Raw genomic sequence first — 72,089 nt, forward strand, 5'->3', positions numbered from 1 at the left:
GCCACCCTTATGGGCTATAGGCAAAGACCACTCACTACAGGAGGACATCAGACATGCAGATCCTGGGGACTACTTGGGACGTGGGGATCTGATGACAGATGACATCATACCAACTGATCCAGGATATGACATGGGACATGAGGATCTGACAGACAACATTAGACCAGCTGATCTAAGATACGACATGAGATGTGGGAAGTGTGGATCTGACAGAACACATGGGATGTGCATCCAGGAGGTGACATGGGGAAGGTAGATCCAAGAGAGGATGCCTGATGGGGTGAGTAAAGACCAAGGTGGCAGAGCATGTGCTATGTGATGAACATCCAGATTTTATGAGCTAATCCCACAGCCCCCTGTCTGAAATAAATTGGGGTTAGTGTACTGGCTATGGCAGGTACTGAAAAGTTGCCTGAGCCACAGAATATCAGGGAAAGGGGCTGTGAAAGGAAACATGAAGGGCTGCCTTCCTTGCAACCAGCTGATTGTGAGTGTGGCTCAGAAGAGGGGCCACTGCAGAAGATACTGGCCATCCCAGGTCTTTGAGAACTAAAGATGGTTAAATAACAAACCACACACAGAGAGGCAGGGATGTGAGGAGGAAGGGAAGTGAGAGGGAAGGAAGGAAGGAAGACACATGATAAACAAAAGGAAGATGAAGAGTTCAAAGCAGAATAATGTTGTTGCAGATCAGAAGAAACCATGCCATACAGTTGTCTATGAGTTCAAAGAACTGGATAATACTCACAGCCTCTATGAATCAGGAACTTATGGCAGAGACACAGGGCTTAAGGATGAAATAAGACAACAAGGTGATGAAAAATTAGTTGGTGGTACTCAAGTAAGAGAAGGATTAAAATTAAATTATCAAAAAAATGAGGTCGATGGGGCAGAGTGAAGATGGCGGTGTGGGAAGACACAGAGTTCACATCTCCCCACAACTAGGGTGCCTGCCAGATGCTGGTGGGGGACCCCAATGCCCAAGGAGATGGGAAGAACACCCAAACGAAGTGGGCTTGGGCTGAAGCTCCTGTGATGTGAGTTCCAAGTCTGAACCACTTGACTAACAGAGAACCTTGGACCCGAGGGAATATTCATCAGAGTGAGGTCTCCCAGAGGACCTCATCTCAGCACCAAGACCCGGCTCTACCCAAAAGTCTACAAACTCCAGTGTTGGAAGCCTCAGGCCAACCAGTAAGACAGGAACACAATCCCACTCATTAAAAAAAAAGGGGGGGGAGGAAATGAGATGACAAAAATATATGTCACAGATGAAGGAGCAAGGTAAAAACCTACAAGACTAAATAAACGAAGAGGAAATAGGCAATCTACCTGAAAAAAAATTCAGCGTAATGATAGTAGAGATGATCGAGAATCTTGGAAATAGAATGGAGGCATGGTTAAGAAAATACAAGAAATATTTAACAAAGATCTAGAAGAACAAACAGAGATGAACAATACAATAACTGAAATGAAAAATACACTAGAAGGAATCAATAACAGAATAATTTAGGCAGAAGAACGAATAAGTGAGCTGGAAGACAAAATGGTGGAAATAACTGCTGAGGAACAAAATAAAGAAAAAAGAATGAAAAGAATTGGAGACAATCTCAGAGACCTCTGGGTCAACACTAAACAAACCAACATTTGAATTATAGGGGTCCCAGAAGAAGAAGAGAAAAAGAAGGGGTCTGAGAAAATATTTGAAGAGATTATAGTCGAAAACTTCCCTAACCTGGGAAAGGAAATAGTCACCCAAGTCCATAAAGCACAGAGAGTCCCATACAGGATAAACCCTAGGAGAAACACACCAAGACACATATTAATCAAACTAACAAAAATTAAATTCAAAGAAAAAAATATTAAAAGCAGCAAGGGAAATATCAATAACATACAAAGGAATCCCCGTAAGGTTATCAGCTGATTTTTCAGCAGAAACTCTGCAGGCCAGAAGGGAATGGCAGGATATACTTAATGTGATGAAAGAGAAAAACCTACAATCAAGATTACTCTACCCAGCAAGGATCTCATTCAGATTTGATGGAGAAATCAAAAGCTTTTCAGAAAAGCAAAGCTAAGAAAATTCAGCACCAGCAAACCAGCTTTACAACAAATGCTAAAGAAACTTCCCTAGCATTCTCTAGGGAAACACAAGAGAAGAAAAAGACCCACAAAAAACAAACCCAAAACAATTAAGAAAATGGTAATAGGAACATACATATCAATAGTAACCTTGAATGTAAATGGATTAAATGCCCCAACCATAAGACACAGACTGGCTGAATGGATACAAAAACAAGACCCATATATATGGTGTCTATAAGAGACCCACTTCAGACCTAGGGACACATACAGATTGAAAGTGAAGGGATGGAAAAAGATATTCCATGCAAATGCAAACCAGAAGAAAGCTGGAGTAGCAATACTCGTATCAGATAAAATAGACTTTAAAATAAAGACTGTTACAAGAGATAAGGAAGGGCACTACATAATGATCAAGGGATCAATCCAAGAAGAGGATATAACAATTATAAATGTTTATGCACCCAACACAGGAGCACCTTGATACATAAGGCAAATGCCAACAAACATGAAAGGGGAAATCAGCAGTAACACAATAATAGTGGGGAACTTTAACACCTCACTTATACCAATGGACAGCTAATCCAAACAGAAAATAAATAAGGAAACACAAGTTTAAATGACACAATAGACCAGATAGATTTAATTGATATTTATAGAACATTCCATCCGAAAGTGGCAGAATACACTTTCTTCACAAGTGTACATGGAATATTCTCCAGGATAGATCACATCTTGGGTTACAAATCAAGCCTTGGAAAATTTAAGAAAATTGAAATCGTATCAAGTACGTTTTCTGACCACAACGCTATGGGATTGGAAATCAATTACAGGAAAAAAATTGTAAAAACTACAAATACATGGAGGTTAAACAGTGTGCTACTAAATAACCAAGAGATTGCTGCAGAAATCAAAGAATAAATTTAAAAAATACTTAGAAACAAATGACAATGAAAACACAATGACCCCAAACCTATGGGATGCAGCAAAAGCAGTTCTAAGAGGGAAGTTTATAGCAATTCATTCTCATCCCAAGAAACAAGAAAAATCTCAAATAAACAATCTAACCCTACACCTAAACCAACTAGAGAAAGAAGAACAAAGAAAACCCAAAGTCAACCCAAAGTCAGTAGAAGGAAAGAAATCAAAAAGATCAGAGCAGAAATAAATGAAATAGAAATGAAGACAACAATAGCAAAGATCCATAAAACTAAAAGCTGGTTCCTTGAGAAGATAAACAAAATTGATAAACCCTTAGTCAGACTCATCAAGAAAAAAAGGGAGAAGACATAAGTCAATAAAATTAGAAATGAAAAAGGAGAAATCAAAACTGACACTGGAGAAATACAAAAGATTATAAGAGACTACTACAAACAACTATATGCCAATAAAATGGACAACCAGGAAGAAAGGGACAAATTCTTGGAAAGGTACAATTTTCCAAGACTGAACCAGGAAGAATTAGAAAATATAAACAGACCAATCACAAGTAATGAAATGGAAACTGTGATTAAAAATCTTCCAACAAACGAAAGTCCAGGACCAGAAGGCTTCACAGGTGAATTCTATCAAACGTTTAGAGAAGAGCTAACACCAATCCTTCTCAAACTCTTCCAAAAATTGCAGAGGGAGGAACACTCCCCAATTCATTCTACGAAGCCACCATCACCCTGATACCAAACTCAGAAAAAGATATCACAAGAAAAGGAAATTATAGACCAACATCACTGATGAACATAGATGCAAAAATCCTGAACAAAATACTAACAAATAGAATCCAACAACATATTAAAAAGATCATACACCATGATCAAGTGGGATTTATCCCACAGATGCAAGGATTCTTCAATATATGCAAGTCAATCAATGTGATACACCATATTAACAAATTAAGGAATAAAAACCATATGATCATCTCAATAGATGCAGAAAAAGCTTTCGACAAAATTCAACACAGAGTTATGATAAAAACTTTCCAGAAAATAAGCATAGAGGGAACCTACCTCAACATAATAAAGGCCATATATGACAAACCCACAACAAACATCATACTCAATGGTGAAAAACTGAAAGCCTTTCCATTAAGATCAGGAACAGGACAAGGACGCCCACTCTCACCACTGTTATTCAACATAGTTTTGGAAGTCCTAGCCACAGCAATCAGAGAAGAAAAAGACATAAAAGAAATACAAATTGGAAAAGAAGAAGTAAAACTGTCACTGTTTGCAGATGACATGATACTATACATAGAAAACCCTAAAGATGCCACCAGAAAACTACTAGAACTAATCAGTGAATTTGGTAAGGTTGTAGGATATAAAATTAATGAACAGAAATCTCTGGCATTCCTATACACTAACAACGAAAAATCAGAAACAGAAATTAAGGAAACAATCCCATTTACCATCACAACAAAAAGAATAAAATACCTAGAAATAAACCAATATAAGGAGGCGAAAGACTTGTACTCAGCAAACTATAAAACGCTGATGAAAGAATTCAAAGAGGACATAAACAGATGGAGAAATATAGCATGCTCTTTGATTGGAAAAATCAAAATTGTGAAAATAACTATACTACCCAAAGCAATCTACAGATTCAATGCAATCCCTATCAAACTACCAATGGAGGGCTTCCCTGGTGGCACAGTGGTTGGGAGTCCACCTGCCGATGCAGGGGGCGCGGGTTCGTGCCCCGATCCGGGAGGGTCCCGCATGCTGCGGGGCGGCTGGGCCCGTGAGCCGTGGCTGCTGAGCCTGTGCGTCTGGAGCCTGTACTCCGCAGCGGGGGAGGCTGCAGCGGTGAGAGGCCCGCGTACCGCAAAAAACAAACAAACAAAAAACTACCAATGGCATTCTTCACAGAATTAGAACAAAAAATTTTACAAATCGTATGGAAACACAAGAGACCTCGAATGGCCAAAGTAATCTTGAGAAAAATGGAGCTGGAGGAATCTGGCTTCCCAACTTCAAACTTCACCACAAAGATACAGTAATCAAGACAGTTTGGTACTGGCACAAAAACAGAGATATAGATCAATGGTACAGGATAGAAAGCCCAGAGATAAAGCCATGTACATACGGTCACCTAATTTATGACAAAGGAGGCAAGAACATACAATGAAGAAAAGACAGTCTCTTTAATAAGCGGTGCTGGGAAAACTGGATAGCTACATGTAAAAGAATGAAATTAGAACACTCCCTAACACCATATACAAAAATAAACTCAAAATGGATTAAGACCTAAATGTAAGGCCAGAGACTATAAAACTCTTAGAGGAAAACATAGGAAAAACACTCTTTGACATAAACCACAGCAAGATCTTTTTTTGGCCCACCTCCTAGAGTAATGGAAATAAAAACAAAAATAAACAAATGGGACCTAATGAAACTTCAAAGCTTTTGCACAGCAAAGGAAACCATAAACAAGATGAAAAGACAACCCTCAGAATGGGAGAAAATATTTGGAAATGAAACAACAGACAAAGGATTAGTCTCCAAAATATATGAACAGCTCATGGAGCTCAATATCAAAAAAACAAAAAATTCAATCAAAAAATGGGCAGAAGACCTAAATAGACATGTCACCAAAGAATTCATACAGATGACCAAGAGGCACATGAAAAGATGCTCAACATCACTAATTATTAGAGAAATGCAAATCAAAACTACAATGAGGTATCACCACACACCTGTCAGAATGGCCATTATCAAAAAATCTAGAAACAATAAATGCTGGAAAGGGTGTGGTGAAAAAGGAACCCTCATGCACTGTTGTTGGGAATGTAAGATACAACCACTATGGGTAACAGTATGGAGGTTCCTTAAAAAACTAAAAATAGAACTACCATAGGACCCAGCAATCCCACTACTGGGCATATACACTGAGAACCATAATTCAAAAAGAGTCATGTACCACAATGTTCACTGCAGCTCTATTTACAATAGCCAGGACATGGAACCAAACTAAATGTCCACTGACAGATGAATGGATAAAGAAGATGTGGCACATATATACAATGGAATATTACTCAGCCATAAAAAGAAACGAAATTGAGCTATTTGTAGTGAGGTGGATGGACCTAGAGTCTGTCATACAGAGTGAAGTAAGTCAGAAAGAGAAAAAGAAATACCGTATGCTAACACATATATATGGAATCTAAAAAAAAAGAAAAAACTGGTACTGAAGAACCTAGTTGTAGGGCAGGAATAAAGACGTGGACATAGAGAATGGACTTGAGGATACGGGGAGGGGGAAGGGTAAGCTGGGACGAAGTGAGAGACTGGCATGGACATACATACACTACCAAATGTAAAATAGATAGCTAGTGGGAAGCAGCTGCATAGCACAGGGAGATCAGCTCGGAGCTTTGTGACCACCTAGAGGGGTGGCATAGGGAGGGTGGGAGTGAGGCTCAAGAGGGAGGGGATATGGGGATATATGTATGCATATGGCTGATTCAATTCGTTGTACAACAGAAACTAACACAGCACTGTGAAGCAATTATACTCCAATAAAGTTCTATTTTTTAAAAATGAGGTCGTATTGACTACGGAAAGTAGAAAAAATGGTATGAATGAAGATAGAGCAGCAACAGAGAGAATATATTTGAAAAACAGACAACACAAATCATTGTAAAAAGAATTAAAGAGAAAGTTATTGATATGGAAGCCAAAGGAGAGACAGGGTGCGTATAGTTTGTTACCCGGAAGACGAGGAAAAAGGAAATGGAGAAGTAAAATATCCAGAGATATAATTTAAGAGAGTGTTCCTGAAATTAAGAAAGGGTTGAATCCACAGTGTGAAAGGGTGTGGTACATTTCAGATTAAATCCACATGGATTTATCAACTCCAGGATATGCCCTAATTTTATGAGACCTCAAAGGCAATCATTCCTCTAAGTTTTAGGCAACAAGAGTAACAGTGAAAAAAACAACAAAATATAAGCTGCTTTTAGGGGAAAATTCAGACTTGCTCAAACTTTTCTAAGAAAAATGATACATTTGAAATGCAGTCATTATGTCTGGAGGGAAGTGAGTGCAGGTATGAAGACAGAAAGGGATAGAATGAATTCAAAGGAGAGCAGGACCTGAATTATGTCGCGATTTTAAGTTGCAATAAGAGATTTAGATTTTAAGTGTAATAAGAAGGATTTGAGAGATGCTGTTGCAGTAGTGGAGTTTGGAAGTAGAGTCAACAGGATTTGGTGATACACTATGTGTGAGTGACAGTAGGGAGAGCAGGGTAAGAGAAAGCATGGGAATAAGCAGGCTTTAGGGGTTGAGCAACTGGGTTATGGTGGTGTGATTTCACTGAGATGCAGAGACTGAAGGAGAAACAGTTTTGAAAGTAAAGAGTGTGGTTTTCGACATATTAAATTTGAGATGTCGAGTGATATTAAAATAATTAACAGGTGATATTCTCATAGCAACCTGCTAATAAGAAGGGCCTCTTTTCCAATTGTAACAGATATGATTCAGTATATATCAATATACATATTGATATATATACCAACCATTGCTGCAGTTCCTCGCTAGAAATCATGGTGCTATGCTGAGAAGGCACTATGTTATATGAGTGGGAAACCCAAGATGGAGATCAGGACTGAAACAAAACAAATGTAGGGTTCATTTGGGGTATAGGTGATGTTCACTGCCTGAAATTGGATGATATTTCTAGGGATGTAGAAAGAAAAGTCAGGAGGTCCTAGGACTGAGCCCTTGGGGCACATGAACACTGAGAAATCAAGAGAGGAATAGGAATAACCAAGGACACTGAGCCTGAGGGGTAAGAAGAGAACTAATTATGAGTGACCATGAAATCTAGGCCAAGAAAGGGTTTAGGAAGGAAAGTGTGGTCGGCTGAGTTGAACTGGTAAGGACTCTTAAGAGCAGTAGGATGAAGACAGAAGGAAACCATTGGTTTGGCAACACTGGGGGTCCCTGGTGATTTCGACAAGAGTGGTTTCAACAGTGGAGTGAGATTTCAACACTTAGCTGAAGAAGGTAAAGGGGAATATATAGGAGGGAGGGTTGCAGAGGCTGACGCCATAGACAATTTGATCAAGAAGAAGAGATAAGCAGTGGGGTGATAGGTGGAGAAAGATGAGAGATCAAAGAGAGTTATCATTTTAAGATGGCAGATGTTGAGGCATGCTTGCCCACTGGTAGGACAGATCCAGTATAGAGGGAGAAGCTGATGATCCAACAGATAGAGGAGAGAGTTACCCAAGAAGGATTTTTGAATGCGCAGGAGAAGGTGAGATCCAGGATGTCAGTGAGGGATTTGATGCTGACAGGGGAAGGGCCACCTCAAACATTGCACCAAGAGAGAAGCAGAGGGCATGGGTACAGATGTGGGTTGAAGATTTGAGAAGCTGAGGACACTATCATTTGTTTTCGTATTCTCCATTGAAATATGAGGTCAGGTCAAGAGTTGAGGATGGGGGAAGAGAAGGCGTGTAAGAGGCTTGAAGAGAGAAGGGAAAGTGTGAAAGCATTATTTCTGAGAATGAAAATGAAATTTACCAGGGGAATGCAGGGGTGCAACTTGAGATCTGAAGACTCTTCTTATAGTTTTAATTTCTAAGAACTTTCCCCTCTTTTTAAAAAATAATATCCTATTTTTTTATCATATTCAATATGTTCTCATATCCCTCTGAGTATATTGTTTTTTCTTTTCAAGTTTTAATCTTTCAACATAGTCTTTTTATCCCAAATTCTATTTACCTCTTTGCTTATTTGAGGTTCCAACTTTCATATTCCTTTCATAGCCTTTGTATGATTACACTTACGAAGGACAGTTGCTATTGGAAGGGTATCTGAGAAAGTAGCTTAATTTTACGCGAACTTTCAAACTTAACTTTCATTGTAGCTTTTGCTTCTCTCCATAACCCCATTCTAGGGTAGTGGTGCCACCAATTTTTGAGCCTTTTGGGAATTCTGAATTGTTCATCAGGTTAGCTCTTGTTTTTTCCCACTCTCAGCTTAGAATTTAGTTTAGACCTAAAGTTTAGACCTTGAGTCCTTTAAGGTCTTTGTTATATCCTTTTTTCCCATCTTTCCTTCCATTCTCTTTCCATCCTCATTTCTATGAGTGAAATAAAACTGGACTACTATCATTTTGGTAGGAAGCGTCCACGTTGCCAGTTATACCTGGAAGTCCTATGCACTTTGCTTGATATTTCTGCCCTAATAATACGAGCTATATAATGTCTCTTTTCAAATCCTTTGAATCAAATCCTTTGATTTCAAATCACACGCTCTTTCCACTTAATCGATTCATTTTCTATTGTCCAATAAACATGTCTTTATGTACTTGTTATCTGCCTGGCCGAAATTAGAGTAGTTGACATGATTGCCAACTTTTATGATTTTGTAGAGTTTATTCTCAGGGAGAGATGGATCACTAATTTTACAAATAACTTTTAAAATATTAACAGAGACTTCCAAGTAAAAATAGCAGTTGGAACACATTTATTCACACTTCTCCCTCTCCAAATTCCACAAATTACTCTGAGTTTTGTTGTGCTGTTTTTTCATTTTTATTTTGTTTTAGATTTAGTGATAAGAAAACCTTTCTCCATGGATGAAATCTGAGCTAAGACTTGAATATGGCTACTGTGGATGGCCTGTATAAGCAACACTACAGCTCTGGGCTTGAATTTTAAGAAAGATCCAGATATTCCAAGATTAAGGGGAAGAGTATTCCAGGAAAATGGAATAGTATTCTGTGCAAAGGAGAAAGTTTCTGCAATGTGCTAAGATACAGATGAGAAGCAGAAGGAGTGTCAACATGGTTGGAGCAGAGAGAGCAAAGAGATGTAAAGTAAAGGTACCAGACTGGGATTCTAATAGACTCAGAAATTTATCCTAAGTGAATGTAAAGACTCTAAGCATGACTTAAAGATTCTATGTGATTATAAGAAGTCACTGGAGTGAAGTTCTGTATGGCTATATAATCTGGTTTAAGCTCTTAAAAGACTACTCCATCTTCTCAGTAGAGAATTAAACGAAGGGGACTATATTTTCAGAATACGTTTTGAAAGTTATGTCACAGGATTTGCTAGTGGATTGGATGCTACTGTGACAGAAAGAGAGGAATCAAGAATGTTTCTTTGGTGTTGGCTTAAGCATCTGGGTACATGGAGGTGGCATCTACTGATATAAACAAGAAAGCACAGGAGCAGGCTGTGGAGAAACAGCAAGTATTTTGTTTGGGCCTGTTAAATTTATGAGGGTTAGTTTCACTAACCAGCAATTCTCTTGCAAGGCAGAGAACTGAACGAACCGCTTGGAAATGAGTCTACAGATTTCAGTAATAGAGAAATAGATTTTGGATTACATAGATATTATTTAAAGCCTCCGCTCTCGATGAGATTTATTATCTAGAGAGAAAAAAATTTACTTGAAGCAGAGAAAGGGGCTTAGAACTGAGCCCTAAGGCATTTCAAACACTTTCATGTCCAATAGGAATAGGAGAAAGCAGCACTGAAATTTGACAAACACAAGGCAAAATGGGAGAAAAAATAAAACCCAGGAAAATAGTAGGACTGAAGTCAGAAGAAGAAAATGTTTTACGACTTGTCAACTGTGTTGAATGCTGTTGAAAGAGAAAGAAATATAAACTCAAACAAGTGCTCATTAAATTTGGCAAAGCTACTACAATAATAGCAGTGTCCATGAAGTATGGAATGTGGAGATAGTTTGAAACGATTTTAGGAGAAAAGTGGAAGATGAAGAGGAAGTGAAGATGTGATTGAAGACAATTGTCTCAAGTGGTTTTACTGGGAAGAGGATCAGAGAAACGTAGCAGTAGATAGGAAGAGTGAGATGAAAGGACACTTTTTTACTATTTTTTTCTGAAAATCAGAGCTTTAATGCATGTCTCTATGTTAATTGAAATGGTCAAGAGGAGAAAGAGAAACCAATCTTGCAAGAAAGAGGGGTTGATCAAGTAGCAAAATGCTTGAGAAGGGAGAGCGGACGGCATCCAGAGCTAGAGAGGTGAGTATTTGATGGGAGTAATAACATTTCCTGCAGTTGTAACCGGAGGGAAGCAGAAAGTATACAAATGCAAATGAGCTGGGAGATTTAATGGAGGTAAGTGAGCAAGTTCATGTTTGACTGCTTTTATAATGTCATGAAAATACAACCAAGGTTATCTGCTCAGATAGTTGTGTGAGGGGCTTATTGGAGTTACTATCTCCAAACTGAAACTTTGACTATGCTTTTTATTATTTTTTTTTTAAAAAGCTAAATCAAAATGCATTTTTCAGTACCACTTTAGCATATGCCAGCAATGAAAAATAAAGATTTATGATCCTTGAAAGACACCTCACTAACCATTAACAACTTTTCACTCAGATATAAGCCTGGACATACTGCCGCTACTCACTAACTCTAAAGTTTTGGAGTCAAAATGTTAGCGTACTGATGGTCTAGCACATTGAGTTATGATCACCAGTAAAAAATCTTCTGCATCACTGTACTTTTTGTACATGTGTGCCATGTAAATCAACACTTGCTTGTATTTCTGGCCTATCTATAGGGTGTAAACATTCCCCACAGTGCGCATAGGCAAGCAGTGTAACCAAGACAGAGCTCAATCCCGACTGCAGCCTATAACAATCATCATCAACTTGTATTTAACAAGCACTAAGTGCTATTAGGAGATACGTCTGTTACTATAACCCCAAATCAATGAGGTATACAACTGTTTAATCATATTTGAGAAAATGTTTTATTTTCCCCAAAGAGTCTCGGAGACATTCCATGAACAAGAACAGTATAGATGCCTAAGGATGTAGAAAATGATTTCCATGTTTTCCACTTGCAGGTTAGAAGGAATAAGATGGCTAAGATGCCAAAGCTATGCAAAACAGAAGACCATGTAGAACTTCAAGATTTTGCTAAGTAATATTTCTTTGAGTGAAAATATGCACTCACCCATTTTTCATGATAATGTTTGTTTTAAAATGAAAAGGAACCTAGACAGCGGGTCATGTTGTCTAGATTTTTTACTAGGGGACCTTTTAGCAGAAAGTAATTTATTTTAATGAAAGTACACTATTGTACACAGCATCTCATTTAGTGTGTTAAGGAGAAGGCTATTGTTTGGGAGAAAATGAAATAAGTCTATTCATCTGTATGAAACGTAGTCATCTATATAATCAATGAGTTGAGGATAAGTGTGTAAATGGCTTCATTTTTTTCCTAAAGATCAATAGTCCTTAATTTTAACATGCAGATTATATTTTTTAATGAAGTAAGGATATCAGGTACACAGCATAATACATATCTGAGACTTATGGATTTTTATAAAATGTTCAATAAAATTTCTTCACAAAAAAAAATGATAACTTTGATATTGAAGACCTTTGGGGAAAAAGAATGAATTAGATAAACTGGGCCCATAAAAAGACAAAATGCAGATACGGCACAAAGATGTCCTTTCTAAATAATCTCCTTAAATCATTGTTTCACTTCACTTTCACGCCAAATAATTCTCTGCATTTCTCCTTATCTCACCGAGACCAATCATCCTTACAGAAAATCAAAAAGAAAAACAAAAACAAATTGAACACCTGATCTTCAGAAAGCCATTGTACAATGCACATGAGATGCTTAGATGCCCTTTAACCCTCTTTTGTAAGCGTTTATCATGGGTAAGCTCACTGAGGGAATGAGTACAGGTCATTAGCACTTTGGATCATATTCTCTCCAATTATAAAAGGAGTTATTAAGAATTATTGATCTCTAAGAGTCCCTTGAGCTGCCAGCCTCTATCATTGGAATCAGATTACCCAGTGGAACTGTAGAGCCTTCACAAGATGACACTTGGGCTAAAACAGAATTGATTAGGATGGGGGTGACAGCAGCAGTCCTACAGTTATAGCACTTGTCATGTTTCATTACTGTTAGTCCTTTCACCCGAACACCGAGCATTTTGAGAGCTGTCATTCATGCCCTTACACAATCTTGCATAGGACTACCACAAAATCTAGGGAATTCAATAAAATGCTTGCTGTATTGGATTGGACTGTACCTGAACAACACAATTTTCTCCAACTGATAGGTCAGGTTTGAGGTCAGAAGGCCCCAGGAGGAGGAGAAGGCAGTATCATAATAAATGACCTCGTTAGCCCCTTGAAATGCTACTTTCCCTATCTAGCTATGGAAACATATGACTCTAGCTACAGAGCCAACATCTTTTGAACTTTCCACGTAGAAAGATTTAGCCTCTCACAGAGAAGTAAAGCTTGAAATAAGTTTAAGATACAGACTCATAATTCTTAGAAACGTTATTTAAAATCAAGTAAAGAAAATGTTGCTGCAGGGTAGAACAGGAGGGGTGGCAAGGGAGGATTGTAACCTTCACTGTATATACCCACTGTGTTTTAATTTTGCTTCCCAAAAAGTTCTCTTTGACTGCAACAAGTGTGTTTTTTGTAACCAAATATCTAACTAAGCCACTAGATAGATAGATGATAGATAGATAGATAATAGATAGATAAACAGATAAGTAAAACCAAAAAGCAACCACAGGAACAACAGGTGAGCGAAGAAATCACAGAGGAGAAATGACTCAAAGAACACTGATCTAGAATAATTATCTGTTCCTTGTTCATTGTCTATTAACACCTTTAAGTTCACTCTCACACCTCTCTTAATACCCTCATACCCTCAGGGAGTTAGAAGTCCATCTTCTTCTGCAGTCCTTCTTAGTTGTATTTAACGGAGGTGAAACCCACGACATTCTTGCCCTAGCGGGTATTTGGAAACTCCGTATATGTGTTGAGAAGGGGCATTTTTTGGTCCTCGAATGACTATGGAACACTGCTGCCATTTAGCGGTAGGGATGTCAAATATCCTGCAATGCGTGGGGTGATCCCACAAAATGAAGAACTGTTGTGGCCTAAATGCCAATAGCATGTACATGGAGAAACAGCGTGTTTTTCTAGTGCAGTTGTTATCCCTCAGTGATATGTAATCTTCTGTAAAGACCCACGATTATTATTCAGGTGAATATTCCTTTTCTGAAGAAAGCTTAGGAACATCTGTTACATTGAAACCCAACAGTATTTTTTCCTGTGTATAAAATGTACATCTTTATACCCTGGTTATTTTGTATAGTTAAAAACAAGTTTTATTGTCAGAGAATAAGAAATAAAAACATTAAGGCAAGGATCAATTTATAAAACTGACAGGCATTTCCCTGTGCTTCCAAATTCTTGATCTGCACGCTTCACTCAAGATACTTCACGTGTTCTAACCTACTACCTGTCGAAACATACCACCTCTATCTATAGCATTTTCCTTTAGTGCTCAAAACTCTAGTTTCTCTTATGCCCACCCTGGGGCCTCTAATTTATGATCTTTATGGGAATATGCAAACTGCCCTGGGGCAATCAACCCATTCTCAGCTATGTATTCACCTTCTGACTCTGAAAGTAAAAAGAATAGCTTGGCAGGGAGAAAGAGAGGGGGTCCCAATAGGGAGACAGAGAGAAATGTTTAGTTCTTTTTTTTATTGCTATTTACCATTTGTTCTCTGAAACAGCAGACCGCTGCTCTAATGTAAATATTATGTTTGGCTTCCTTTGAATGATTTCTCCTTAATCAGTTCAAAGGTCTAGTTGTCATTTTCTCCTTCCTGATCCAATTCCATTGACATTTGTGGTTAGGCCATCAACATGCTTGGTCTGGTGTGATCACTACATCTGTAATTTGGCATTTACCAAACCTTCAGAGCCACAATCTCTCCATGTAGTAAATATGTGATATTAAGAAACTGAGCGCTTCCCATTTACTCTCACTTCATTTCAGGATGAAACAGGCTAACTTCATGCAAATGACTTCACTGAGTTCAGTAAGATATAAATAAATAATTTTATTCCTTTGTCTGAACTGTGCCAAATAACTGGCTAGATGAAAACTTTTATTTTTATTCTATTTGTTTGGCTGTGCGGGAATTCAGTTATAGTGTGCTTCTGTGGTTGAAAGTACACTTGCTTTTATACTGCAGCTTCTCTAAAATTGTGTTGAAAATTACTCTTTACTCAAAGCATCACGATATGTACTGTCTGGTTCTTCCAGGGGGAAAAATATTTCCTTGATTTTTGGCAGTAGTATCTATCCGTCAGTGAAGTTAAATTTAACGAACCTCACTCGAAAGTATATTTTGTAAGCACAGACAAGTATAAAAAAATCAGAAATAAACTAATTTAAGTTTTATTAAGAAAAAAAAACCCTGCAAGATGAAGACACCGTATAGATGATCATGGTGAATTGAAGCAGTACAATTTTATAATATAATGAATCAAAATTGGCCTCTCAGTACTTACAAATTTAGGATTTACCCCATATAGTTTTATATTGGTTAAAGATTGTGTCTCCGCTAACCTCGTATCTTGAAAATCCCCAGCAATTTACATTTTGTTACTCAGTACCTTTAATTCCAAGGTAGGTGTTTGATGAAAAATTGAATGGTCAATGAATGAACTACGGATGAGAAGAACAACCAGAGAACCAAAAACGTCATTGGTTCACCAGTAAGAACTTGGAGAAAGACACTCAAATCACTGTAGAGGCTTACGAGGATGCCTAGAAAAAGTTAAAGGGTCTAAACTTTGTAAAAGTAAAATCCAATGACTTGGGCGGAATTCTGAATTTGTGGCTGTGAGGAATCTTTGGACAAATCTAGACAGTTTAGAGTAATGTTGTTCAATGGGTCTTCTCATTATGTTGAAAATATTCGACATCTATGCTACCCAATAATGGTAGTCTCTAGCCATATGTGGTTATTGAGCACTTAAAATGGGGCTAGTGTGATTGGGAACTAAATTTTGAGTGTCATCTAAATCTAATTAATTTTCATTTAAATAGACACATATATGTGTCAGTACAGCCCTAGAGAGTTCTTTGTGATGGAAAACAGAGATGTAAGCAGCAACAATCCAACTAAAAGTAACCAAGACTTGAAGTAAACAGAAGTAACCCTCCACTATTTCTCATTATTGTTGGTCATACAGTCCTTCAATGAACACATATACACAAATATCGCACAGCGCGTCGTGTGCAGTATCAACAGAAATCAATCACTATATATGTAACGACTTAGAAATCGTGCCAACCATGAACACTTCCTGAGAAAGGTACACAATGAACACTTCAGCTGGAGGTAAGTCAGACAAATAAGCATAGATATAAAAAGTTTACTGTTACAAATGAAGCAAGTAACATATCTTTGTCTAAACAACGGCTTCACATAGAGTGATGAAACGATACCTGTGCCAACTGAGCTTGCTTTATATTTGTAACAAGAAGAAAAGAAGACTGTAAATGTTTAAATAGTAAGTGGTATATTTTAGATAGATTATATTGGGTAAAATGAGGGCATTTATGCTCTGAAGTTGTTTTAGCATAAAATTCAGTTCTAGGCATATAAAGGGGACTCAATTTCTATTCTTTTTTTAATATATATAATGAAAACATAATATCATTCTTTGGATGTCTTTTATGATGCATTTTTAAAATTGATTCTTGTAACACTGTGAGTTTAGTAAGGCAGGCATTATTGTTAATACTATTTTTTCAGAAGCAAACAATACAAAAAATTTACGGATGTAACCCAATACCATATAATTAATAAGCTTGCGGAACCAGGATTTGAAAGGGGTTCTTGGGAAATGAGGGCAGTGAACTGTCTACTCTATATTCTTGGCTCTCTGTAAATGATGACGATAATGGCTATGATAACTATACAGGGAAAATAATGATGTTGATGATTATCATCATTTATAAGAACCATGGATAGTTCTTTTTTTTTTTTTTTTTGCGGTGCACGGGCCTCTCACTGTTGTGGCCTCCTCCGTTGCGGAGCACAGGCTCCGGACGCACAGGCTCAGCAGCCATGGCTCATGGGCCCAGCCGCTCCGCGGCATGTGGGATCTTCCCAGACCGGGACACGAACCCGCGTCCCCTGCGTTGGCAGGTGGACTCTCAACCACTGCGCCACCAGGGAAGCCCGGATAGTTCTTATAAATAGATTTACACACATCATATTACTCTCAAATTGGAGTAACTTCTTCATTGATTGTACAGTATTTCATTTTTCACATGTGCTGTTTGAAATTATAGTCTTTTAAAATTTTATGTCATATTCAAATAAGTTTTTAAAATACTATATTTTTCCTTCACCTTATGCTATTTTCTCATACATTCTGGCTTGCAATATTTTCTTCCTTTCTACTTTATTGTACTGATTTCTGACTATAACCTTAATAATCAGAAAAAAAATATTAAAAGGCTTTAGTTCGGTTTTACACCATTTGTCAGAGAGTTCAAAAAATAGAATCTGCCAAATATTTTTGTAATCCACTCCAACTGATGAGATAAAGTTTTTAATGTATTCTGTTTTTTTAAAAATCAGATGACTTGAACAAATCAATTATTAATAGGAATTTAAAATTACCCAAAGCACATAATTTTCATGCTGTCTATTACACAGATAATTATCTTTCTGATGAAGCTTTGTATCTTTACAATTTAGTTTTGATAAGATTTAACATTGTTTTGCATTACATCTATTTTTACACAGGGTGCTAATATTAATGTAGTTAGTAAATTGAATTGATATAATTCAATAAGGAACGGATTAAGTATTTTGTCATCATACTTAATAATACAAAAATTTTCCCCATAAGCATCTGTTATTTAACAATTTTTTTAGATTCTGAGTGGTTTTAAATAATGGTTCATTTCCTCTAATGTCTACTAAAATGCAATTGCTGGAAAGGTATATTTGTTGAGAAATTAGAAAATAAGTGCTCTAATTAGGTTTCACATAGGGATTTATTGAATGTTTATGTAATTATCAAATAATGAGATTATTATGTTGGTGTTTCCCACAGTGGAAATATTTACTTTGTTCAAAAATATTATCTTGAAAACACTTGCACGTAGGATCGGTCTTCAAGGGTTTAGAAATCACTGAAACTATATTAATAAAAATGGAGGAATACAAAGTAGGTAAAAAATTATTAAGAATGACAGAGCAGGCTTATATTAAGTTTAATATAGTTAAACAAATAATTCTTTCCCACCTACATCCAAAAAGGGAAATAAAATAAAAAATGAAAAAAGAAGTGAGGGAAAATCCAGTTCCATGAAGTTGGTAGACTGAGCTACTTTCTACTTTCTCAATACAACTATATCTGTGCTCCAAAATATTACAAAATGATTAAATATAAAGCTCTACAGATAAAATAAAGGAATTCCCTAGTGCCTGAAATAAGGAGGGAAATCATAGGTAGAGAAGGTGGTACAGGAACCCATGGGGAGAATGGACCAGCCATTGAAGACAAAACTTCAAATGCCAACACAAGGACTATAGAACTGACCATAAGCCCATAAAAGATGAGCAACTGGAATTGAAATTCTCGTGTTCATCCAGGATACTGGAAGAAGTAGCCCAAGAGTGTGTCATGAATAAAGAAAAAGCAAGCCACTGCTCCCTGGCTCAAGGCATTGGCCGGGAAGTGTGTCTTCACCCTCTGGGCTGGAGATATAAATAACTAAAAACACAAGTCTGAACTACACAATATTATGGGTTCAGAATGTACAGTATCTTGATGGAATCCCAAGCCTAAAAATTAACACCACCAAGGAAACGAGATCAAGCCTGGTTTGGAACCGAACCTCTGAGATACCCGGTAAAAACAAATGTAAGCTATTTCTCTTTTCAAGGAAAATTCCTCATCTCAGGTTTCGTGTGAATCCCAAAAGAAATCAGAAGGAAACAACAACTAATCCTTGTCAGACCTGATATGCCCCTTACCTCTCAAACACACATTTACACAAAAACTAGCTGCTAATGAGCTAAAAGTAAAAAACATTAAGAAAACATGGAATCCATTTACTCTAAAGAAAGTGAGTGGCAGACTAAATAAATAGAAGGAATGGCACCCATCCCAAGAACTTGAGATGATGGAACAACTTGAAAGGGATCATAAACTGTATGTTTTTAAATGATGACAGATATGAAAGAAGAGATACAAAATATAATTAAAAGAAAGCCCATTATGAAAAAAAATTTGGAAAAAGTATCTAACGGAATGTCTGGAAATAAGATATGTAGTCATTGAAATTAAGAACTTAGTGTATGCTTTGAATAACTTAGTTTATTTTTAATTTATTTTTATTATTTTTCTTATAAATTTATTTATTTTATTTATTTGCTTTTGGCTGCACTGGGTCTTCGTTGCTGCGTGCGGGCTTTTCTCTAGTTGTGGTGCACGGGCTTCTCATTGCGGTGGCTTCTCTTGTTGCGGAGCACGGGCTCTAGGTGCCCAGGCTTCAGGAGTTGTGGCTCGCAGACTCTAGAGCACAGGCTCAGTAGTTGTGGCTCACAGGCTTAGTTGCTCCGCGGCATGTGGGATCTGCCCTGACCAAGGCTCGAACCTGTGTCCCCTGCATTGGCAGGTGAATCCTTAACCACTGCGCCACCAGGAAAGCCCTGAATAACTTAGTTTAGGCTGAAGTAGATTATAAAGAATAGTGTACACTAATATGCAAAAAGTCTAATATAAACACCTATTCCCTGGGAACCTACACTCTGGGAGTAAGACCATGTTTCCCCGAGGTCTTCCTCCTTATATGCACAGGGATCCAGAAGAGACCCAAGCTGAGCAGAATATATTTTCCAGATGTCCTCAACTTCATCCATCATCTTCAAGAGGGAGTCAGGTTTTCTCCAAGCAGTCCTGCCAGACAGAGATCAGTACTTGGCAACACGCACTGGATTAAAGCCAGGCTTCCTCAATTGAAGCAGCACGGATGAAAGGGGAACCTTTTAATAAATCTGCTGTACCCTCAACACAGATTAAGAGTGGACCTTGCATCCTGAGACCAAGACCACTACTCCTAAGACCATTTACTTCCATCACAGGGGCCAAGAGGGGACAATGCATGCAGGAAAAACCTGACTTTCCCAGATGTTCTTAACCTAGGATGAACATGGGTCCCAGCTTTCCTGAGGCGGTTTCATGTTAGGCTTCTTATCCCAGGAATTATGAATAGTGCCTTCTTCAGTCTCCCAGGGTACCCAAAAATGGGCAATCCATTATTTGATTACCCTCCCTAAACTCATCAATACCTCCTTTGAGTAAGTCGATTTCTTCCCCAAAAGGAGACAGGAGTGACTCAGTTTACACCTTATCTTCTGGACTTTACCCCCGTAGGGATTGGCGTATTCTCTAGTTTGCGAACCCATCCACCTTACTGTCTGAAATTAATGGACCGTTATTAGCACAATTGCTTGTATCCTTCAGTACTTCTCTGAAACTCTCTGAAAGCACAACTGTCTGCTGACAACACTGTTTCCTCCACAGCCTGCCCAAGTGGTGGCTACTCTACACTTCCACTTGGACACCCAACAGAAATCTCAAACTAGCACATCCAAAGATGAATTCCTGACCTTACTCTTAAATTTATCCTCCTACAGTCTTTTCCTCCTAAAGCTCTGTCCAAAATTTGGAGATGCCTTTTCTTCTCAATTTCTCTCTTATACTCCATTCAATCTGTTGGCAAATCATTTTGGCATGGTCTTCAAACATATTCAGAATCTGAGTATTTCTTGCCATCTTCTCTACACTCTGGTACCAGCTACAGGCTCTTTCTCAGCTTTCTGCAATATCTCTCTAATGGGTCTCCTTTCTTTCACTCCTGCCCCATTTAGTATACACTCAACACAGCAGCCAGAGTGATCCTGCCATCAGTTACATCATGTCACCTCTCAACCCCAAAACCTGAAAGAGCTCCTCATTTCACTGAGAATAATTGATTTCCTTAAAAATCTCACATAACCCTGCCATTTACTCCTTGACGTATCTTCCACTGCTCTTCTCTTTCCTGATTCAACTCTGGACACATGGACACACACCCCCACCCTTAAACTCTTTAAATGGCTATTACTCTGCCATTCATATAACCAACTTCTTACCTGTCTTTGGTCAATTGTTACTCACTCAATGAGACTTACCCTGAAGACACTACTTAAAAATAGCATGTCAAGGATACCCCTAATCTCTCTTATGTTGAGTGATAATCACTCGCGGTGATAAACCCCAAATGATGTTCCGGTCCTAATCCCTGGAATCTCTGAATGTTATCTTATGTGACCAAAGGACCTTTTCAGATGTAATTAAACGAAAGAGATTGAGATGGGAATATTATCCTGTATTATTTATGTGAACCAGGCTCTAAATGCCATCCCACGTGCACTTAAAAGAGAGAGACAGAGGGATATTTGAATACAGAAGAGGAGAAGGATGTGTGATGATGAAAGAAAGAGATAAGGGGTCACAAGTGGACTGCAGGTGACCTCCAGAAGCCAGAACAGACCAGGAAACAGATTTTCCCCCAGAGTTCTGCAGACACTCTGACTTTAACCTAGTGAAAGTGATTTCAGTTATCTGTCCTCCAAGATGGTAAGAGAATAAATCTGTGATGTTTTAAGCCACCAAATTTGTGTTAAATTGTTACAGTAGCCAAAGGAAACTAATACGCAACCTAAGATATAATTTACTTTTTTGTTGTTGTGCTTTTCGTTTTTTTTTTTTTTCCTTTTCTCCACTAGAATGTTCCAAGAGGTCATTTTGTCCAGAGGTACAGCCCTATTTGTCAGAAAGTGATTGACACAAAGCAGCTACTCAATAAATGTTGAAGAAACTTGTTAAAATCCCAGTGATTAAAACTATGCCATATCCCTAATTTTAACCTGTGTATAAAATGTCTAACCATGTATTTCTATACTGTCATGTTTGTTATTTAATTGCACTCATTCTTTCAGCACTGAACATATAGTTGTCCTCCTTAAGTCTAGTTACTTTGCCCATCAAGCTACAGATTAAAAATTTTTGACACAACTAGATTTATAATTTTGTTTCAGTTATTTTAAATTTAAACAACGTGTTTCTTTCAATTGGTATCATCACTTTAATTTTTGTATTTCTCAATTATTTTAATAAAATAAGTTTCTATGATTATATTCTACCAGGAAGCCAATGTAACACACTAACAGAAGGCAGCTCTGGTTGAAACCAGGTAGGGGCACCTGAATCCATCTAGCTACTGCCTCATGCTATCCACCAGACTTTCAGCTGTGGTCTCAGGTATTTAAAAGGACTCTGAAACTCTGTGGAAGAACTTTTAAATTCCCTGCAACAAATATTAATGATCACTTGAATATTTTTCTATAAATAGGATAGTGCTATTTAACACGAACACTTGACTGGAAAAAAATGACATCGTGAATACTGCTTACTTTTTAGAATATCGTCATATAACGTTAATTACATGGAAAGTCAAATGTGTGTAGCTAAGGGCAACCCATATTAATTTTGAAAACTATTCTCCCTGTGGAGCCCTTGGTCAAGTGCCCACAGCTATTGGGCAAACGCAGTACGATAGCAAGCCATGCCCCTGGAGTTTCAGTACAGGTCTTTAGACTAATTTTGTAATTTCGAGTACATTATTTTTCTGAAGTCTTTATTTCAAACTGTGGATGGAAAGAAATTAAGTTACTTGGATTTGAGGGTTCAAATGGTTTATAGGAATTCTTTGATGTCTTTCTCATTGACTTCATCTCCTCTGAAAATTACACAGAATTTATTTGTACTTTTATTCTCTCAGACTCTCTTCTACTGACTCTGAACCCAAACTTTCTTTCTTGGAACCTGCCGCTAAACATCACAACCTCAATCAGTTTATAGAATACCTCATTTCTCTCACTTCCTTGACATCATTGTCTATTTTGAAGAGACCATAGTACATGTAAAGAAGGAAAATCTTAACAGTGCTGCAACATAAACTATAGCACCATAAATTGCTGGTTTCCATTTTATAGTGGAAAGAACACATTTTGAGAATGTGCAGTCCTGTTTCTAACTCCAGCTGCACCTCTCATTAGCTATTTAGTCTCAAAAAAGTGTCTAAACTTCTCTAATCTCTAGTTTTAACATTTTCCCCACAAAACCATTAGCTTCCTGAGGCCATGAGTTATACATTTTTTTAATTAGTGCCATGGCTCTTTCCCTCCAACACATACACAGACATCCTCTCACACACATGTGAGTATGTGTGAGATGGACAGATGGATGGATAGATAGTTTATTGGGGAGTTAATGGCAGAGAGCATGCTGAGGAAGTGAGGGAAGTGACATAAAGTAGGAGATTCATTGTTGAGTTGCTCACTGCTATGGATAATTGAGGCAAAGTCAAGCCAAGAGATTCTAAAAGGCCAGAATTGTTTACTCAAGGGAACAAAATGTGGACCATTTGTCCACTGGCTCCCAAGCCCCATTGGTCGAGGGTCACTCATGGAATAGGGTAACTTCCCCACATTTCCAGATCGCACAGGCATGAGTACGAGGCACCCACGGCTGCTGAGATGTAAGTGGTTGTCAGTTGCACCATCTCAAAGATGGTTGCCATAAAAAAATGGTTAGAGTGAATTTGGGCTCCATAAATGTTAGGTGGGGCCCAATAAGTGTCTGTTATAACAGAGAATATCTAGAACCTGGTGCAGATTTGGGCACCTAGTAGCCCTAATACATTTTATTTATGATGAATGAATAAGGAGTGGGGACCAATAACACCTACAACATAGAGTTACTGTGAGGTTAACTGAGAATGTAAGTAGCAGTTCTAAAATATATGAGAAATAGGCATACAGGTTCATTGAGTTTAGATACTCAAGGGTGAAAATGAAGTAATTTTTTTTCTACTTTGTAACTGGATTATTAAACAATCTCAAACCCTATTCTACCTGATGACAGAAAAACCTAACCTACCATTATGCAATCAGTTGTGATGCAGGGTGGGTAGATCTGAGGCAACCCTCTCTCTTACCAGAGTCCATGGTTATGGAGACGGAGATGGAGAGGAGGACACTTTTTCAATTTGGTATCTACAGAGGTTCCCAGGCTTCAGCCTCCCTTGAGCCTCTCACTAGTTTCTTTCTCTTAACTAAAGCCTGAAATTTTATTGGGAAGATTGGAATATTTTTTTTCTCCGTGGCATCCTGGAACCCAAACGATGTGGAAAGACCGTCTCCCATTCCCATCCAATGTCAGCATCCCAATCAGATACCCCTGCTACACTGCAGAGCCCTATTCTACTCCTGCAAAGTCCTGTTCTAATTCTCCAAAATACCAGAGTTGACTTCTCTTCCGCTTTCCCCTAAGCTCTCTTTACCCCTCCTTGGTGACAGTCTATTTACCTATTCTGAGTTTGAGAAGGAAAGGTTTGAAGGGCAGGCGGTCACTGCCTCCACAAGGATTATTTTTTCTAGGAAAAATTGTGACCTCAATTCCCAGGCTAAGAGATGAGATAGATACAACTGGAGAAATTCCATAAAGCTCAAAGTAGGAAAACTCATCAGTTACTGCTTTCACACTGTTTCCCGCCGTACCTGATGATGTATCATCGCTGTATTTTCAATACTGAATAAAAAGCATGACATACCTAACACTGAGTAAGACTACGTATCTAATGCACAACCGAAAGCCTTTCGTGTGGCATCTAACACCTGTTCACAAGTATTTTCAAGCAGTGGAATTTAAGGTAATGTAATTAGAGCTAGTTTATAGTCTCATTAATTTCTATCAGTATACATACATGAGCAACTATCCTCAAAATATCTATTTCTTACCATGTAGGTAAAATTGTAAGTTAACAGAGGGTCTTTATAATATTTTTAGTAGTTTGCTGCAATTACCCTAATTTACAGATTAGTTGTTTATAATATAATACAAGACGTGGGAGAGGAAAGTTAACATATCTTCATTATAATAGATTTGCCCTCCCTAACCCTTAATACTTTTCATTATTTTATTAGGGAACTAAAAATCCTAGAAAATCTTAGAGTAGAGCTTTAACAGTACTATTTGTGGTAATGGTAGTAGAATAACTTTTATTCCCTTTGTGCTTTTCTGGATTTTCTAACATTATTTGTCTTTTTCACTTTTTGCATTCAACATTTGTTACTTTTTTTTTTTTTTTTTTTTGCAGTACGCGGGCCTCTGTTGTGGCCTCTCCCGTTGCGGAGCACAGGCTCCGGACGCGCAGGCCCAGCGGTCATGGCTCACGGGCCCAGCCGCTCCGCGGCATGTGGGATCTTCCCGGACTGGGGCACGAACCCGTGTTCCCTGCATTGGCAGGCGGACTCTCGACCACTGCGCCACCAGGGAAGCCCTGTTACTTTTGTTATTAGAGAAAAATGATTATTAAAAATTCTAGACTCACATTTCTTGTGAATTTATGTCTTGCCTTTTACCTCTCCTCGCTTCTGGCTCCTTTCTATTCCTATTTCCCATTTGCCACACTTTTATGAGTCTTTGTACCATCCACCTGCTTGAAGTGCTATTCCCAGCAGTCTGACGCCCACATTTGCCCTCTCACGGCTTATGTTTTTAAAGACAGTGTCTGTGCTCATAACATTAAATATGCCGATGAGTCCTGGTACCCAGTGGGTTGACAATCCCCTGCCAACATCAACTGGCAGGCACCAGACTCTCTCCATCCTCTCAAATGGCTCTGATTGCCTCCCCAGGCCGACTGAAACTGTCATTTTCATGAAGTCCCCATCGTTGCAAATTAGCTATTGCTGGCACAAGTTCACAGCCTGTTTCCAAGCCTTAATTTATGATCTGTGCATCTATTCTCTCCATTCAGACCAACATAGCCCAGAAGCTCTTCCAAGTTTGAGCCCTTGCTTATCTAGGTAACCTAACTGAAAAAAACAAATCTAAGTAGGTTTGCAGCCATGTCTGCTATCTTGCAGTCATCTTCACAGGAAAGGGTAAGCATATCTCGGCTTACCCAAGCCTTCCTAAGTTGCAATCCTCTTATTCATTTCACTGACTGGGTTCATATACAGAAAGGACATGCTTTTTCTGTGTCTAGGTTTATCTCAACAGTAATACTGAATGACTGATGATGGTATTAATAAGACAAAGAGCGGGGCTGAGATCAGGAGGTCAACATTTCTTCTATCTCAACTATTATTTCAGTAATTGTTTGGAGACCTGGAAAAGAAAACTAAACTATTCTAATGGAAAATAATTAAGTCTAAGAGCAGTGCCCCCGCACTGCGTTTTTTTTAACTCCTTAGGAAATGCCTTATAATATTACTACTTGCTGAAGCAGTTAGCTAAGATAACATTTATTTACTAAACTATGAAAATAATGAGATCAACATATAAGCTTCTCCTCCTTATATCCCCAGTCCCTCTCAGAGTCCCTGGAGGCACAGAGAAGATGTTCAATAAACACTACGTTGATGTGAATTCTGGGAAGGCACAACTATTCACGGAAGAAACTATATCGGAATTTATCATTCCAAATGATCAACTGAAAAATTCTCACGAGAAACCCAGGTTTCACAGAACCTCTTTTAATGTTAAAAATGGAGTCGCATGTATACTCATCTCTCTCTCCCTCTCCCCCGCCCTACCCGAGGGAGTTTTAAGATGACCTCGGTGTCGGGTGGGAAATAAAAGCGTCACACTGAAAGTGATGGGATGGTTCAAAGCCTCCAAATCATAGGTACTGCTTCATCCTGGACCAATGGAGATTGCTACTAGCTAATACTACTATATACCTGTCACACTTTGCATGCTAGAATTAGCTTACTCCACCTCTCTCTAAATTACTTAACCTATGCTATTCAAATGAACTGTGAGAATGAGACTACCCACGAACAGCTGAATGTTTTCTATTCATATTATGCAAGGAAAGAGAATACGGTCTCCATTAATAAAATACCTTAATAAAGGTAAAGTTTATTTTTAAAGTTAGTGATGCTATCTAAATAATGGAATAATAAATTTATAAGCAGGATAATTCTGTAATTCTGTTCACTCTGCCTCATATGTATTCAAACAAATGTTTTAAATAAATATCCTGTCCGGCATGTGGTTATTTTGTGAGAGCCATGGTTTTTCCCTAAAGTTCTTCAGCAAATTTCTTTTAATACAAAGTCTGCCTCGTGGCTTTGCATAATAATCAAGACAAACAAAAATATTGTTCTTTAGACATACACTAAGTGATGAGTAACAGTCTTCTCTATTCCCAAGCTAGGAGAAAAATGCTCACCTTTTTGCAGATGTAAACGAACATTGCCAACTTTCAATGAATCTCATTTGAAGGCTGGGTTATATATAAACCATCAGTATAACAGAGCAATTAACACTACTCCCAGGGTAGATGAACGAGTTGCTGATGCAAGACTTTGTAAATGCTGTCCCTAAGTCCTGAGTATTACAATATATATTATATAAACATATACCTATACCAGCGTACAAATGAGCAAAAACACAGACACACACACATGTACACACACATGCCGTATGTGCCATTTGGCAGACTGCTGCTAATTTTCATATGGTGATACACGGACAAGAGGAAAAACAAACATCTGCTATAGTTTATTTCTTCTTGTGAGTGGTTAAAGTAGCTCATCTTTTGACAGTGAGTTTATACGTTGGTCTTACATGTCTGGCCCAATCTTAACTTAAGCTTTTTTTCTCCCTTAATGATTTGAGAAAATGGTAAAGGCCAATTGATACGGTGGATCATGGCACTAGTGGTTCTTATGAGGTGACGGTCTTGTTTATGGGGAAAGGAGAAAGCGTGTCTATCAGAAGGTGTGTGAACAAGACAACAGATTTCAATTCCCAGTTCTTGCTTTGGGATTCTGCTTCTCTTTATAGAAAAATCTGGAAGTAGAAAAAATATACCTACTTTCTCTAATATAAAAATCTCAAGAGAATCTTCTCTTTAACAGACAGCCTCTTACAGGAGAAAAATAAGAACTAGCATCTTTGCTACAGTGGGCCTCTGCATATAACGGGCAATGACATGGGTGGGGGAGGGGAATCAGAAGACTAGGGGTCTGAACTGGCTACCAGGGGTAAACCTAGAGCTGTGAAGCGGCTCTCTCCAAGTAAAAGAGAAAAAAAACTTTCAAAGATCAGTTAAAAAAAAAAAAAAACAGTTGAAATATCTCTCCTTGTAGAGATGATGAACAGAGAGAAAAGAAGCAATAATAATATTAGAAGTGAGTTCACTGGATGGAGTTCACTAATAGTGCAAAGATGCCCTAATGAAGGTGCATTACCCAGGTAAGATTAACCTGAGCTAAACCATCGACTGCCTCATGACGAGTTGGGGACTGAGAGCCATTATAAGACACACGTTAAAATAAAATTGAATTTCTTTTTCCTAAGCTAGTAAAATTGTACATTCTCCTTCCATATCTGTATGAATCACACGGAACACAAAAATAATCTTGTAACCCAAAAGAACTGATCCTTTTTTTTTAAAGCTATTCCCATTTACAAAATGTACGGACTTACTGATTTTTCTTTATTTTAACATGGAGATTTTGTTTCCTTTTCTCAGTAGATTATGGTCATTGTTGTCGACAAAGCTGTTGTGCCTATTCCGTCCTCTAGAAAGGGAGAGGTTTTTGTTGGATGTATGTCCCTGGCTGCTGTGGGGCAGCATAAGGAAAATAGTTTGCTTATTTTTGGTAAAATGAAACTGAACTAAACCCCTGTTTCTGTTGGCAAAGGGAAGGGAGACCAGAACTCTAATGAAAAGAGTCAAAGAAAGGCAATGTGCTCAAGAGGGGACTTAGACTCGGCTCTTAAGAGGATGAAGGAGAAAGCTGACAATGAACGAGAGCCACTTTGGTCACCATCTGTTACTGGTTATTTCCCTTCTCTCAATTTGACATGTTTTTCTTTTCCTGTCTGTGCCAACAGAGAGATTCTGTTGTTTGAACTATCTACTAGCCTCTCTTTCATTTAGTATTATCACTTGATTTTCCTTAGGGAACCACTCTCCTCTACTCTCAGGCTATGTGGCTTAGATGAGACTGAACTCACAGCCAGTTCCTGGGGTCAAACACATGACCTAGATTTGGTCAATTGCAGTCACAGGGATTAGTTTAGAAATGGATCAACCAGCCAAAAACGCAGAGGTTGGTTCCAAGGCTTTTCCTGGAACCAGTGGGTATCAGACCTTCTCTTTCTGCTGAGGTCCTTCAGCTGGTAGCATTTAGGTCTGGAGCTTTGAAAACTATATGGGGAGAGAATCCTTCAGAACAAAACCTATGAAGAGAGGAATCAGAACCAAGATATAACATATGTAAGAAAAACAAATTCCTGGTGATGCTGTTTGAGAATCTTAATCCAGCTATTCTGGAAATTAACCTTGACTATTTCAGTAGTGTGAGCCATGTACCTTTCTGTTTTGTTTAAGACAGACTGAGTTGTATTTCTGTTACTTATAACCCAAGAATTATGTTAATAAACATAGAACTGATACAAATAATGTAAGATTAAAATTATAGAAATTTGTCCCTAGATAAACAAACAAACAAAAAACCCCAAATAAAACTATCAAAGGCACTGCAGGGTAACAAAAAACAAGGAGGTTCAGGAGGGAAATCAACCCTCAGATTAAGGGAAGGCATAAGGGAAATTTCTTAATTTTGCAGTTTTTAATCTGAGGGTTTCTAGTCTATGCCATATGGGATGGCTCAATCGCTGATAAAAAGCCTGCAATCTTTCTGGCTTCAGGCAATCACAACTGCTGGAAAATGAAGGGAAAATTCCAAGAAAGGTAGAGTCATAGATAGGAGCCTTAAATTCTGTGTGTAAACTACGCTCAAATCCCTGGCTCATTCCACACTTCAGGCAGCCCAGGGCAAGAATCAAAGAACTGAGGTGAGATTTGATCTGCCATCCAAGAGAAAGTTTGCAATTTGGTTCCAAACAAATTAACTGATGGCTAAAAGAACAACACAAATCAACACTCTTCAGGGGAATATAATAGAATCCACAATTTTTACAACCTAATATTCACAATGTCTAGGAGACAATACAAAATTTGACCTTCAATGGAAATCAATGTCAAGATATAAGATTTTTGAATTCACAAAGACTTTAAAGCATCTATTATAACTATGCTTATGATGTAAAGAAACATATGCTCGTGATTAATAGAAAAATTAGAAGAAGACTATAAATGGTAAAAAAGAACTCAAACAACTTATTATGAGGGAGAAAGAGAAGAATTCCATAAAATAAATAAAGGATGAGTAAACTGAGTGGAAAAATCAGCATCTCTTATATAGACTGGGATACATTTCTTCTTGTCCCAGCAACATTTAGTTATGATATGCTTATTCCAGCAATTAGTTTATACTTGTTATATTCTTCTTTTAAAACATAGTGAGTCCAGTAGTCATTGAATACATTAGTCTGTAAATGCACTCTAACTTCTTTATTACCTAGGATAAACTTTACAAAAAAATAAAAGAGTAAAATTCACTTAAGTCAGAATTGTCATTTTAGCTTTTGTCATTCCTACAGTTGAAGTTGATTTAAATCCATTTTGGCACAAAGAGAATAAATAAGTAAATATCTTAAAGTAACAGTAAAAAAAAACTAATTTTAAAATGTCTCAAAAGACGAAAAGATATAAGTGATAATGTAATATCTCTCTCATGAAAGCTCTTTTGCAACATTACAGGAAAAGTGAATTTTACCAGTACCATGGGAAAGGCAAAGGATCATGGTTGTAAAACACATAGGCATTAGAATCAAAAAGATATAGATTTAAGTCCCACATATACTACTTATTAGCTACGGGAACCTGGGCATATTCCTTAGCTTTTCTGAACTCCAGGTAGCTCATTCTCAAAATGAGAATTTTGGCAATTACCCTAACCAGCTTCTTTTTTCTCAGGGTGCCTATAGCTACATTAACTGATAATAGTGGCTGTGTATCTTATCATCTCTCATGATACAGCTTAGACAATTATTTGGGAATACCCTATTGGCCAGTGATAAAAAAATTATATGATTCTTTTAAAAAAGAGGTTAATTTGAAAATAAAGTAAGGCAAACACGTTTTCTTCATCACACTATACATAGCAAGCCACTTCTCTTGTAATGGTGTCAATAGTCGTTTCATTCTTTGTGATGAGAAGTACACTATATTGTTGTACTGGTGAGGAGTATGACAATAGTCAATCCAGTTTTAACACAGCAATTTTCACACGTATATACTTTAGGTCTAGGTTTCATAATTATTAAAAGGACACAGCTCAGTTTGAATAGTTCCTCATAAGATCAACCAGACTGACACACTTCCTTTTGAATATCTGCCTTTAAAAAAATCTGCTAAATAAAAACAACTTATAAGTATCCTAGTTCCCTCTCCTCCTGCAATGTGTTCTTGGCTAATTCCCCACGGATCCCCCTGATGTGCCACTTTGGAATGATTTACAATCTTCTTCTTCCCTCTTTGTCAATAACTTCAGTATGTTGCTACTCCTTCATCTGGTATGGGAAGCAGAGAGCAGTTCTCTTCACGAACATTCGTGAGAGGAAAAGCCAAAATATTCATCCCTCCCCCACACCCATACATTTTTAAAAAGAAAGAATTATAGCCTAATGAAAAAATACAGCTGTTTGAGACTTTCAAAATTCTAGCCATAGTGTTGAAATGACATTTCTTCAATTACGTATGAATCATCATTTTTGTAGAGGGAAACAGACGCACAAAAGAATATAGCACTTTCTCTGTGAAATGACCTAGTAGCTCAGGAATTCCCACAGCCTGTCAGCTCCTGCATTAGAACTCTTCAATAAAACACAATGGATCATTTATCTCTGCCTTCAGATTGGATGATTATCAACAGGACCCCTGAGGTCTTCTGAGATATCCCTGTGAAAACTGGAATCGTAGTTGGCAATGAAATTGTCATAATCATTAAAAGGGAAGTGAAGGGCTTCCCTGGTGGCGCAGTGGTTGAGAGTCCGCCTGCCAATGCAGGGGACACGGGTTCATGCCCCGGTCCGGGAAGATCCCACATGCCGCAGAGTGGCTGGGCCCGTGACCCATGGCCGCTGAGCCTGCGGGTCCGGAGCCTGTGCTCCGCAACGGGAGAGGCCACAACAGTGAGAGGCCGGCGTATCGCAGAAAAAAAAAAAGGGAAGTGAAGATTGAAAACTGACCCCAAGGAATGACTATTTCAATAGATCCCTGACTCTATAAATTTATGCTCATAGGCTGGCTGAACGCTAGACAGAGTGGAAGTAAATTTTTATGTCATCATGACAAGGCATTACGTACAAAGAGCATAAAAGCATGCAGCAGCAATTTGTAGATTATTTTTGTGTCCACGGGACACCACCTGTCTATTTGGTACAAAACCAAATAGTTGAAAATATCTGAATCATGTACATATATATGTGTGCATATGCACACACATACAACATTAACGATAGCCACAACTGGATTGTGTGTTACCATTTTTTATGAGTTTTTATTATCCAAGTGTGTTATCTGCTTAATGACAGAGCCCAAAATTATTAAAACAGAAATAAGGGAATTAGCTCACATGAGACCAAAAAGTATAAGCGTAAGTATAATGATAAAATAAGTATAACCATAATTATAAAAGTATAAATGTATATAATAATTATATTATAATTATAAAAGTAAAATATTACATAATTATAATGAATTTAGAATTAATGGTTCTACTTTCCTGATTATGAAAGTGATTCATGCTTATTACCAAAATATTCCAATAATACAGAATCTTATAAAATACAAGATGAAAATCCTCCATAATCTTCTCTGCCTAAAGTAAATCACTGTTAATAATGTGATTCATATCTTTCCTGACTTTCATTATTGTCACACAAGTATGCATATTATTATTTTAAAACCAAATAATATAGATTATGCTATAAATAATGGTTCCCAGAATCTTTTAAAAAAACATGACTATACATACACACAGACACACGTACATGCACACACAAGACACATTTTTTAAAAATTAAGAAGATATTTATGTACTGATGTACAACATATGATTCTTTCCATAAGTACATGGATATCTAATTAATTTTTTGACAACTTATATTGTGTTCCATTTAATGGCTAGTATACAAATTATCTAATTATTATCGGTGCAATTTAAGTCACATATATTTTTATTTTAAGACTTGCTCTGTATGTAAAGGAAAGCATAGCTGAAATTTTGATATTGTCAAATGACCCTCCTAAAAGAGGTAGTATGACTTCAGAAATGTATAAAATGGCCTACTTCTCTGTATCTTCCAAACTGTGCATTAATCTTTTTTCACTTTTGCTAAACTGATAGGTGATAAATATCTCAAATGTATCTTTTATATATTTATTTATATTCCTTATATTATTACTAAAACTGGGACTGTTCTATGTGCTTACTAAATATTATTATTTCTTCTATGAATTGCTCATTTTTATCTACTTTTTCTATATATGTTTTCTATAAAAATGAAACCCTGACTACCTGATTTTCTGCATAACGTGATCTGATATACACAATGCCTATATTCATTTTTCACTGAAAGTGGATGATAAAAAATTTGATATCAGTTGATACAATAAATATTTATTTATTAAAAAACCATTTATTGGACACTGGTCTTTCCTTAGAAAAATATTAGGTGCTGAATACATGAATGTAAATAACTCTAAACCAGAATTAGGCAAGTCTCTCTTGAAAAAAATGATTTCTCACATCACCTGAATAAAAGTAACTATTTAATTCCCCTAAGTTGTTTAACAGAACCTGAAAAAAAGGCACAATATTCAACTTTGGCCTTTTATTTTATTTTTTATTATTATTTTTTTTGCGGTACGTGGGCCTCTCACTGTTGTGGCCTCTCCCGTTGCGGAGCACAGGCTCCGGACGTGCAGGCTCAGCGGCCATGGCTCACGGGCCCAGCCGCTCCGCGGCATGTGAGATCTTCCCGGACCGGGGCACGAACCCGTGTCCCCTGCATCGGCAGGCGGACTCTCAACCACTGTGCCACCAGGGAAGCCCAACTTTGGCCTTTTATTGGTGTTCTGTGCAGACTGCTTGCAAATCTCAGACATCATCTGCTGCCCTCTGCCTTTACGGAAATATATTGCCTTCCACGTAGTCCTATAACCCGTAGAAAGGGACCTGCCTCAGTATCCTTGCCTGGCTCAGTTGTCATCTGATATTAACCTATAGGAAGTGTGGCCTCTGTGTGAACTTGGTGGTGGATTCAAACCACAGCAGCTGGGGTCCTTCATCCGTCATGCTCCCCATAGTAGGAGATCTGAGTGGTGCATCTTCATGGCTGCAGGAGGATATCCCTCAACTTTTGTTGGTTGTATCCTGGAAAGGTGTAAAGGCCAGCAAGTTCAAAATAGTGGCTAAAGTCAAAGCACTGTTGCAGGCTTGGAATCACAGTAGAATCCAATGACAAGAAAGGAAAAAAAAACAGTGGAAATAAGTGCTCTTTTCATTTTTTAGCTGTAGTTTTGGAGCAGACAGAAGCGATGAGAATAGGGTAACAAGGGGAGCAAAAAGCCCTATGTCAGTTCTGGGACACAGAACTGACAGGGAGCTACCTGCCCCTGGTAGCAGTAGTAGATAGATCCATAATCAAATCGTGAACAGGTCTTCAGAGTTACAAAAAGTACAGTGATGCATACTTTTTCTTCTGAACAGTCTTTCCAAGCACTCTTTCCCAGTTGAGTTGAAGTCACTGCCACAACACGAACACTAGGACCCAGTGTTATGTTCATAGGTTTAAGTATTAAAAAAACACCGAACCATCTGTGCTCTGCTATTTTCCATTATGCTAATTCAAGATGACAGCTTCTTTGGTGAAACAATTGTTTTTCTGTTTTACTTGCACACTGTGCTCCATGATGATTATTGTAGACATTATTTCACATGGGGTGGTCCACAGTCATTTAACACCTTCTATCACATGGGGATCTCCGGATAAGGACTCACTAATTAGGTGGACAGAAGATAAATGTTTCTGTAACAATGGCAAGGAGCCAGGGCTTACTCCTCCCAGGTGTTCAGAGAAGTTGCTAGAACCCAATCCATCCTCAGAGAATGACTAAGATCCGTTCAAGATGGGGAAACACTGACATGGAAGAATGCTCTTTTATTATTTTTTAAAACATCTTTATTGGAGTATAATTGCTTTACAGTGTTGTGTTAGTTTTTGCTGTATAACAAAGTGAATCAGCCATATGCTTACATATATCCCCATATCCCCTCCCTCTTGTGTCTCCCTCCCTCCCACCCTCCCTATCCCACCCCTCTAGGTGGTCACAAAGCACCGAGCTGATCTCCCTGTGTTATGCGGCTGCTTCCCACTAGCTATCTATTTTACTTTTGGTAATGTATATATGTCAATGCCACTCTCTCACATCATCCCAGTTTTTTAAAAATAATCATTAAAAATAATGATGGATTTACTTATTCAGATGAAATTCCTTTAAATAAATCTCCCCAAAGAGTTACTAAGTAATGGTCTTGGAGTATTTCCAAATCTGGGCTGACACAGCTTCCAGGAGAGTCTAGTAAATGTTTTGAGGGATTCCCATATTAGGGTCACTTCATTAGGACCTAACTAACATCAATAAAGGTACTCATAAAATATACTAGAACTGGCATTCATTTGGAGAAAATGAGAGGGTCTTTTATGTCTAGGAAATGAAATTCTTTGAACAAGAAACGTTTTTACTCATATGTTTCTCTTTACTGAGGTTTTTTATATATCTCAAGTAGTATGACTTTTTTTTTTTAACTGTCAATGTTTGGGATTTTTTTAAAGAACTTTATTTATTTTATCTATTTATTTTTGGCTGTGTTGGGTCTTCGTTGCTGTTCATGGGCTTTCTCTAGTTGCGGTGCGCGGGCTTATTCTGGTGGCTTCTTTTGTTGCAGAGCATGGGCTCAAGGTGCACAGGCTTCAGTCGTTGTGGCACATGGGCTCAGTAGTTGTGGCTCGCGGGCTCTAGAGCACAGGCTCAGTAGTTGTGGCGCACAGGCTTAGTTGCTCCACAGCATGTGGGATCTTCCTGGACCAGGGCTCGAACTTGTGTCCCCTGCATTGGCAGGTGGATTCTTAAACACTGCACCACGAGGAAAGTCCCTGTCTGTGATGTTTTGAATCAATTTTTGCTGGACAATCAGGACAACAAAGTTTAGTTTATGATGATTCATATTCTGTGAAGTTTTTTTTTAAAAAGATACATCTCCAAAATAAGGCTTTACCTTGATGTAAGGTAACTTGTATGGTACTTGGTGATGGCTGTGAAAACCAGTCAAAGGTGGCTGATTAGAAAGTTGCCTGAAATTGTCTACAAAAACGAAATTTGGGGGATTTCGTGAATTTGTGTATCATGTAAATATATTCTAAGTCATAAACCTTACTGAAACAAGTTTTAGAAAATCAAGTCACTTAAAAATTTCAGCTATTGGGAACACTACACAACTATAAGGACTGGCACTGCCACAGCAGACCATGAACAGAGACATTCCATAGAATGGGGAGAAAAATGCTTTGATTTTTCAGGAACATATTCTTACTCTTTGCCTTACATTTGAGATGTAAACTAACATGCTGATGTTTAAATTCTATTGTAATCATACACTTATTCTTAAATGTCGTAAATGAATCAAATACTATGAACAATTCTATGCTTGGAAAAATGCCTAAAAGTGAGACCCAGATGTGTATTCTGCCACTTCAAATGTTGATTACACAGTATTTGAAATAGGAATGTGTATCACTGTCAAAGGATGTGTATTATTATCAGCCTCTTTATTTCATCTTCACTGTGTCCTGTTTAGCCACCAGAATAAAAACTCAAAAGAATTAGCAATTGCTTGCCAAATCCCATGTCTTCTCCAGGCGTTTGAAAATAAAACTACCCCAAATTTTATGGCTTGCCATTTTCCAGCACTTACCAATTATATTTTGAGCTTTATTTTTGTTTTTACCAGTGAAGAAGTGATACCAAAAAAGCCACGATGTCTAAAACTTCTCTTTTTCTCTCCTTTTCAAAGTGCAACTCTTTTAAAAGGAAAGCATATTTGTCTTTATAATGTCTTGACACCTTCCTTCCAAAGAGGAGTTTCAATTTTTATGTTTCCAATGTTTATGTCATTGCATCATTTTTTAAAATTCCTACCAGAAGAGATACCCTGGATTTCTCTTTGACTAATAAAACACACTTTGTAATCAAAGTAAGCTAAGAGATGTTCCTCAGATATCTTTTTTTTTTTTTTTTTTTAGTACGCAGGCCTCTCACTGCTGTGGCCTCTCCCGTTGCGGAGCACAGGCTCCGGACGCGTAGCCTCAGCAGCCATGGCTCACGGGCCTAGCCGCTCCGCGGCATGTGGGATCTTCCCGGACCGGGGCACGAACCCGTGTCCCCTGCATCGGCAGGCGGACTCTCAACCACTGCGCCACCAGGTAAGCCCCCTCAGATATCTTTTGATTTAGAACCTAGGAAAGCAGTAATATCTGCTATAGATTATAGAGAATTCTGGGGACTAATAGGAAGAAGAAATTCAGAGGTAAGGTAAATAAGAACTGGATTATGGGGTATAAAGACACAAAAGTTCTTTTATACTTTGTTATATATTAATTTATTTAACAAATATTTGGTGAACTCTCACTAGGTTTCAGGAACTGTGTGGGAACATATGTTCTCTGGTATTTAAACTAAGAGAATAAGAGTATATCGTTATTGTTAATAGCATAGATGAATGAATGATACAATAAATATGTAGATTTCCCTTTTGTTGATTGTGGCATTAAGATAAATTCTTTCTACAGATGTTTTAGAAATTGGATTGTTGGTCAAATATAAACCATTGCTTGACTCATTAACACTTAAGAATAACATTTGTCATTCCTTATTTTCCTGAGGTCACTTTCAATTTTAAGTGTCAAAATGAAGTGTAGCATATTGTCAGTTTTACAGAATAGTAATGGTAATCATCTTAAAAATAGAGATACGATCCTCTAATGAGTTTGCCATGAAATTCTTATCAGAGTGACTTTGTTTGAATCTGTTTTTTATAATTAAAAAGGGATTAATCTCCAAAATATAAACACAGCTCATACAGCTCAATATCAAAAAAAAACCAACAACAACCCAATCAAAAAATGGGCAGAAGACCTAAATAGACATTTCTCCAAAAAAGACATACAGATGTCCAAGAGGCACATGAAAAGATGTTCAACATAGCTAATTATTAGAGAAATGCAAATCAAAACTACAATGAGGTATCACCTCACACCAGTCAGAATGGCTATCATCAAAAAGTCTACAAACAATAAATGCTGGACAGGGTGTGGAGGAAAGGGAACCCTCCTACACTGTTGGTGAGAATGTAAATTGGGACAGCCACTAAGGAGAACAGTGGAGGTTCCTTAAAAAAGTAAAAATAGAGCTATCATATGATCCCACAATCCCACTCCTGGGCATATATCCAGAGAAAACCATAATTTGAAAAGATACATGCACCCCAATATTCACTGCTGCACTATTTACAATAGCTAAGACATGGAAGCAACCTAAATGTCCATCAATAGTTGAATAGATAAAGAAAATGTGGTACATATATACAATGGAATATTACTCAGCCATAAAAAAGAAGGAAATAATGCCATTTGCAGCTACCTGGATGGACCTAGAGATTATCATACTAAGTGAAAGCAAGTCAGACAGAGAAAGACAAATATGATATCACTTATATGCAGAATCTAAAAAAATGATCCAAGTGAACTTACTTATAAAACAGAAATAGACTCACAGACTTAGAAAACAAAGTTATGGTTATCAAAGGGGAAAGGTTGGGAGGAGGGATAAATTAGGAGTTTGGGATTAACATATACACAGTACATATTTAAAACAGATAACCAACAAGGATCTACTGTATAGCACAGGGAACTCAATATTCTGTAATAAACTAAATGGGAAAAGAATTTGAAAAAGAATAGGTATATGTATATGTATAACTGAATCACTTTGCTGTATACCTGAAACTAACACAACATTGTAAATCAACTCCAATATAAAATAAAATTTTTATAAAATAAAAATTTTTAAACTTTTTTTCACCCAAAAAATATAAAAATATATTTTCTCTGAGTATAACCATAGGACAATACATTTAAAAGAGCAGTTTCCACTCAGGTTGAATAAGCATTTATATAGACAGGATGTAAATGTGCCATCTAGCTTTGTTTCAGAGCAGATGAGCCAGTTACTAGAATTACGTGTGTTTTCAAACCTACTCATCTCTGACCAGAATACAATCTCCCATGATCACCATTTAAAATTCTAATGTGGACAACGTTCATCATTACTTTTCCCCAAATATGGTTATCTCTTATGTAATGGAAAGGATTCTTTTAATAGAAATCCCATTCCTTTATTTCTATTCCATTTAACTTCATTCCCTGCATCTTTGAGTTCATACTTGTTTATTTTGTTGTTGCTTAAATATAATCAAGGTAGAGACTATTTTTAAAGTAAATTAACTAGTTTATTACTATTGCTCTTGATGGTACCTCAGATTGTTGTCTTGGCTTTCATCTCACATTGATCTCTTTAGGTCATTTTATATTCTATCTGTCTTGCTGAAATGTGGACTTAGTGTTACTGATACACAAACCAAAATCTCCTTTGCAGAACTGTCTTACATTTGCTCCACCAGCATATACCCAACTGCCTTCCAGGACCTCTACTTAGACATTGCAAACATTTCTAATCTCCACAAGTCCAAAATGAAAGCCATTACCTTCACCCAAATGTATCAAAACTCTATTTCTTCCAGAATTTCCCATTTTGATTTGTAGCCCAGCCACAATCTCTGGTCACAAAGCCAAACTACTGGAAATCATTTATCATGATAAGGGTGTCAGTTTATAAGCTAGTTGACATAATTGATAAACTCGAACTTGATAGCCTAATTTAATACAATTTATTTCTCACTCTCATCACAGTAAAAAACAGGTATTCCTCCTGGCTTGTAGCCCTTCTGCAATATTGACTCAGAAATGTAGATTCCTTATATCTTTTGTCTCCAACTTTAACTTTTGGCTCCCAAAGTCACTATGAGAGTCAGCTCCACACAGGAAGTCAATAGAGGTAGAAAGCATAGAGATTTTTTCTTCAGTGGCTTTTATGGACCAAGTGTAGAACAACATGCAAGTTTTCTGCCATAATTTCATTAATTAGATCTCTCTCTGTGCATGACTATACCTAATTCCATGGCAGTTGCAAAATTTAGGCAACTGGAAGGAAAATAAAATGGGTTTTGATAATTACATACAAGTATCTACTCCATCATCATACAGTCTTCTCCAAAGTCTCCCCAGCTAATTTTCAAATGTCTTTCTCAATGTTTAGGTGGCTGACTCACTCACTCTCTCATTCTCATTCTCTCTCTTTCTCTCTCTCTCTCTCCCCCACACACCTCTTAACAATTACAATGGGCTTTTAATTGGTCTGTAAAATAGAATTATAATAGTGTCAAAATTTCAAGTTTATTTTAAGAAATAAAGATGATCCATGTCACATTCCTTGCATATAACAGTGTTTAATAGATGGTAGCTATTCATCATTATCAGATGCTACATCATTTGGTTCCCATGTGGATCAAGAGATGCTTGAAGATGCTGTACATGTTTCAACAACTTAGTATCCACCTATCTGTTCTATAATATTTAAAGATTCTTTTGATAGTGAACACAACAAAATGACACTAAGATAGGTCAAAGGGAGAACTGTCTGTTATACATCTCCAAACAAAAGAAGGCTGCCAAGGAAGGCTACAAAGGCACTTGCACCTGAGAACTGAGCAACAGAAGTTTGGAGCTCCAGGGGGAAGCTTACATACAGCAAGAGGGACTTATGGTTACCAAAGGGGATAGTGGGCATGGGAGGGAGAAATGAATTAGGAATTTGAGATTAACAGATACACACTACTATATATAAAATAAACAACTAGGAGCTACCGTGTAGCACAGGGAACTATACTCAAGATCTTGTAATAACTGATAATGGAAAAGAATCTGGAAAAGAATAAGATATATATACATAATATCTGAATCACTTTGCTTTACACATGAAACTAACACAGCACTGTAAATTAACTATACTTCAATAAAAAATTAAAATTTGACTTCATTGTTAAAAAAAAAAGAGGGATGGGGTTAGCTAGGTTTCCAGGGTTCTCTATAGATGGACTAATTTGAATAATTTTGCAGGCTCTGGGAAACAGAGGGGTGCTCCCTCGTTTTCTGGTACCTGGCATTGGGCAATTAGGGCAGGTGCACGGTGGCCCCCAGTGTGAGAACCTGATAAGGGAGTGTGGACTTCAGCTGCTCAAGAAGAATTGACTGGCTCCTAGTGAGGGCTTCAAAACTGGGTCAAGACAGAAAAAAAAACTATTTAAATACATTATAGAGTCCTTGGTTTAAAAACAAACAAAAAACCTGTTTATCTTTTAAATAGAATGAAATTAATGTACTGGGAAAATATTATTCAACATTATTTCTTAGATCTTGTGCTTAGCATTGTTTGTCTATACTGACATCAGTGATGAATTTAAATAGTTATTGCAATGCCTTTTATTAGAAATCTATTAGGAGATAGTGATATATTACTCAATATGTTTAATTTTCAGTAACCTTTTAAAACTCCAGAAGATTTTAAAAATAATGGATTTTCACTTCTGACCATAAGTTAACTCATGTTTTTTTGTGTCATTTTAGACAATGTCTCCAGACTCTCACCTTCATCATCTGATGCAGAAAACATGTGCTCAGCTATCTTTTATATCAATTGCATCCATTTCACGTTTAACCAATCAAAAAGTATTCATACTAAGTCTCCATTTAGCATACATTCTATTTTAGTGGTAATTAGCAAATGGAAATATAGTCACTGCTCTCAACATCTGTGAAAGATAATGGACATCCAAGAGGAAAACAAAGTTATTTTATTTTATTGTATATCATGCATCCTAATTTTGACTCGTTTTCCCTCTTAATCATTTAGGATGCCTTGCACAATTCCATCTGCTACATAGAGCTGGCATGGTGGTCCCCTTGGAGTCAATATGCATTTCTATTATGTCTCCCTCATCTTGATAGCAGAAAGAAGAGAAACCATTTTCATCTCTCCTAATGCCAGACACCTGTTTCAATTATCTGCTTTGGTTCATAAAATTCAGTCATTTCCAGGATTATTATAAACTTACATTGGGAACAATTCTGGCAGAAGACACACTTTCATTTGAAGCTCTTGCTTCTGGATCCACCTTTGTACCATTCACTCTCCTGTTGCTGCCAGCTCTTTCCCCTCAGTCTTCATCCATTTTTTCCCCCTAATTTTCACTGCTAAGTTACCTCCCTATTTAGGAATACTTTAAGATTTCCTTGTTTGACATATGATATATTCTCTGTTGTGGTAATGACGAGACTGAGCTGAAAAGATCTTGGTTTAGAGTATGTCCAAGAAAACCTTATACTACAGAGCAGTTTACAAAAATTATGGCAACCTACCTGTATTAATATGGTGCTTTTATGTAACTTCATTATATATACATCAATTTATTTGACTTTTACACATCTTGTGAGCTAAGTAGGTCAGTATAGTTTTTCCCATTTCATAGATGAGGGCTGAGGCTGAGACAGGTTAAAAGAGCTGCTGAAAGGTCATTGCTTTTTCTACTAGTTATCACAAAATCATGTCTAATTCTTTGATATCTTAAGAAATCTGAAATAACTAATCCAAACAATCTTTTAAAATAATATATTACAATAAATGTCAGAATAGGTAAAATGAAATATTTATAATTCAAACTGATTCTTAATAATCCTTAGTCAAAAGCCACATGGAAATTCTATTTCTAAGATATTTGCCAAGTGTCTTTGATTTGTAGTAAATAAATTTAAGTCCTTTGATTAGAGTAAATAAATTATAAAGTATAATTCTACACCTGAGTTGCCAGTCCCAGAAATGCTATCTTGTGTACTTCTTTGAAATTAAAAAGAGAACATAGTGCTATAAAGAAATGAAAACATGGTACTATTTATTGTAAATCACATTACCTATTAGTGAAGGTAACTGTTGATACATTTTTACTTTTAGCTTTTTTATGATGCTATAAATTATTTGTATAACTGATGCAATATACTGTTTGAACAAACCTGTCCTCTATATAATCATATAAAACCAAAAATATTAAACATGAATGAGCTCAGGATGGCAGAGTAGAAGGATGTGAGCTCACCCCCTTCTTATGAAAACACCAAAATCACAACTAACTGCTGAACAATCTTCAACAAAATAATGCTGGAACCTACCAAAAAAGATACCCTACATCCAAAGACAAAGAAGAAACCACAGTGAGATGGTAGGAGTGGCGCAACTGCAATAAAAATTAAACCCCAGGCCTGCCAGGTGGGTGACCCACAAACTGGAAAACAATTATACCACAGAAATGACCCCACAGGAGTGAAAGTTCTGAGCCCCACGTCAGGCTTCCCAGCCTGGGGGTCTGACAGTAGGAGGAGTCCCCTGAGAATCTTGCTTTGAAGGCCAGTGGGGTTTAATCACAGGAATTCCACAGGACTGGGGGAAGCAGAAACTCAACTCTTGGAGGGCACACACAAAGTCTCATGAACACGAGGACCCAGGGGATAAAAGCAGTGACCCCATAAGAGACTGAGCCAGACCTACCTGCCTAGTACTGGAGGATCTCCTGCAGAGGTGGGGGGTGGCTGTGGCTCACTGTGGGGACAAAGAAACTGGCAGCAGCAATTCTGGGGAGTACTCACTGGCGTGAGCCACCCCGGAACCCACCACTAGCCTCACCAAACAGCCTGTCGGCTCCAGTGCTGGGTGACCTCAGGACAAACAACCAACAGGGCAGGAACACAGCCCTACCCATCTGCAGACAAGTGGCTTACAGTCTCCTTGAGCACGGCCCTGACCACCAGAGGGACAAGATCAACTCTACCCACCACTGGGCAGGAACCAGACCCTCCCATCAGGAAGCCTGCACAAGCCTCTTAGCCTCATTGACCAGACGGAAGACAGCAGAAGCAAGAACAACAATTCTGCAGCCTGCAGAAGAGAAACAGCAATCACAGAAAGTTAGACAAAATGAGACAGCAGAGGAATATGTCCCAGATGAAGGAACAAGATGAAACCCCAGAAGAACAACTAAGTGAACTAGAGATAGCCAAACTAAGGAAAAAGAATTCAGAATGGTAGTGAAGATGATCCAAGATCTCAGAAAAAGAATTGAGGCAATGATCCAGAAGATGCAAGAAATGTTTAACATAGACCTGAAAGAACTAAAGAACAAACAGAGATGAACAATACAATAACTGAAAGGAAAAATACACTAGAAGGAATCAATTGCAAAATAAGTGAGGCAGAAGAACGGATAAGTGACCTGGAAGACAAAATGTTGGAAATTACTGCTGCAGAACACAATACAGAAAAAAGAATGAAAAGAAATGAAGACAGTCTAAGAGACCTCTGGGAAACATTAAATGCATGAACATTCATATTATAGGGGTCCCAGAAGGATAACAGAGAGAGAGAAAGGACTTGAGAAAATATTTGAAAAGATAATAGATGAAAACTTCCCTAACATGGGAAGGGAAACACTCACTCAAGTCCAGGAAGCACAGACAGTACCAGGCAGGATAAACCCAAGGAAGAACATGCCAAGACACATAGTAATCAAATTGAAAAAAATTAAAGACAAAGAAAAAATATTAAAAGCAATGAGAGAAAAGCAAAACATAACATACAATGGAACTCCCATATGGTTATCAGCTGATTTCACAGCAGAAACTTCGCAGGCTAGAAGCATGATATACTGAACGTGTCCAAAGGGAAAACCTACAACCAAGAATACTCTGTTGAGCAAAGCTCTCATTCAGGTTTGATGGAGAAATCAAAAGCTTTACAGACAAACAAAACCTAAGAGAATTCAGCACCACCAGACCAGCTTTGAAACAAATGTTAAAGGAACTTCTCTAAGTGGAAAAGGAAAGACCACAACCAGAAACAAGAAAATTACAAATGAAAAAGCTCACCAGTAAAGGCAAACGTACAGTAAAGGTAGGAAACCATCCACTCACAAATATGGCAACAAAATGAGCAATTATGAGAAGAGGAGAGCACAAATGCAGAATATTGGAAATGCATTTGAAATTAAAAGACCAGCAACTAAAAACAATCTTGTTTATATACAGACTGCTATATCAAAACCTCATGGTAAATGCAAACTGAAAACCTACGTACATACACACACAAAAAAAGAAAAAGCAATCCAAACATAACACTAAAGTTAAGCATCAAATCACAAGAGAACAAAAGAGGAAGGGAAGGAAAAAACCCTACAAAAACAAATCCAAAACAAGTAACAAAATGTCAATAAGAACATACTGATAATTACCTTAAACGTAAATGGATTAAATGCTCCAACCAAAAGACACAGACTGGCTGAATGGATACAAAAATGAGATGCTTATATATATGCTGTTTACAAGAGACCCACTTTAGATCTAGGGACACATACAGACTGGAAGTGAGGGGATAGAAAAGCATAGTCCATGCAAAAGGAAATCAAAAGAAAGCTGGAGTAGCAATACCCATATCAGACAAAGTAGACTTTAAAGACTATTACAAGAGACAAGGAAGGACACTACATAATGATCAAGGGATCAATCCCAGAAGAAGATATAACAACTGTAAATATATGTGCACCCAACATAGGAGCACCTCAATATATAAGACAAATACTAACAGCCATAAAGGGAGAAATCAACAGTAACACAATAATAGTGGGGGACTTTAACACCCCACTTACAGCAATGGACAGATCATCCTGACAGAAAATCAATAAGGAAACACAGGCCTTAAATGACACATTAGACCAGATGAACTTAATTAATATTTACAGAATATTCCAACCAAAAGTAGCAGAATACACATTCTTCTCATGTGCACATGGAACATTCTCCAGGATTCACCACATGTTGGGTCACAAAGCAAGCCTCAGTAAATTTGAGAAAACTGAAATCATATCAAGCATATTTTCTGAGCACAGTGCAATGAGATCAGAAATCAAGTACAAGAAAAAAACTGTAAAAACACAGGGAGGCTAAACAATATTCTACTAAACAACAAATCACTAAAGATCTTTAGATCACTAAAGAAATCAAAGAGGAAATTTAAAAATACCTATAGACAAGTGAAAATGAAAGCACAATGATCCAAAACCTATGGGATGCAGCAAAAGCAGTTCTAAGCGGTAAGTTTATAGCAATACAATCTTACCTCAGGAAAGAAGAAAAATCTCAAATAAAGAACCTAACCTTACACCTAAAGCAACTAGAAAAAGAAGCACAAACAAAACCTAAACTTAGTAGAATGAAACAAATCATAAAGATCAGAGCAGAAGCAAATGAAACAGAGATGAAGAAAACAATTCCCAAGATCAATGAAACTAAAAGCTGCTTCTTTGAATAGACAAACAAAATTGATAAACGTTTATCCAGACTCATCAAGAAAAAAGGGAGAGGACTCAAATCAATAAAATTAGAAATGAAAAAGGAGAAGTTACAGTGGACACCACAGAAATACAGAGGATCATTGAGATCAAGGAGACTACTAAAAGCAACTATATGCCAATAAAATGGACAAGCTGGAAGAAATGGACAAATTCTTAGAAATGTACAATCTCCCAAGACTGAATCAGGAAGAAATAGAAAATATGAACAGACCAGTCACAGGTCCTAAAGTTGAAACTGTGATTTAAAAACTCCCAACAAACAAAAGTCCAGGACCAGATGACTTCACAGGCAAATTCTATCAAACATTTAGAGAAGAGTTAACACCTACGCTTCTGAAACTCTTCTAAAAATTTTCAGAGGAAGGAAGACTCCCAATCTCATTCAACAAGGTCACCATCACACTGATACCAAAACCAGACAAAGGTATCACAAAAAAAGAACATTACAGGCCAATATCACTGATGAATATAGATGCAAAAATCCTCAACAAAATACTAGCAAACAGAATCCAACAGCACATTAAAAGGATCATACACCATGATCAAGTGGGATTTATCCAGGGATGCAAGGATTTTTCAGTATCTGCAAATCAATCAGTGTGATACTCCACATCAACAAATTGAAGACTAAAAACCATATGATTGTCTCAATAGATGCAGAAAAAGCTTTTGACAAAATTCAACAACGATTTATGATAAAAACTCTTCGGGGCTTCCCTGGTGGTGCAGTGGTTGAGAGTCCACCTGCCGATGCAGGGGATGCGGGTTCATGCTCTGGTCCAAGAAGATCCCACATGCCGTGGAGTGGCTAGGCCCGTGAGCCCTGGCTGCTGAGCGTGCGCATCCGGAGCCTGTGCTCCACAACAGGAGAGGCCACAACAGTGAGAGGCCCGCGTACCCCCAGAAAAAACAAAAACAAAAATTCTTTGGAATGTGTGCATAGAGGGAACCTACCTCAACATAATAAAGGCCATATACAACAAACCCGCAGCAAACATTATTCTCAATGGTGAAAAACTGAAAGTATTTCCTCTAAGATCAGGAAAAAGACAAGGATGTCCACTCATACCACTATTGTTCAGTATAGTTTTGGGAGACCTAGCCACGTTGATCAGAAAAGAAATATAAATAAAAGGAATCCAAATTGGAAAAGAAGAAGTAAAGCTGTCACTGTTTGCAGATGACATGATACTATACATAGAAAATCCTAAAGATGCTACCAGAAAACTACTAGAACTAATCAATGAATTTAGTAAAGTTGCAGGATACAAAATTAATACAGAGAAATCTCTTGCATTCCGATACACTGACAATGAAAGATGAGAAAGATAACTTAAGGAAACAATCTCATTTACCATTGCAACAAAAAGAATAAAATATCTAGGATAAACCTACCGAAGGAGGCAAAAGACCTGTACTCAGAATACAAGATACTGATACTGATGAAAGAAATCAAAGACAACACAAACAGATGGAAAAATATACCATGCTCTTGGATTAGAAGAATCAATATTGTTAAAATGATTATACTACCCAAGGCAATCTACTATGAAATTACCAATGGCATTTTTCACAGAACTAACTTAAAAATCTTAAAATTTGTATGGTGACAGAAAAGATGCCAAATAGCCCAAGCAATCTTGAGAAAGGAAAATGAGTTGGAGGACTCAGGCTTCCTGACTTTACTACAAAGCTATAGTCATCAAAACAGTATGGTACTGGCAGAAAAAAAAAAAAAAAGAAATATAGATTAAAGGAACAGGATAGAAAGCCCAGAAATGAGCCCACACACCTATGGTCAATTAATCTATGACAAAGGAGGCAAGACAATACAATGTAGAAAAGACAGTCTCTTCAATATATGGTGTTGGAAAAACTGTACAGCTACATGCAAAAATATGAAATTAGAACATTCTTTAATACCATACACAAAACTAAACTCAAAATGGATTAAAGACCTAAATTTAAGACCAGATATTATAAAACTCTTAAAGAAAAACATAGGCGGAACACTCTCTGACATAAATCGCAGCAAGATCTTCTTTGATCCATCTTCCAGAGCAATGGAAATAAAACAAAAATAAACAAATGGGACCTAATTAAACTCAAAAGCTTTTGCACAACCAAGGAAACCATAAAGAAAACGAAAAGACAACCCACAGAATGGGAGAAGATATTTGCAAACAATGCAACTGACAAGGGATTAGTCTCCAAAATTAACAAACAGCCCATGTGGCTCAATATCATAAAAACAAACAAACCAGTCAAAAAATGGGCTGAAGACCTAAATAGATACTTCCCCAAAGAAGACATACAAATGGCCAAGAGGACATGAAAAGATGTTCAACATAGCTAATTATTAGAGAAATACAAATCAAATCTACAATGAGCTATCACCTCACACCAGTCAGAATCGCTATCATCTAAAAATCTACAAACAATAAATGCTGGAGAGGGTGTGGAGAAAAGGGAACCCTCTTGCACTTTTGGTGGGAATGTAAATTGGTACAGCCACAATGGAGAATAGTACAGAGGTTCCTTAAAAAACTAAAAGTAGAGCTACCATATGATCCTGTAATCCCACTCCTGGGCATACATCCAGAGAAAAACATGGTCTGAAAAGATACACGCACCCCAATGTTCATTGCCGCAGTGTTTACAAGAGTCAGGACATGGAAGCACCCTAAATTTCCATTGACAGATGAATGGATAAAGAAGATGTTGTTCATATACACCATGGAATATACTCAGCTATTAAAAAGAATGAAATAATGTCATTTGCAGCAACATGGATGGACCTAGAGATTGTCATACTGAGTGAAGTAAGTCAGACGACAAAGACAAATATCATATGATATCACTTATATGTGGAATCTAAGAGAAAAGCATACAAATGAACTTATTTACAAAACAGAAACAGACTCACAGATTTAGAGAAGGAAATTATGGTTACCGGGGGAATGGTGTGGGGGGGGAGGGATCATTAGGGAGTTTGTGATTGACATGTACACACTGCTATATTTAAAATGGATAACCAACAAGGACCTACTGTATAGTACAGGGAACTCTGATCAATATTAAGTAACAATGTAAATGGGAAAAGAATTTGAAAAAGAATAGATACATGTATATGTATAACTGAATCACTTTGTTGTACACCTGAAACTAACACAACATTGTTAATCAACTATACTCCAATATAAAAGTTTTAAAAAAAGAAATTTTAAACATATAATTTAATAGGATCTCTAGAATTGTAAAAGCTAATACCAGTGTCAAAAATTTTATTTTTAGTAAACACTTGGAAGAGAGCAATAACCTTGGCCAATTTGCAAATAAAATTTTCTTGGCCAGATTTTCTACAGAACATAATCAATTTTTTCAATAAAACCGGGTAGGAGAATGTATGTGGAAAACTTAGCATTATTCATTTTGCAAATTCATTTGACAAATATGTACTGATTACCTACTATGTAATAATATGTACATAGACCCTCAGTGCTCTATTAAGCTACAACTCCAACAAATAAGCCTAGAGACAATAATGGATCAGTAAATATTTGTGTCAGTAACTTCCAAATAAAATCAATACTCTCAAGAATTTTATAAAATAGTTTATTTTAAATATTGTCTTCACCAATGAATATAGAAGCTTATCAAAATTTCTTGAAAATCTGGCTACTTATTATCCTAAAATTTGCTATGATCACATGGAAAGCTTCATCCACTTCACTAAATACAGAATTTCAGCCCAGAATCATTTTCGTATCCTCTTTCACACCACCTCAGTGTGGAAAAATTCTCTCATATTTTGGAAAAGTGTCCTTATCTATCTTATTGCATTATTCCAGTCTGTGATACAAGACAACAGACAGCTAACATTCCCAAAGGGGATGGGCCTTCTTTTAAGGATGATATATTAGTCTGCTTACGCTGGTAAAAGAGGGTACCACAGACGACATGGATTAAACAACAGAAATGTATTTTCTCAAAATTCTGGAGACTCAAATCTGAAATAAAGGTGTCCGCATGTTGGTTTCTTTGGAGGCCTTTTTCCTTGGCTTATGGTTGGCCATCTTCTCTCTGTATCTTCCTCTGGACTTGCCTCTGTGCATATCTCTGTCCAATTGTTTTCTTCTTATAAGGCACCAGACATACTGGATTAGAGCCCATCCTAATGATCTTAATACCTCTTTAAAGGCCCTATATCCAAATATCATCACATTTTGAGGTACTGAAGGTTAGGACTTCCACTTTGGATTTTTAAGAAAGCCCATAAATGAGGTCAATATCTACCAAGCAAGGTATACACACCAGGGATCCATCCAGAGAACTTCTCAAGACATTATTTCTTGCCTTCCCAAATCTAAGAAACTCATATATTCTTTTGCATTCCATTTGGAAACCTTAAGCATCATCGTGATTGGCATTCTATGTATTATAGTGATTGTGTTATGCATTGATTATACATCTGTACAGAATTCTTTGGTGGGTATTTATCTGTTTTGCATTATGCATTATACAAGCCAGTAGAGTTCTCAGGTACTTAGAGAAGTCCTGGATGTTTAGAAAAGCCTGTGTCTCTCTAGATCTAAGTGCTTTAACTCTTTTTCCTTGGAAAGCTGATACCTTCTAATGCTGATCCTTAGCAGAATCAAAATAATAATAAATTTATTAAACATTTTAAACTTCCTGACTACTAAAAGATGTGTATATATGCACTTTTTGACTAATATTTTCCTTGTATAAAAAATTCAGCTAGTCTGCCTTCCACTCTGATTGCTCTCATTGCAATGACACAGCTAGGCTTCTTAACCACTTCCTTCAAAAGAGTAACAATTTTCTGCCTGACCATATTTAGAAATTTAAAATTTTCTATATGAGGCCTCTAATCTTAAGGTAGTTCATGAAGTATTCTTCTTGTTTATTTTAAATATTTTCCTATTCTGTACTCCATCTTCTTAATGTGTTTATTGAGAGTTGCACAATTTTTTCACACTAAGCAACCATTCACATACACAGTATTTCAACCCATAAATTTAAGAATGGAAAGATTTATGACTTCCTAGCTATTGAAATAAGTGAGAAAATTCCTTTGATCTGTTATTTCCCCATCAGAGTTTAACCTGTTGAGATAATTATTTCAAGTTCTTTTCCTTATATTTTAGATTCTAAATTAAAAATAAATATTCCTAACAGTGAACAAAGGTGTTCAAACTCTTTAACCGTTTCCTTTATTAACCAAAACACAATTACACAAAGTTGAGGACAATAAACTTTCAAGCATACAGAGAGTGGCATCTGTTTGTATATTTGCTGCTTGTTTGGTTTGTGTTTTATTACCATATTATTCTTAAGTTAGTAAATTGAAGCAGATATAAATATATCAGAGGGGAACCAGATCTAGACTTCACATAAATTATTTTCTGGTAAATTTCCCAACATATATAAAATCAGTAGGAGTTAAAATCCAAGTTATTAATTCTTTAAATCACCTCTAGCATCTAGTGAATATCCCCTATGATAATTTTAAATTATCACCTTCTATTTTTATCAGACAGATCAGTTCTCATCAATGAATTGGTCATAAAAAGCTTTCTGAAGCATAAAGAACCCTCAGAGTTCACAAGGTATCTCCTGCATCCATGACTCTTCAGCAGAGCTCCAAGACCTACAAGAAAAGCTCCTAAGGAATCCCTATACCTTTTCTAATTTTTATCAGTTGACATTTTCATAGTCCCTAGAGTATCACTCAGTTCTGGAAGGGTTCCTGGCATCCTTGGGTTTCCATCATAGTTTCTCTCATTTCTATAACTATTATGACAAATTTAATATTAGAAGTTACAAATTTTTCATCAGCTCCTCCAATTAGATGATCTTAGCAATGCATTATATTGACTTTAAACCTTTCTTGTTATAGGTTTACTATAATGGATTTTCTGATAAGAAATGCTGTCTATTAGAAACAGAAACTTGAAAGGCCAGGAAAGATTCCAACAAGCTGCCTGTGTTAGATGCTACAGTACAGAGTTCTTACAGCTCAGGCCACAAAATCAAGGCAATGGCATTTGTATAACGATTTCAATTTGACAAAAACTGTTTCATCATTATTTCCTCTTTCAGTTCAAGCAAATGTATCTTAGATCACTTAAATGACCTATTTATGGCCCTAGAAGTAGTAGGGAAGTGCTAAGATTTGAGGCAATATCTTCTATTTTTAATACCAGAAAATTGAAGCAATTGTGGGAGAGGTAGAAGTATAATGAATGGTGTTAATGAAGATTGTTATCCACTTTGTTGTCTTTGAAATTCACTCTTTAAAACATTATTAAATTAACAATTATAAGATTCTAACATGTTTATCGTAAGATATCCCTTCTTAATCACTCTCTCACGATGGAACCACGCCCATGATATGAGAACAAACTTAGGCCAGTTTTCACAAATAACGACTTTCTGTCTGAGATTGAAAGGCAATATTCCAAGTATAGTATTAAATTACCAGCATGGCTCTGAGCACTGTTCAACTTTCAATTCGCTGTCAAATGAAATTGGTATAGTATCAAAACCTACCAAAAACCTAACACAACGATTTCTCCCTGGAGAAACATACTGTAACTATTACAAGGCACATTTAAGGTTTATTGATTTGGAGATAGGGAAGCACAGCTAGATGGGAGAGATGACAGAGATGAAGTGCGAATCTCAGCATAATAAACATGCTCCCAAGTCAAGGATCATATAAATATAAAAACAGAGCATCATTTAATTGTCATATGTTCTGCTTTTACAGCTATATTTGCACCAGATTATACATATCCAACAGACAAAGATACTGGTTTTTGAGATGCTGGTACCAATATAATATTTATATTATCTCTGATAGGAAAATAAGGAAGACAGTTTTTAAAAGTCTAAGAACTAGGAGGCTCTATGTAATACCATGATTATCAACTTTAGCAGAATTCAGAAAGTTGATCAGCCCATTTCTCATATCTGTTTTAACCCTATTTAGTATCTTCCTGTAGAGAAGGACCTTTATAATGTGTTTCTGGGTAAAGGTGATATTGAATTGATTTTTCCCTGAGAGAAGAATTATCGTTATAATTATCCTTGTTTAAAGTACTAAAAAACAGTACCAATAGAGTAAAGTATGTTCTTAAGTATTCTGTATTCAAAACTATGCTACTTTGCCATACAGGTTAGAGAGTGTCACCTCAAAATTATTTCACCAAATTTAAATTCAGTATTAAAATTAGCAATTGAAACAGTGACTTAAAATAAAAGTTATATTAACAAAATGCATAACCACTTTCTAATTCAAGGATACCCATAGTACATTTTTCATTTTGTTTTAATGCTAAGAATGCTATTTCCTTTATAAAAAGTCAAACAGATTGCATATGTACACTGATAAAAATAGAATGAATCTGCTTCATTATTTTACATATTTGTAAGTTCAAATAAAAATAGCATTATTTAACTATCAGGTATGGAAAACATCCATGTATAGTAAATTAGAGTAAATGGTCTTTGAGAGTTTTCAATAAACATTTGAATTTTGTGAAAATGTCCAAGATTTTTGGTCATCATTAAACAAGATGTATAGCTTTCATAAGATTTTCAAAGAGGTTTATGGCCCTAGTAGATGAATAACTACCACATTAGAGGCATTTTTACCCAATTCAAGAACAAAGAGATGTTCTAAAAATTATAGCTTATGTAGGAAGACATAAGACCAAAAAAAAAAAAACTTAAATGATAAGGAAAGTGTTTTTATTTACAGAAGTCATAACATTCTGAATGCTATTTAAATGATGAATCATTATATCAGTAAAGAAAGTTTAGTGCAGTAGGCTAGTATATGAAATATCCTGACAAGGAAAGTAATAATTCTTATATCCTTAGATATAAGAATTATTATAATTCTAACTAAATATCTTAATTAGAAATATATAATGGGAAACTCCCTCATTCACAATAGCATATATAGTCACAAAATCACTAGAATAACCATAAGAATATGAGTGATAGGTGAAGAAAGCAATAAAAACTATCAAATACATAAAAAAGGAAGACAATGAGAGGTTTAGCATATTAGAGTGAAAAGTTTGAACATTTGCAGTATAACTTCTTAAAAAATAATGCAATTTCAATCTGAATCATAGTTTTTTATTTTATTTTAAAAATTTGAAAAACTTAACTTCCATTTAAAAATATCAAATAGATAAAAATAAAATTGAAGGAGCCATAATCCCATAACACACTGTAAAAATACAAAAGCAGAAATTAATTTATGTTTTGGGAATTAACAGTATTAATACATATGCTTAGGAGGCAACAGAGTTAATTGGGAAATGAACATTTATTTAACAAATGATGTTGGCACTCTTTTGTTAGCCATTTAAAAAAAATTTAACTAACATATATAAAAAGAAGTCCACTGCACACAAATAAGTAGCTTTCTATATGTCACTATCAAATAATTTAAAAGAATATAAAATTAGAAAATATAAACTCTAGTCACAAAAATAAATAAAATATTTAAGAATAAAACTAGCAAAAAGTATGCAAGCTTTACAATGTAAAGACAATAATACTTTACCTAAAGGCTCTAAAAGATCTAAGGGATGGAGACATGCCAAAACCCTGGATGAAAAGACTAAAAATTTGAAAAATGCCAATTCACCCAAATAAATCCATATATTCAATATGCTTCTGAATACAACAAAAGTTTGTAAGAAGATAATTATATTTGAAAGGGAAAGTGAAGATGAATATTTTAAATAGCTTTGCAACAAGTAAATAGCAAAGAAAACATCTTTTCCAAAGATTAAAGATTACTGTGAAATGATAGGAATTAAAAGACCAAGTAACTGCAATAAACAAGCAAGGGGACCCAGAACAGAATTCTACAAATTGACTTGACTATCTGAAGATTTACTTAATGATAAAGGTAGGACTGCAAACCAGAAGGAAAACTGTAAGTTATTCAATAAATGGTCTGGTTATTCAAAACATATAAAAAATTCCAGATGGATTAGAAATTACATTTCAAGTTAGTTAGACTTGTTGTGTATCTTAATATACATAAATGTATACAAATATTAAAAGTATATACACAAATATATTTGTTCAGTGGGATATCATTTAGAAAAATAATTTTGGAGTAAAGAAGGCTTTCTAAGTAAACATTAAACTCAAAAATCATAGAAAAATAAAAGATGTGGCTAGAGAAATAATTCTCTATTTTAAGTGCTATTATATTTAATGTTGAAAAGTCTTCTACAAATCAATAAAAAATTTTAAAAAGACAAACAGCCTACTCCCAGAATAAAGTATGGCATAGGCCAATACATTTATAAAAGTATGACCTAACACAATTATTCAGGGAAGTTTAAATAAAGCAACACTGAAATGCTGATTTTTATCACTCGGATATTAAAAACAGAAAATAAATGTTACTGTATTATTAATAATATAATAAATTGGAACAGCCCATTTAGTGAACAATTTAGCAGTATTTAGCAAATTTAATATGTTGAAATACATTGACCTAGAAATTCTATTTCTAGGTACCCTATAAAATTTCTGTTCTCTATATAAAACTATACAGAGCAAAATTTTAAGTCTTGATACATGTGAAAATAACTGTAAAGGAGCTATATTTCCATCATCAGTATGTGGTTAAATAAATCATAGTGCACCTATACAACAGCAAAACAAGGTTGACCTCTATGTACTGACCTGGAATGAAGTCCAAAGTATATTGATGAGAAAGACAGCAAATAAAAGAACAACATGTAAGACATATATTCATTTATGTTAAATAAAACAAACTTAAAAACACAACTGTGTATTTTATTTCATTAACTATTTATTTTTTCATGTCAGAAAAGAATAAACATCAAACTTTTAACTCTGGTTGCCTCTGGAAACAGTAGTGTTTGAGAAGCACTAAGGATAATGGTATTGGGAAAATGGAACATTTAACTAACTATATTCATCTATTATTTGAGATAAGGATATACTTAGGTATTACATACAACTTTTAGAAATCAAAAATTTGATGAAAAACTAATACAATGATAAGATATAAAACTAAACAAAAATAACTTTCTAAATTTTAGAAAATTTTAGAAAATAACAAAGCAACAGCAGAAAACGTTGATTGATGGGGCAAAATTAAATAAATAAGTTTCCATATCCAATAATAAAGAAAACATTTTAATGTAAACAATAAACTGAGTACACTTGAGCCAAATACATTAGAATAAAAGGGTGACATTTTTAAGATGAAGAATTGGAACAAAGGAATAAGAAACTATTATGAGTCCAATTGGCAAGTAAACAAAGAGCATAAAGAGACACATCGTGATATGAAAAATACTAGTGGCAAAAAGTGTTAGTTATATGTGAAGTGTGCAAATTTAAGCAACAAAACGTATTTCAGAGAGGGGAGGCAATGTCCCATTCACTCCCCACTGCAACATCAGAAAAGCCTATGTCAAACAAACATGTTAAATTGTCCTATATTGTTATCTGGCGAGAAAAAAACACTGCTAAGAACAGACTCCCAAACACCACCTGATAAAGGACACTTTTACAAAGTTTTGTTTTGGTTTGTACTTTGTTGTTGTTGTTGTTCATAGAGATAAGCTAACGTTGGAACCTGAGGGATTTAGGGGGGATGAGCTTTGGAAGGGGGGGCAGGGCACAAGTTAGGACTTGGGTAAAACAGGCCAGGCAGAAGTAGCTTTCAAGTTGTGGGGCTTTTTAAAGCTGTAATTTTCTGAAATATTTGTAATCTTGTCTTTCAAGAGCCAGTTGTGGCCTCAGAGCTCACTTCTGCAAATTTATAATCTCTGTAAATGTTTATTTCTCAGCAATGAAAGATACGATGCTTTGAGACAGATTGTATATGCTGAAATCTCTCAGGAAAGTGGTTTTCTAGGAAGTACTACATCAGGCACTTTAGATGATCCACCTTCATCTCTGAGTCACATGAGTTAATCTGGAGCTGTGGACAATCCCTAGCGCCCTCAACGCTTCCCACATGAAGCACCTGCCTTCATCTTTTCTACCTGAGGACTTTCTAGCTCACCATGTCCCCAGGACAAACCTCAGTCAATGGGTGAAGGGAGTCTCAGCCTTTAGCTTCTAGTGGCACAGCTGAAGCCAATTTCTACACAGTTTCTCAGTTCCTCCTGGGACTCCAAATATTGCTATTCAAGATGGGAACAAAGCTGCATTGCCATTCCAGGTCTTTAGACTGTCCTGAATATCTGCACAGCCTCTATATTTATTCTTTTAATTATACATCATTATTTTTCCTTAAATAACGTGGTCTCTCTATCTTACCTAGGCAAGTTACTTCACTCTGTAGCTCAATTTTTGAATTTTTTAAACAAAGATAAAGTAACTGTATCAAGAGTCATTGTAAGGGTTGAATTAATTTAAGTCAAATGCTTAGACCCGTGTCTGTTAATTAATACTAATAATTATAATAACAGTGATTACTATTAGTTGCATTTTTATAGTTACTGTGATTGTTATTATTCACGTTTCCTGAAAATATTTTGACTCTAAGAAAAAATTTTCTGATGGCCAGAAAGCACATGAAAAGATGCTCAACATCACTAGCTATCAGAGAAATGCAAATCAAAACTACAATACAATGAGGTATCACCTCACACCAGTCAGAATAGCCATCAACAAAAAGTCTACAAAGAGTAAATGCTGGAGAGGGCATGGAGAAAAGGAAACCCTCCTATACAGTTGGTGGGAATGTAAATTTGTTCAGCCATTATGGAGAACAGTACGGAGGTTCCTTAAGAAACGAAAAATAGAACTACCATATGACTTAGCTAACCCTATTCCTGGACATATATCCAGAGAAAACCATAATTCGAAATGATACATTCACATCAATGTTCACTGCAGCAGAACTATTTACAATAGCCAAGACATAGAAGCAACCTAAATGTCCACTGACAGAGGAACGGATAAAGATGATGTGGTACATATATACAATGGAATATTACTCAGCCATTAAAAAGAATGAAAAATGTCATTTGCTGCAACGTGGATGGACCTAGAAATTATCATACTAAGTGAAGTAAGTTAGACAAAGACAAATATATGATATCATTCATATGTGGAATCTAATTTTAGAAATTATATAAATTAACTTATTTACAAAACAGAAACATGCTCACAGATTTCAAAAACAAACTATGGTTGCCAAACTTATGGTTACATAGTAAGGAGGGATAAATTAGGAGCTTGGTATTAACATACACACACTACTATATATAAAATAGATAACCAACAAGGACCCACTCTATAGCACAGTGAACTCTACTCAATTCTGTAATAACCTATATGGGAAAATAATCTGAAAAAGAATGAAATATGTATGTATAACTGAATCACTATGTTGTACACCTGCAACTAACACACACTGTAAATCAACTATACTCCAATAAAATTTTTTAAAAAAGAAAAAATTTCCCATATTGTTGAGACTTTAACCATTTACCATTAACCACTTTTAAGAATTTGCTCAAAAGAAACGTTTAAAAAACTGTCATGTTTACTCTCAAGTTAACTATTTGTCGTTTTCTCGATACATTTAGAATTTTTTAAGTATAATTTACAGAATAGAAACTCCTATCATATAATAAGCGCATACCTTGATGACTTATTCCAAAATGCACATAACTGTGACCCCAGTGTCCAGATCAAGACCCAGCATATTGTCAACACCACTCTTTGTACCTTCTTCTATAACAACCTCCTTCAAGGGCAACCACTATTCTAACTTTGTAAAGGATAGACTGGCTTTGTCTGTTTTATAGTTTATATTAATCAAATCATTAATATGTCATTCTTATCTGACTTCTCTCATGCAATATTGTGTTTGAGAGATTTATCTACATCATTGGCGCTTTCTAAAGCTGATGCTAACTTGCATCCAAAATGTATTAGAAGCTTAAGAGTTAGGATCCAGACTTTTACTTGGATCCCCTTGAACACCCAAGGTACATCATACTGTGACAGACACTTGGTAAAACCTTGAATAAATATTTTGGCTCCTTGTTTCTCAAAACAGTAATTCCTCACAAAGATTTTTCACCTTCCTGCTTTACCACACTAACCTATCATTCCTTGTGGTTCTCTTCTGTAAACTACCACTGTAATCTTCCCCAAACCTCCTACTCCGTTGCAAATATTTTTATATAATGATGCATATTTAAATATAGATTTATAAAAGTAAAATATTCAAAGCTATCCACCAGCAACAATCTAGCATGTAACAACTGGTAACACGCTTTTACTGAATTCTATGTTAATTTTATCTTGGTCACAGATATTCTTACAATTCAGTTGGCTTAAGTCTCAGATATCATTGCATCACCTTTTGTGTCATCTCTTTCTTTCCTATTACTGGATCATATATGTAGATCATGTTCTTTATTATTCATACCATTCATCATCTTAAATGGAAATTTTTAGCTGGTTGATTAAAAGACTTAGGGGAATTTGGTGGGTTTTTTTTTTAAGTCTATTCCTTATAGATGATTCTACTTTCCTTTTGTAGGAGCACTTTTAAAAGTTCATTCCAATTTTGGATTATGGACTTGAGAAATGTCTCAACCTGTTTATCTGTTGCTTCTTAAAATACTTTTAAAAAGTCCCTATTGGGGCTTCCCTGGTGGCGCAGTGGTTGAGAGTCCGCCTGCCGATGCGGGGGACACGGGTTCGTGCCCCGGTCCGGGAGGATCCCACATGCCGCGGAGCGGCTGGGCCCGTGAGCCATCGCCGCTGGGCCTGCGCGTCCGGAGCCTGTGCTCCGCAACGGGAGGGGCCACGACGGTGAGAGCCCCGCGTACAGCAAAAAAAAAAAAAAAAAAGTCCCTATTGAACTTGGCAAAGAAAAATCAGGAAGAGTCAGTGATAGGGGGAAAAAAACTATAGCAAACAGACTACAGTGTTTATAGAAAAGTAAAAGTAAAAACCATGTGGCTGAGGGACAGTTATTTCTTTTCTTTTGTTCAAAGAAAAGAGAAATGCTTGAAGTAAATGGAAGGTATTTTAGTTTACTGTGAACATAACAAATACACTACCCACAAGTCTGTTACAGCACAGATGAAGAAGTTAGTTCACAGCGACAGGGAGAAAAAGCACCATTCAGTTTTCATAACTCTGTTACCAAACTAACACTCCAAACACCTGGTGAACTTGCATATTGAAGAAAGGTAGAAAGAACTTCTAAAAAGGAAACAGAAAAACTTCTGATTGCATGCAGGTGTAGTAGCCATACTCTGAAAAATATGTGATTTTTAAAGTGCACAAAGTTCTTAGAAATTAGGTTGTCATTACTTAAATCATTTGGAACATTCTAGAAGCTCAAAATGTTACTCAGGTAGGTGAAGAAAAAATATTCCTTCTTTGAATTATTCTTACTGATTCTTTTAACTCTATCTTGAAAATAATATAAAATTTTGAATTTTAGAATTAACTCACAACGTAGAAAATGTTTTTCCTCTTGTTTATGAATTCTGGACAAGAAAACATTTTTTAAGTTGAGGAAATACCTATATGCATAATATCTATTTATATATGAACCATATTGAAGAATGTACAGATGGTGATGTTTATTTTATTAATGAGGAAAAATTGTTGTTTTTGTTTTCTTTTGTTGCTCATACCTAGATTTTTCTATAAGCATTAAGCACGTCGGCATTAGTTACCTTTTGAGACTTACCCATGTCAATGGAGCTTTTCCACATTTATACTGGGCCTGAAGTTCAAGATAATTATTTCTCATTTCTCATGTATTTATGCTTTATATCTTTATGTGGGCAACTTTCCTTGAGATAGCTTTGAAATGCACATAGATTTGAACTTCAAGTAGCTAGAGTTCCTCCTAACAACTTATTTTCTCCCCAAATCCATATTTCAAAAACAAGAACTTCTCTTTAAATACTGACTGCTTGTTTGAATGTCAAATATAGTGAACTTTCTATTTGTCAAGACCTTTCCAGTCAGATGCTTGCAAAAATTTACTCTGCTTCCAAATTATTCATTTTAAGCACCTTGTTCCATTTCTTATATGCTTTACATGTTTGAAAACACTTAAAGGGTTTTTCTTAACTCAGACAGAGAAAGCTGAAAAAAAAAAACAGACCACTATACAGTTTGAAAAACTTTTATTTAAACAGTCACATGAGGTGTAAAAGGTGGATATAACTAACTTGTTTTCAAATTTTTCTTTGTAGAGATCATTTTTAAGGTGGAGTCATCACCCCTAAATTAATACATTTGGTTATGTCAATCAGCAGTACCAAAAATAAAAGTGGTTGTGATAGGTAACTTACTCACGGCATCTGTGGCTCTCATTCTCAAAAGAGCTATAAAGCATTGGAGTTTTAAAAGAAAAGGTATTCTCATGTTAACACTGCATTATGATTCTGCATTATGACTTGGGATAATTAAGCAGTGAAACTTTTGTTCTACATGTTTTTTGTTTTATCATAAGGATAAAAATCCCTGATTAAAACTGTGAACTTGGGACTTCCCTAGTGGCACAGTGGCTAAGACTCCATGCTCCCAATGCCAGGGGCCCAGGCTCAATCCCTGGTCAGGGAACTAGATCCCACATGCATACCGCAGCCAAGAGTTCACAGGCCCCAACTAAGGAGCAGGCAAGCCACAACTAAGCAGCACTCCTGCCCCAACTAAGACCGGGCACAACCAAAAGCATAAACTAATAAATTAAATAAATCTAAAAATAAATCAATCAACTCTTTTAAAAAAATGTGAACTTGGAGCTCAAATCTAGTGTTGTGGCTCAACTGAATTCACAATGGTATGTGTGTGTTATAGATTACAATAGAATCTCACATATTATATTACTGGATTACTCTAATTCAGGGGAAGGATCATCTTTCTTTCTCTAAATTGACAGATACACTGCTGAACATATCTAGCATATATTAGCAGAAGTCCAGGCACCAATAGAAATAGCCATCCTTACAAAATCATCATCTTATTTTCACTTCTTTTATTTTGATTTTTTCAAGTTTCAGTGTAATGGTTAGGAATGTTCCAACCAAATAGCTTTGTAAATTTTTCTAAATTACTTAAGTGTAATGTCTCAGAATCTACAATTTTGAAATTGGTATACAAAATATCTACCTATCGATAATAATTGTGAGGATTAAATTTAAACAACTTACCATAATGTCTACAGATAATGAAAAATAAGACTCAACTAAAAATATTTTTATAATAGCTTCCTGTGAGTGTTTTATCATAGCTCTTAAAACTCTCTCAAATGATTTTGGGAACAACTTTTTATAGGAATCTATGATTCTGAAAGAAGGGTGTTATCATGTGTATATTTTCTATCCCCATAATGCCAAGCATATATATTATATAATCATATTATAGATATTTAATAAGCATTCATGCAAGTGACCAATAGCTCCCAAACTGCTTCACATCTACTAGATTCTAGCACTAGAACTAGAAAGATTTACATACCCTGAGGAAGAGCTCACGTTAGCATAGATCTGGATATTGTGATTCTAGGAATTACCACCAACACGTAACAAAAATAAAGCCATTTTATTAAAAGAGCTAAATGTCCACTGTCCCACCACTGAAAGACTGCTTCCTCCAAGATATATAATGCTTGGAAGATAACTAAGAATAGTTATTATTATTCTACCTGTTAGTTCAAAGATTTAAAAACTCAGACTTGTAAGAGGTATTATCCTGTATTTGCTGAGTGCATATAAACAAAAGATATCTAGAAGTCTATTGGGAAATATGACAGCCATGAGTATTTCTTGAACAAAAGTTTGATAAACTATTCTGGCATATTTTTGACACTCTAATATTATTTTGAATACAATGGCAGCAACATCTACATGGTTGCGATAAATATGTCAAGTACATAGGTTTGTTCTGGACCAGTGCGGCCTTTGTGAAACAGAGATCTAATAGTTAAATTGTTAGAAAAATTTTCAGATCACTGTTGTATTAGTGTAATCTGAATAGACCTGTTGGTGCTTCAATGTTCTATATTTACACATACATAGGAAATCAAACATGAAAAGCATTTTCAAAAAGTTCCTTTCTAAATGGTCTATGCCTAGGTTATAGACATTTTAAGCGCCTGAACTGAGACCTGGTGATGTTTGCAAGGGCCCCTCTTTGTTTCGGAGCCCCAAATTCCAGGTGGTGTCTTTCCTGGAGAATGAGATTGTTAAAAAAACAACAACAACTCTGTTTAACATTTTTTTAGCTTTCTAGTAAGTGTTTTTTACTTAGTGTTCTGCCCTTGCCTTCCACATACACAGCATTTGGAAAATGCCTAAAGGGATAACTGCATGCAGTATGTTAGACTCACTTCTCTTTGATTTCCTTTTCTCAGAGATCCTGTCCCTTAACTCCTCCCTTCTTGGATGCCTTGGTTGTTTTTCAATGCTGCTCTCCTTTAAAAAAATCTAGCTCTCATAGTTATTCTCAGTTGGAGGCTTAGTTTGATATAAGCTACTCCAAATAGCCTACAGCAGTCAACTGGAGATAATGATTTTTTTTTAAATGTTACATGTATAGATTTTGTATATCAGGGCAGAGCAGTTAAAAATGGACTTCCTGTAAGGCCAGACACCATCAAACTCTTAGAGGAAAACATAGGCAGAACACTCTATGACATAAATCACAGCAAGATCCTTTTTGACCCACCTCCTAGAGAAATGGAAATAAAAACACAAATAAACAAATGGGACCTAATGAAACTTAAAAGCTTTTGCACAGCAAAGGAAACCATAAAAAAGACAAAAAGACAACCCTCAGAATGGGAGAAAATATTTGCAAATGAAGCAACTGACAAAGCATTAATCTCCAAAACATACAAACAACTCATGCAGCTCAATATAAAAAAAACAAACAACCCAATCCAAAAATGGGCAGAAGACCTAAATAGACATTTCTCCAAAGAAGATATACAGAGTGCCAACAAACACATGAAAGAATGCTCAACATCATTAATCATTAGAGAAATGGAAATCAAAACTACAATAAGATATCATCTCACACTGGTCAGGATGGACATCATCAAAAAATCTACAAACAATAAATGCTGGAGAGGGTGTGGAGAAAAGGGAACCCTCCTGCACTGTTGGTGGGAATGTAAATTGATACAGCCACTATGGAAAACAGTACGGAGTTTCCTTAGAAGACTAAAACTAGAACTACCATACGACCCAGCAATCCCACTACTGGGCATATACCCTGAGAAAACCATAATTCAAAGAGTCATGTACCACAATGTTCACAGCAGCTCTATTTACAATAGCCAGGACATGGAAGCAACCTAAGTGCCCATCGACAGATGAATGGATCAAGAAGATGTGGCACATATATACAATGGAATATTACTCAGCCATAAAAAGGAACGAAACTGAGTTATTTGCAGTGAGGTGGATGGACCTAGAGACTGTCATACAGAGTGAAGTAAGTCAGAAAGAGAAAAACAAATACCGTATGCTAACACATATATATGGAATCTAAAAAAAGAAAAAAGAAAAAAAAAGGTCAGAAGAACCTAGGGGCAAGATGTGAATAAAGATGCAGACCTACTAGATAATGGACTTGAGGATATGCGGAGGGGGAAGGGTAAGCTGGGACAAAGTGAGAGAGTGGCATGGACATATATACACTACCAAACATAAATTAGATAGCTAGTGGTAAGCAGCCGTATAGCACAAGGAGATCAGCTCGGTGCTTTGTGACCACCTAGAGGGGTGGGATAGGGAGGGTGGGAGGGAGGGAGATGCAAGAGGGAAGAGATGTGGGGACATATGTATATGTATAACTGATTCACTTTGCTATAAAGCAGAAACTAACACTCCACTGTAAAGCAATTATACTCCAATAAAGGTGTTAAAAAAAAAGAAAAGAAAAGAAAATGGACCTGGCCCACAAAAAAAAAAAAGAAAAAAAAAATGGGCTTCCTGGTGAGATGCTTATTCTTTAGGGCCAATGGCAAGGTAAGAGCAGTGATTTGGATTATTGTTCTAGACTCTGGAAAAATTCTTTAATTTTATCCCTTACTCAAATATTCTTATGAGTCTCAAAACAGACAATAACATTTAGAGGCTGTACACATTTTCATATACAGTGTGCATCCATTATTCAAATTAGAAATGCAAAGTATGCCATAAAACAGGAAAAATGACCACAGAAGAAAAATTATTTATTAAAAATAATATAACTATGTCAAAGTATAAAAATATTGGAGTATTGGGTATAGACTTTAAAAAGTGTGATTAAAAAGATGGAAAAAGAGAATGTTGCTAGTGTGTTCTCTGAAATAATCAACCATGAGTCATCAAAGTAAAAAACACAATAAATAAAATTAAGAATTCTGTGTAACATACAGCAGAAGAGAAGTGTAATAAACTAGAAGAAAATTCTGAAGAAACTCCAAATGGATGAAAAATACAGGAAAGCACATTAGAGATATATGAGCTATAGTGAAAAGGTCGAACACTTCACTGGAGTCCTAGAAAAAGAGAAAAAAGAGAATAGGGCAGAAGCAATATTTAAAGGATAATGTTTGAAAATGTCTGAAACTGATGAAAGATACCACTCCACACATTCAAGAAACTCTGTGAATCCCAAGAAGAATAAATACAAAGAAATCTTCATCTAGGCACAGCATTGTGAAACTACTGAAACCTAAGACAAAAAGACAAACTTACTAGCAGACAGAGATAAAGGACATGTTATCTTCAAAGTGCAACAATAGAACTGAGAGCGAATTTCTTAGAGATATCATATAAGTGGAGCTCAGTCTCATCAGACAACTCTGAGAGACAGTATAGAACACACCACAGAGTTTTTTCAAACAAAGTGTACAGTAGCTGAATGCTGGTTATTTATGTATCAGTTCCTTTATTCTTTGGCTGAATTGTTAACTCCTTGGCATTTCAGCCCTCTCTGTGTGCAGACAAGGTAGGATTTAGGGGGCAGGAAAAGTCCTCATGTGACTACCAGCAGAAAGCACTCTGCTGGACAGTGTTGACTACATGGGATTTAACATGTATGTAGACATTTGTAAATGACAAAAAATAGCATGAAATGAGGGAGGGAACAAATGCAGGTAAAGTGTTGTAATATCCTTGCATTGTCCAGAATACTGAAAAAGTATAATTTAAGGCAGTCTGTTATAAGTTTATAATACTGTAAACATTAACTAATAATAGACTAATATAATGAGAACTTATGAAAATAATAATAAAAGAATTATAACTGGGGACTTCCCTGGCAGTCCAGTGGTTGAGACTTTGCCTTCCAATGCAGGGGTTGTGGGTTTGATCCCTGGTCGGGAAGCTAAGATCCCACATGTCTCAGGGCCAAAAAACCCAAAACATAAAACAGAAGCAATATTGTAACAAATTCAATAAAGACTTTAAAAATGGTCCACATCAAAAAAAAACTTAAAAAGAATTATAACTAATGAGCTAACAGAGGGGCAGAAATCAAATAATAAGAAGTGTTAGCCCAAAAGAAGTCAAGAAAGAAGAAAAAAAGAACAGCTTATACAATTGTAGATGGTAGATTTATAAAAGGAAATTGTAGATCATAGATTTCAACCCAACCATATTTACTATGTTAATGTAACTGGGCTAAATGTTACAATTAAAAGACACAAGACTGGATCAAGAAAAAACATCATAACTTCCAAAAAGAACAAAAAACCCAACTACAGGAGGCATAAGTGTAAGAATGTAGAACATGAAAGTAAAATATGAATAATAGTTTTACCATACAAAGACTAACCAAAAGAATGGTAATATAATCATACACACAGTAGGCTTTAAAGCAAAAAGTATCAGTAGAGATAAACAGTGACATTTTATAAAATCAAAACCAGCATAAATTATCTACCTTGACAGTTTCTTAGTAGGCAATGACTTGATACCTTTGAAATAAAAATCTTTTCCAATGAAATTAGAAATGTGCTATTAGCTTTTGACAATGAATAGCGTAATAGAACAATTTTTAAAATAAATATTTAAAAAAATATATTTGTTCAGGGAAGTGCAAAGAAATATTCTGATATATATTATAAATGAAGAAAGCATATAATTTCTATTTATTGACAACTAGAAACTACCTGTATATAGTTCATTAATTTCACAAAATTGTTAAAGGCATGGCATATTGGATATGGGTGAGAAAAGACTCCAGGGGGGAGACATGATTCATTATTTCAATCTATTCTATGCCATTACAATTAAATTCCTTGCCATTCTTTACCTTGCCATTTACCTTCTAGTCTGGTTGCACATGCCTCACAAATCCTTACACTAAAGATTCTTCTAAACATTCACCTTCCTACGGCAACGTGCAGGTTCCTGAACTGCTGGAGAAAAGCATATAATATGCAGAGTCTGTGACTATGAATTCATGACATTCAAATTCAACTGGATCCTCAGAGCTGCCAGCAGATTACTTATGAGTCTCTCTCATTCGTCACAGCTTATTTAAAATTGTCATCCCTCTCCCCCAAATGACACTGCTAAATCTGCCACTGTTACTTTTAGAAGAAGTTTCCTCTCAAATCCCAAAGGATATTGAATCCAGAGATCTTCACTAATTTTCTGGTGCACAACTTGCATGTGGAAGCATCTTTCCTCTATCTTCCTGGTAGGATCAAAGAAGCATTTCTCTAGCCCCAGGTTAATCCCTGTAAGGGTATTCTAGATCTCATTAAACTTTTCCTTCTTAATGACTTCACTCTATCTTTTATCCCATCTGACAATGATAATCAACCTCCTCTTTTTGTTGGTTTCATTTTATCAGCATTTAAATAACTTCGAAGATTTCCAGTCATTAAAAATAAATGGAAAAACCACCTCCCTCAACTCTCATCTCCTTCCTTCATAGCTAGACTTGTTTACAGGGCTGTGCATACGCCCTTTCTCCATTTCTTCACAGCCCATTCACTCTGTAATGCACTGAAATATGACATTTGCCGCCATCAATATATTAAACATCTCTCAACAAGATCGTCTTCATCTACAGATTAACTGCATATGTATTTGTATGTATGCTCGTGTATACATGTATAATTATCTTACTTGGTACCTCGTAAGCCTTTTATTTTATTGCTGATCATTTCCTCTTTGGAACAGTTTCTTCCTTCCCTTAGTTTCAGTAACCATGCTCTAGAAATCTACCTTGCTCCCTGGTTCCTTCATCCTTGTCTTCTTACAAGTTTTTCTTTTCATATCTAACGCTTTTTCCTCTAATTATTAAATATTTCATGTTTACAAGAAACTATAATAATGACAACCCATGCACTTACTACCAAGCTATGTCAAGACTCAACCTTTTTTTTCCAAAAAAGGTAAAGAATTAGGGCTTCCCTGGTGGTGCAGTGGTTGGGAGTCCGCCTGCTGATGCAGGGGACACGGGTTTGTGCCCCGGTCTGGGAGGATCCCACATGCCGTGGAGCGGCTGGGCCCATAAACCATGGCCGCTGGGCCTGAGTGTCCAGAGCCTGTGCTCTGCAACGGGAAGGGCCACAACAGTGAGAGGCCCGCATACTGCAAAAAAAAAAAAAAAAAAAAAAGTAAAGAATTAAAACAATACATATACAGTTGAACTGTCTCATGTACCCCACTTTGATGCCATTTCTTTAACTTCCTATCTATTCTTCAACAACAACCTATCTGTTCAACAATAGTATCAGTGTTTTCCTTTTGAATTTAATCACGTTTCAAGATTCCATGTGTGCCTGAAAATAAATTGTGTGGATATAGTGATCTACATATGACAATTAGATCAACCTTGCACTGTGTTGTATTCAAAACTTCTGTATTTGTATTATATTCTGTTTGATATATCAATTTCTGAAAGGACTGTATTAAGATCTCCCAGATATTATGGATTTATAAATGTCTCCTTATATTTTTTTCAATTTTATTTTATATGAGTAACTCTGTTTTAGCACTTAGTGGTTAGAAGTTTTTCATCTACTGTCTGGTATCCTTAAAATAAATTATAAGGTCCTTAATGATTTATGTATAAATTATCTCTTTCTAGGTTCATCTCATGTCTCTTTCAACTTGCAATGTATATACTCAGCATATAGAACTAAAGCCAGTTTCTCAAACTTACGTACGTATTTTCTTACTTCTGAAAATGATTTCCTTTTTTGTACAGATTAGAACATTCTTCCCCTTTACCTTACACATGTTGTCTGGTTAATATTTAAGCATTTTTTTCTGTCTCAACTAAGAGATCCATTCTTCCCTCTCAGTTCCACTGGAGTGGATGTACTGTGGTGTCACCTGGAACTGCCTGTACTTAGAATAAAAGAACACTTAGAATTACTTCTCTTGAAGGTTCCTGTCTCTTTTACCCTTTGTATCTCTACACTTAGCACTTTGCCGTATAGAAGGGGCTTCATAAATGGATAGTGGCAAGATGAACTGACATAGGCCTGCCTGTCTTTAAAAGAGCTAGTAGCCTAGTGCCGTGTGTGTGTGTGTGTGTGTGTGTGTGTGTGTGTGTGTGTGTATCTGTATGCGTGTATACTGGTAGTAAAGAATATACGTTTGGAATGTGAATTTATTCACATTTCCTCATGATTCCAAACTAAATTATGGATGTTAAGAAGTTGCTCCATGGGCTTCCCTGGTGGCGCAGTGGTTGAGAGTCCGCCTGCCGATGCAGGGGACACGGGTTTGTTCTCCAGTCCGGGAGGATCTCACATGCCGCGGAGCGGCTGGGCCCGTGAGCCATGGCCACTGAACCTGCGCGTCCGGAGCCTGTGCTCCGCAATGGGAGAGGCCACAACAGTGAGAGGCCCGCGTACCGCAAAAAAAAAAAAAAAAAAAGAAGTTGCTCCTTCAAAAATTTTACCAACATAATGGTGGGGAGAGTCCTACATTGATTTAGAATCAAAAGAACTGATTGTATAGAACAGCCATTCTGAAACCATGTCCTAATTACGAATGTGACTGTGATATGCTAAAATACAATCTATCTATATAGAAGGCTCATGTTGAAATTTTACTAGTTCCCATAAACCCAGATCAACTCACACTCTCAAGTCTAGCCTTTTCTGAGCACCCAAGTAGATGTGGCCCCTCCTTCTTTTGTCTTGGGGCTCTTCTCTAAGACTCTCTTTTTTAACGTATGTAACCATCATATTTAGCTACGTGATTATTTTTTTAACTTATTTATTTTATTTTTGGCTGCGTTGGGTCTTCGTAGCTGTGCTTGGGCTTTCTCTAGCTGTGGCAAGCGGGGGCTACTCTTCGTTGTGGTGTGCGGGCTTCTCACTGTGGTGGCTTCTCTTGTTGCGGAGCACAGGCTCTAGGCACACAAGCTCTTCAGTAATTGTGGCGTGTGGGCTCAACAGTTGTGGCTCGTGGGCTCTAGAGCACAGGCTCAGTAGTTGTGGCACATGGGCATAGCTGCTCTGTGGCATGTGGGATCTTCCTGGACCAGGGATCGAACCCGTGTCCCCTGCATTGGCAGGCAGAATTTTGACCACTGCACCACCAGAGAAGTCCTCTAGCCACTTTATTATTAATTCCTGGGGCATTAGTTTCTAAAGCAGCAACATTTGTGATTTATTCATCTTTTCATTTCCTACAACAGGTAGCACAATGGCTTGCACATTATAGATGCACTATTATGAAATTAAACTTGGATTTTTGTTTTGATAGTATGAGAGCAACAAAAGTACTAATTTCAATCAAAAAAATTAGTAGAAACTTATGGCCTCTCCCACTTGTCTTGTCCTTTACACTGAACAAACTTGAGTGCAAAGAATTATGATCATACAAAAAATGGTGAATTTATTATCAAAAACAAATCAATTCAGTCTATGGTGGCATAAACTTTAAACTTTCAAACTAAAATAACTCCAAAAGCCACCAGTAAGCAACATTATTTTATCGCACATGCCATGATATATAAAGTATCACAAACTCCTCCATATCTACCTGACAGCTGGGTTATGGTCACTGTGGGGACTATAATTTCAAATCCGTAACACATATTTAATAGTTCAACATTTATCCTGCTCTGACAGAGGGTTTTGTACATAATAATTATCTTTTATTTTTGGTTTCATTTTTAGAAAGTAACACTTAGACTTCAGAAACAAAATATGTTCTACACAGATGGGGATAAATTTTCACCATGGATCTTTTGGCTGTGTGTTTTACAACAATTATGGGAAAATCCTTACGAGTTGTCCAGAAGTATTCTGAGGCCTTGGTTTTATTCCTATTTCTCTGTTGGAGAAATTCAAAAAATGCTTAACTCCTCTTAGAAAACATACTGTCATTACAAAGTAATGATGACATCCCCTTTTTTTAAAATTACAGAAGAGTACATTTGAGCATTCATTTTTAATAGAGAATTAT

Source organism: Phocoena sinus, chromosome 5 (assembly GCF_008692025.1).
Source record: "Phocoena sinus isolate mPhoSin1 chromosome 5, mPhoSin1.pri, whole genome shotgun sequence".
Lineage (NCBI taxonomy): Eukaryota > Metazoa > Chordata > Mammalia > Artiodactyla > Phocoenidae > Phocoena > Phocoena sinus.